The 72,089-nt window shown below is 34.0% G+C and overlaps 2 pseudogenes; both read left to right on the forward strand.

Moving 5' to 3' along the window:
• The first annotated feature begins 30,330 nt into the window (after positions 1 to 30,330).
• LOC149158811 (uncharacterized) lies at positions 30,331 to 31,291 on the forward strand (annotated as a pseudogene).
• A 171-nt stretch (positions 31,292 to 31,462) lies between these two features.
• On the forward strand, positions 31,463 to 32,811 carry LOC149158812 (serine/threonine-protein kinase ppk15-like; annotated as a pseudogene).
• Positions 32,812 to 72,089: the final 39,278 nt, after the last annotated feature.

Consider the following 72,089-nt stretch of genomic DNA (forward strand, 5'->3'; position numbering starts at 1 on the left):
ATTTTTTCATAAAATAAATTTTGTAAGGGTTCCATATTATCCATCCATTACTAGGATATTGTTGAATATTAAATTTGAATGGATACAAGAGACTAAAAAATAATTTCAAGATATTAATTTAGCAATAAGATCAACCCCTATCATAATCAGCCTCTATTTTTTAAAGTATTTCATTTTGTACACTTTTTCATTTGACCAAAGCACTGTTGTACTCTTAATGCAGGGAATGGAAGTGAAAGAAGAATATAGCATTTATTTCACGAGTAATTTATTACAAGAACATGATTTCAAATTATTTTTTACGAAGAAAAAAAAAAAAAAAACCTTTTCTCTAGTTAAATCTATTGCATTAGAAATTATATTTTGTTATCACATATAATAGATTGTGTACCTTACCTACCTATTAAGATGTTGCGAAAAAACCATTGTGAGAAGGGAAATGGGCTAGCTAGTTAAAAAAAAATACAAGAACCTAACATTGAAATCAAACACCTGAATGTCATAAAAGGACAAGGATTATATAAAATAATTAGATGGGTTGAAATAGTAAATATTGAATCACGTAAGGATTATGGCTAATATGATCTACTACCAACATCTAAATGGTACACGGATATTTTATTTTATTTTAAATCAGGACAATTTCCGAATGGGGTGATAGTAAAAGAAAGAAGAACTCTCAAAATGAAATATAACACTAACGTACTGATATATAGAATTTTATCAAGAAGAAATCATGGTGGAGTGCTATTAAGATTCCTATCTTCATTGATAACCTTGGATATTGTTAAAGAATTGGATGAGAATATACAGAGGGATTTTTTTTCCTATTATAATAGCACATAGAATTCTTAGAGCTATATTTTATGGGCCCACGATTTATAAATATACTTATTCCTATATAAGAAAGTGCTTTTCAAGTAAAAAGTTTTAAGGAATGGAAAAGAGGATTTCTATGCTTCTAAATTTTTGCACTTCTTTCCCTCAATGTCGATTGGATGTTATTGTTACAAATAATTGTTGGTAGTGGATATATTCTTATAACAATCCATTATTTTACTAAATGAACTAAATAAGTATCCTTAAAAAATTAAATAAGAGAGTATCTTATACCATTCTTAGAATAAAACATCTTTCCAAGTTTTGGCATTCCATAGAAGTTTATCATGGGTAATCGATATATATTATTGGATCTAAATTTACATAATTTTGTGGAAAATATGAAAAAATTGTAGGAAAATATTCAAATTATTATGCAGAAAGAAATGGTCTAGTTGAATCAACAAACAAAATCATGATTAATATATTAAAGAAGACAATGACTGAAAATAAAATAAAAATTGGCATAAAAATCTATTGAATGGTGTATAGTCCTACAAAATTTTACCAAATAAAAGTACTAGCCAAACAAAATTTCATATAGTATATGGGAGGGATGCAAGATTATCTATACATATGGAAATTAATGCATTTACCATGGAAACAAATACAATATGACGACGGTATTACACCTATCCAAGTTACACTTGATCAACTAATTCAATTAGAAGAAGGAAGAGGAGAAGCTCTTAGAAATATCTAGAGAGAGGAAGATATAACCAAAAAGTTTAATTAACAAGAAATAAGTAAATTAGTTTTTCAAGAGGATAATTAGTTTTATTATGGATTAAATCCAAGAATAATCCCTTAATGCATCACAATTTTGATGCTTTATGGATCAGTCCATATAATATAGAAAATACTAATGGCTGCAATTCATAGATTTTGAAGTGAATAGATGATCAAGTGATGAGATTTGATTTATATGGAAGAAAACATGAAACATTTCCTTTTTAGAAGTTCTTCAAAAACCTCTCTCCACATAAAATTATATAACCTCATCTTGCATATTTTTTTGTCTATCTATATATTTTAACTCCATAACCCAATGAAAAAGGAAACTAGTTAAGCTTTGGCGTTCTTAGCAACTCATCAGGGGTTACTACCCTGTAGTAGGAGTGGAACGTTTATGTATTATTTACTCCTATTTTATTTTTTCGCATCCCCAAAACATTTCTTGACATAGCCATTTTTCAAATGAAATGTGGGGAATACTCTACCACTCCACACTCCACACATCTACACACATATACTATGATTTCCTCATTTTCAGCACTTAATCATTTTTATTTATATGTAGAATGATTCATCAAACATTTTCTTCAGATAAAATCCTTTTTCACATCCACTCTCTTGCACTTTTAATCTTCTACACATATAATTCTGCACATAAACGTTTCTTAACACACTCATGTTTTCACACAAAATTCCATAAACTTATCTTTCTGCTTTGATCTCATACATAGTGAAAATTAAATATTTTCTCTTTTTGAGGATAACTGAAATCTCGTCTAAGTAATTATGATCCTTTAGGTGGGAAAAGGTTCTTAATATTCTACTACATGAATCACATGTGATTACACCTAGATATTGTGCTATTTAAAATAAATGCATGTCATATCCTCCCATTGCACTATGGGGATTTCATAACTTATCACTTTGATATCATGTGATATCATGTTATATGGAATAGCTCTCATAATATCTCTTTAGGGAAAGTTATATGTTATTAACTTCCATTATCACTTTTGAATGTCATGATGAATGTGTCATGCAAAAAGCTGATATCCTATTAAATGCTACCATAATTTGACGATTAACGAAAAAGACTCCCATTAAGGAATCCTTGATCCACCCCACATATCAAAAATACGTTAAACCAATGCATAATATGGAGACTAAAATAAGGAAGGATTCAATTTGTGGAGACACAACCAACTCATTAGCTAGACAAAAAAAAATCCAATCGTATATTACATGTCAATGGTACTTATGCTTGGCTCTATAAGAAATAAAAAAAATAAAATCTAGAACATAGGGTTGGTGAATGTTTCAAACATACCAAATGTCTCTGAAGTTAAAGAAATAGTGCATTGGCATGAAAAATAGTTTTAATTGAATAATAGAACCAAAAAGATAAATTTAGAGAGAAACCAAATGTTTCTTGCTCCTAATATTTTTAAAAGAATTTTAAAGTTTCCTTAGTTTAATAATAAGCTCAAGCTCAATAAATATCATTGTTTCCTTCACTCACAAGTTTATGGAATTAATATTATACAAAAAAATTGCAATTCCCTCTGCATCCATCCTCTCCAATCTTTCCTCGATAAATTTCTTGGTTTTTTTTATTCATATAGATATTTTCCTTGTTTATTTACCCTAGTTATGGGATGTGTGTAAACTACAATAGTTCCTAGGTTAATATTGTCTAGTTATTATTTTTTCTCCAATAAGGAAGACCTGTTTGATTGGGGGAAAGTTATTTCCAAACAAATTTCATCTCACATGGTCAATTTCCCAAAAACCAAAAAATTCTATTTGGTGGCTTACCTAATTATGGAAATAGTTTCATCCAACATACTCCACTCAATACCATACAAAAAAGAGATGAACCAAGATACAAAACCAACTTATCTATGGTACCCTATACTATGGAAACATAAAGTACCATTTCATTTTTATCAAGTCTATGATCATTTTTTATGTGAGTTCCACCATGTGTTGATAGGGAAACATCTTAACATAATTTCTGATGAAGCTACAATGTCACTTATAGAAAATGGGATATATGAGGAGTGAGAGGATAATACTCCCATTGGGATATATGAATATCAAGTAAAAACCTTAGTTGATTATATTTGATAAGAATAAGAAAATGTAGTTTATTCCACTACCTTTTACTATAGGAGAGATTATAGTGATAAATTCTCCCAAATTTGCAAAATTTCTTGACTATTGAAATATTTTAATTTAATTGAACTAAAACCATATAAGGGTTTGACCTAGAAGGCATCCTTTCTAGTTACTTGGCATCCACGAGATATCGTAATTTATTCACAAGTATTTCAAAAGAAAGTGAAGATAGTCAAGTTTCTAAATCACCTACCCTAACCTACCATGTTATGACAAATGAAAGTACTGACATTGAAGGAAAAAAAGAAAAGAGGGAAAATGTCCCCAAGCTCCCACCCTACTTAGGCACAATAGACTAATCAAAATTCCTCTTCTACACAAAGGAGAAAATAACATAAAAAATGTTATAAGAGGAGACAACAATGACCACACTCTTGTAACAACAATGGAGAAGAGCCACCCCCTCATGTTTCTCCTTAAAAAAGTGCATGTAGTTTCATCATAAAAAAGTAAAATTTTAAGTAAAAGATGGCCATAGAGTGCAGAAAGGCCCACAAACATGGAAGTAAATAGTAGTGTAGTTCTAGAATGGGTAGTGACACAAGTTGTTGAAGCCAAAAATTTGTTCAGGAACTGCATGGTAAAGAGCCTATCGCATTTGTAAATGAATATTTAACCATGCAAGACACCCATTCTGATAAATCGACTAAGAAGTTGCAATTTCAAAATGTGCACATGAAAATGAAAAAGTAATGAGTCAAATGAAGAAAAAAATTGATGTTTCTAGATTTTCACATTCTATACTTCTAAGTTTAGATTAGATTATAGTGGATTCTCCTTCTCATTATGTAATAGAGTGTAACAAGCCTTTTGTTTCACCCCATGCTTGTAAATATAATTGTTTACCACCAAGATGAGAACCATAGCTATTTCAGGCATACATTTGAAAAGTAAATGATAATTTAATGATGGCCTTAAGGGAGGGATACAAGGGATCCATTTTTTGAGGGGAATGAAGGATGTGTACCATGAATAAGCCCATATTTAGCCAAGTTAACATTTGAGTTCAATTACTAACCAATGTAACAACCCCTTGATATAAATTAATGAGATAGGATTGGGAAGTGTGGGCATAAGACCATGCCTATCCCATCCCCCTCATGGATCAAGGGCAAGGGTGAAAACCTCATAACAAGGTAGAATGAAAGGTTCAGGGATAGTGTATGCAAGGGAAGATATAAGGAGAACAAGATTCAACAGACTTAAGATAGCAATTGTTCTTGTAGTGTTCATTAGCTCTCCGAGGATGTGGAAATCCCCCTTGATGTTAGTATTATAGTGCAAGGAGGTAGTGGAGCTAAAATAATGTAAAATGGTAGTGTTAGTGTTTGTTGCTAATTCCTATGCTCAAATAATTTTGGTGTTATTCCTTGTAGTGTTTTCTTTAATGTCATTGGATTATGTGTCTATGTGTGAGTGCTTGGTGGGAGGCTTAGTGGATGACCAAATCATTGTGGTGCTTTTTGTATAGCTGGTAAAGCATCTAGGAAGGGAAACTAAGTAATTATGGTTCTTCCTAGAGAGCTAATAATACACATGTACAATGGAATGTGGACCCTTGTGTTGTTTTTCATGAAAATACAATTGATAAATGACCTATATAATGGATTAAACCTCCTAGCTTGAGAAATACCCCATCTCGACTGTGGAAGAAGTCCTATGATTGAACTCAGAGGAATAAGTGAGTCATTGTTGTGCTTACTATTGAAGGTTAGTTGATAAACCACATGGATATGATGAGCCTAAGTATTGCAATAAGAATGCTACAACTCCTAGGGCTACTGACTTTAATTATCAACCCTAGGTTCATACAAACTTAAGAGGTATCGACACTATATGTGCACCATACAATGTGTCCTTTCGTTGTTGTCATGATGTAATGGAGTGCATGTACTGAAGTCAAATCCTAAACTAATTGCAGAAAATGAAATGTTGGAAATGGAACCTTAACCTATTGTAAAAAAGAAAGTACAAGGAAAGAAACCTATTCTAATTGCATAAAGATCATGAACTAAATGTAAAAGAAACCTACCTTAATACTATTTATCATATGTGATGATTTAAACTAACTAAGCATGAAATCTGATCTAGAGAGTACTAATTGCTATGTGCATATGTAAGTATAAAAGAACTCATTTTTTAAAATCTATTTTCTTTATAAATGCAAATGCTAATCTTTGCTAATCTTTACTTGATATTTGGAGGGGGAGACAAGTGTGCAGCAAGAGGGGTACAATGATTTTGATGGCCTTGAGGTCAAGTAGGGGCCTAATCCCAGCTTCAATGATGATTTTTCTCAACTCAGGCTCAAAACAGGCTACTACAGGATTTCCTATAGGATTCACTAGTTCTCCTACAAGATCTCCTAGTTCTCCTATAGGATCCCCTGATTTACTACAGGATGTTATAGATTTACTATATGAAATTATAATTCATTGAATGACCAAGAAAATCAAATCCAAATTGGATAGTACAATTTTTTCTATTGACTAGGATGTCTTAGGTACCCATTTCAAGTGGTATCACTCAAAAATGCCTTTGTTAACCCATGCTAAAAAATAGCACAAAATTACTAGTCGAAAATCTAGAAATTCCAGAACTAGTGAGCTAGTAAATATATAAAATGCCTAACCTATTCAAGTGAAAATGCAGTTGGGTAATTTTTGTTATCAACTAGAATGTTTTTCTGATCTAATGCAAGTGGAACCAACTCGATTGAAACTCGTTAGCATTCTCTAAAGAATAGCCAAAATTTATTGTTCTTTGCCACAAAGGAGTTCCAGAAATCTAGATTTGAGAATAAGAAAGCTAATCCAAGTACCTCAATGATTGCTATGACCTTCCAAAGCTTTTCCAAGGATGAAATGATGATTTTGATCCTACAAAATAACTTACATAAACCATTTAACACAATCCTACAACAAGAAACCATTAATACTAAATGCAGAAATGGAAATAAATAAAAATAAAAGATGCATGTGAATAAGAAGTGAAAAGAAGGAAGCAAAATGATACAAAAGGGCTCTGAGGCTCCTAGGAGCCAAAATAAACTCAAATACCTATGGAGGAGAATAAGATTTAGAAGCTAAACATGACACCAATCTTCATTATTTTCATCAAGGAAATTACATCCCTACAAAAAAATATAATTCAACTGCAGAAATACGAGTTATCTCCACAAGAACACTAATGAAAATATCTCCCTATAGGAAAATTCAAGCTGGTACTTATACAAAATGATTAGGAATCATTCCCTATGGAAGGAGGAAGCTTTCCCCACCAAAATCCCTTGATTAGTGGATCTGGTTCCCAATACTAGGAATCTACATTAAATGACATGGAACACATTCCTAGATTTTCTCAATCATTGGAGTTCCACAACTTGTGGAATAATTTAATAATATCTTGTTGATTTATTATTTAATAGTAATTCTCCTATAGTAGGGATAAAGTCCCTAAATTATCTCCTCCTCCAAATCTTCATAATCTGCCCAATATTCTCATAATATTCCACAAAAATAAATAATATTAGGCACAAATATGAAATTATTCATAAACCTTCCTAATGAATATATTAAAGTTAAAAATACATTATATAATGAAAAAGAGAGGTTTATGTGTTGAAGGATAGTCATAGGCCTTAATTTATGTTTAATTTAGAGGCATGGTCCTTAATTTATGTCTAATTTAGAGGCCCATCGTACCTCCCTGTTCAAAGTGTTGCTCATCCTTTGAGAAAATCTAGTGACCTCATTGTGCCTCATTCATGGCCCTAGTAGCCTCTCTCTTGTGCACCCCTCAGTGATTTCTCTTAAGAATCTTGGTTGTAAGTTCTGCAAGGACAAGCCCAAAAATCTATTTGTGCATAGAAAAATCATTTTTTCTTGAGACCATTAGCTTGCTTTCTTCCCCTTATTCAATACGGGTTCTTGATTATTTTTTAGTTGAGCGAGGTATTCCACACCCTTATCAACCTTCTTCTACCTTGTTCCACCATTTGGACACCTATAAAACCTTCAAAATGTATTTAGATGAGAATTATGATATCCTGTAGTAGTTCCTATCAAACTACGAGAAACCTACAAGAAACCCATTTTGGAAATAAATGATAGTCTGAGGTTAGGGAATTTGACTTCCATGTCTTTCTCCCATTTCTATAACATCTTTTAGGCCTTGGACAAAAGCTAGAAAGAGATTACAAACCTCTTGGAAACCTTCTTTTCATCACTGCACTTTGATTTATGTTTTTATGGTGAATGCCTTATTTAATTTTGTTGCCTTCTTCTTCTCTTTTGTGGCCTAGATGATTTCCTAATTGTCTTGGAGTTTTCTGTTTTGATTAGGTCTATCTTAGGCACTGTCGTTTTTGGTTTTAGGAACATTTTTTCATTTCTTCCTTCTTGTAGCAACATTTTGTCTTCCTATAGTAGCCATTCCTTCTCTTTCAGAGTATTTTAACTGTATGGTAGTGATAAGAAATTATGTAGAGGATTTGGAGGATGATGTTAGGGCTCAGAGGGAGTAGTGTGGGTTTGTGAAAATGGAGAGGATGCTTTGTTTGTTTTTTCAAGAAATTTTCAGGGTGAGATAGTGTTTGTTCTTGCAATTATGAAATCAAATGGATGAATGATGGATAGATAGTGAATATGAAAGGGATGGAGGGCTTGGAGTGTTGTGGTGACTTGGCCTTTGCAAAAATTTCTTCTTTTAAATGCTATCCTCATTCCTTGAAATCATCACCCTTCATAATTTGACTTTTCAACATTACATGGGTGAATGAGTGAGATACAATTAACTTGTTGAAGTTGACTGAGACTAATAACCCACCCTTAGCTTATAAAACCTCATCCTTCATGCATTGACAACAAATTTCTAACTATAATATGCTCAAGAGAAGAGGTCAAGAATATTGCATAACTGTACCTACCCGATGGTTATTGGAGAGACATGCATGTTGATACTGAGTTGATGTTGTTGTGCTTCTCATGACTCAGATACATCTTCTTGACTGCCTTTTTCTTTTTTTTTGATCTTATTTTGTTGATGGGTTGTCTTCTTATTGATGTGCAGGTGATGGTTTCCTCTGTTGGTACTGAGCTCTGGAGGAGTTTCATTATGCCTATAGTTATGCTTCTCCTCTTTCAATCATGGTGCTAAAGGTTAGGTCTAGAGCCTGTTGTTACTTCCAAATGGGTTTTTGTAGCTACCCTTTTTTGAATGTTTGTGTCATTTCTCTATTGGAGGGTAAATCAGGATTGGAATGAGTGCAAGGTGTGGCCATAGAGTGACATGGTCATGATGGGTTTTGGCGGGGATGTGGTGAAGTCAATGTCCTTTTTTCCTATCCCAAAACAAGCCTACATCATAATTTTTCCATCAGATTGCCTTTCTTGTAGATTTTTAGAAATTCTTGTAGTACTACATGAAATTCCTGTAGTAATTCAGGACAACCTCTTGTAGTAGACTTGTTTTGTACATATATCCCAAATGGTAGAATGAATTGACCTGAAACTTTCTCACCATGTTTTCATCATGATTGTGCACCTCCCCCATAAAAATAATTTGGTCAATGGAAGCACGGATCTTGAGAAAAACTAAAAATGGCTTAATGTGATGGAGGTCGTTTTCTTGGAAACCATACACTAGAATTTTCTGAAATTTCTTGAGCATGCTACCATCATCCATATGAATCTCCCCATGAAACAACATTTTAATGGATGCCCGTATATCAAGAAAATGAAAAAATGGTTGTAGGTGATGGAGGTGGATTTCTTGACAATTGTGCACTAGAATTTTCTGAAATTGCTTGAGCATGTTACAATCAACCATATGCATCTCCCCTTGAAAAGTCTTGGCAAATGGATGCATGGTTTTCAAGTGATGGAAAAAAAAAAAATTCTCTATGTATTTTTGTTTCCTGTAGTAAAACAGAGTCTTCCTATAGTACTTTGGGACAACAAGGAAAATGAGTGGTAGAAGCTTGGGAATGATGAGTGGATGGCGGAAATTAATGAGGGTGATAGATTGGCATGACCTTGGTCCTCTTGGAGCATTTGAGCAAAGGAGGAGAAAGTCAAAAATTTACTTCTTTTGACTAGGTTTGGCCTATTTTTCTTTTGTTGGTGTCAACTTGTTTTTGTTGCTTGTAGATGTTGGAGAGTATGCATTCATCAAAGAGATACATGGAGTGAAGACTTTTTATTTTTTCTTTTCTATTTTTTCTCTCTGGGCCTACTAGCTGCCTCAATGAGGTTTTCAATTAGTAGGTATACCTAGGAACCTCAAAGGAGGCTTTCACCTAGGGTATTTTTTCTTTTCTTTTTTCCAACCCATTGACTGCCTCGTGGAGGTTTTCAATCAATGAGCGAATCTCAGGCACCTCAAAGCAGGTTTTCACCTGAGATTTAATTTTTTCTTCTCTTATTTTCCATTTTTTTTCCTACCCTACCATACCTAAAAAAAATCACTTTCAAGTATAAGAATACTTCCAATGGACCCATGTGCACATCAAGATGACAAAAAAACTGACGTGTATGTTTGAAATGTATGCTTTGACATGTACCTGAATTTGGGTGTTTAAATTCTTTGACTTTGATGATATCAAACACAATTGAATAAGGGAGTATTGTTGCAACTTACTGACTATCTGGGACAATATTTCAATATAGTGGTGATGCCTCTGGTCCACTTGCTGATTTGGATAATCTTGGATGTCTTCTTCTACCATGAACTTCAAGTATTCCTCTTTTTGTTGATTGATCTCTTGAAAACATGGAGGATTTGATGGTAACCATGAGGTAGCTTTCTCAATATCTTATTTTGTTTTCTGCTCTTCATCAGATGTAGCCCATGGTTCTTTGAGCTTCTCTTTTGAATCTTCTTTTTTTGCATCATGTCCTTCAAAGGCATCAATAGAATCACTTTTTTGTAAATTTCTTGCTAAGTTGAGATGAATACCATTGAGATCAAGAGGATATATTTGGAAGTGTTGTACCTTAGCATTGTAAGTGGGCTAAGCTACTTCATTGTATGGGTTTTGAAATCATGGTATAGGTAGTTGAGTGGGAGTGTATATTTGAGATGGATGTGGTTGGGGTTGTGGTTGTGGTGGAGATGAATGGTAGGGATGACATGGAGTTGGGTATGGAGTATATTGAGGAAAATATTGAGGATATTGTGGATGCCTCCCATAAGTTCATTTCCAACCTTGCTTCCAAGATTGGTTTTATGGTTGATATGGCCAATGTTGCCAAGGAAAGGGTGTGCTCCAATTACTTTGAGGTGGATATGCATAACCTTGAAATTGTGAATTAGGCTCTTGCAGCATACTAGGTTGACTAGGCTAGAATGGTCCTCTTGGAGCTACATAACACAGTTGCATTGGCAATTCACTTGCTCCATTTTCCTCTTGGTGAACTTCCTTCAGCCTTGGTAATCAGGAGAAATATTTAACATCAGGTGATTCTACATGGACAACACGAATATCAACATATCCTTTTTCTTCATATTGCATTCTTAAAATTTCTACTTGTTTGGTTAGATTGCTAATAATTTTTGTTTTAAAATCATCAAACAAATTTCCAAGTTTATCTTGACTTATCGATCTTGATGTTGATTTACCTACTCTTGCCTTTCCTCTTGATATGTGTTTGCATGTTTCACAAATTTCTTCAAATGATAATTGGTATAAATCACCTCTACTCATGAGATCAAGGAGATTAATCCACTCATCCCCAATTGTTCTAAGTAAGAGGGTTTTTAGTGCGTTAGATCCTAAATGGTGTAGTTTTTCCCTCTTAACATTATACATGAACCTCTCTATTAGATCCTCTAGACTCTCATCTTCTCTTTGATTCATTCTAAATATTTCTTCTTTAAGATCATGATCTTTATATTTTTCTAGAAATATCTTTTGCATATCATTCCATGATCTTATTGAAATAGTCCCTAAACTGTTGAACCATTTAAGAGCTCTATCCTTCAATGTTACCGGAAACAATCTCAATTTATGAATTTTTAATAAGTAACCATAAGATCTACACATAATTTCAAATTCAAAGAAAAAGGTTTCCGGATCCTCTGACCTTAGACCATGAAATTTTGGAAGAAAAGATGAAGGGATTTTCTTCATGTGCACACTACCGTCAGTATCTTGAATGGGAAGTCCATGACAATCTTCGACATTATCATCATCTCTGTCAATTTATTATACATTCTTTGCCATTTCTTCTTCTTGTACCTCCAAAAGTGGATGTTGATGTGGCTCTTACTGCATCCCGTGATCAAATGGGGGGGTGGGTTAGCGTTGGAGATTTTTTGTTTTCATTATTGAATGAAAACACTAATGTAGTGCACTCCTCTATTTTTGAAATGAAATATGCCTAATGCAAATATTTTTTTGTTTTTACAAAAAGTAAAAAGAAATGAATCAACTAGGGAAGAAAACAATGCATACTTTGACACCTCCCCGGAAATGGCACCAAAAAGTGATGAGCTTCAGTATTGCAACAAGAATATTGCAACTCTCAAGGCTACCGACTTTAATAATCAACCCAGGGTTCGTACAAACTTAAGAGGTATTGGCACTATATGTGCAACATATAATGTTTCCTTTCTTTGTTGTCATGATGTAATGGAGTGCATGTACTAAAGTAAAATCCTAAACTAATTGCAGAAAATGAAATGTTGGAAATGGAACCTTAACCTATTGCAAGAAAGAAAGTACAAGGAAGCTAACCTATTCTAATTCCATAAAGATCATGAACTAAATGTAAAGGAAACCTAGCTTAACCTTATTTATCATATGTGATGATTTAAAATAACTGAGCATGAAATCTGATCTAAATAGTACTAACTATTGTGTGCATGTGTAAATATAAAAGAACTCATTTTTTTAATCCTTTTGCTTTATAAATGAAAATGCTAATCTTTCTTTGATCTTTGCCAGGGGAGACAGGTGTGAAGCAAGAGGGGTACAATGATTTTGATGGCTTGGAGGTCAATTAGGGGCATAATCCTAGCTTCAATGATGATTTTTCTCAACTCGGGCTCAAAACAGGCCGCTACAGGATTTCCTACAGGATGCACTAGTTCTCCTACAAGATCTCCTAGTTCTCCTATAGGATCCCCTGATTTACTACAAGATGTTATAGATTTACTATACGAAATTACAATTCATAAATGACCAAGAAAATCAAATCAAAATTGGATGGCACAATTTTTGTTATTGACTAGAATGTCTTAGGTACCCATTCCAAGTGGTATCACTCAAAAATACCTTTGTTAACCCATGCTAAAAAAAAGCACAAAATTACTAGTAGAAAATCTAGAAATTCGAGAACTAGTGAGCAAGTAAATATATAAAATTCCTAAGCTATTCAAGTGAAAATGCTGTGGGGTAATTTTTTTTATGAACTAGAATGTTTTTCTGATCTAATGCAAGTGGAACCAACTCGATTGAAGCTCGTTAGCATGCTCTAAAAAATAGCAGACATTTATTGTTCTTTGCCACAAAGGAGCTCTAGAAATCTAGAGTTGAGAATAAGAAAAATAATCCAAGTAGCTCAATGATTACTATGACCTTCTAAATCTTTTCCAATGATAAAATGATGTTTGTGATCCCGAAAAAGAAGTTACATAAATGATTTAACCCAATCCTACAAAAAGAAATCATTAATACTAAATGCAGAAATAGAGACAAATAAAAACAAGAGATGCATGTGAATAAGAAGTAAAAAGAAGGAAAGAAAATGATACAAAAGGGCTTTGAGGATCCGAGGATGTCCAAGCCCAAGGAAACATAGATACCTACGGAGGAGAACAATATTTAGAAGCTTAACATGACACCAATCTTCCTTATTTTCATCAATACAATTACATCTCTACAAGAAAATACAATGGAACTGCAGAAATACGAGTTATGTCCACAATAACACTAATGAAAATCTCTCCGTAGAGGAAAAATCAACTTGTTACTTATAAAAAATTATTAGGAATCATTCCCCATGAAATGAGGAATCTTTCCCCACAAAAATCCCTTGATTAGTGGATCTGGTTCCCAATACTAGGAATCTGCATTAAATGGCAAGGAACAAATTCCTAGATTTTTTCAATCATTGGAGTTCCACAATCTGTGGCATAATTCCATAATATCTTGTTGATTTATTATTTAATAGTGATTCTCCTATAGTAGGGAGCAATTCCCTAAATTATCTCCTCCTCCAAATCTTCATAATCTACCCAATATTCTCATAATATTCCACAAAGTAAATAATATTAGGCACAAATATCAAATTATTCATAAACCTTCCTAATGAATATATTAAAGTTAAAAATACATTATCTAATGAAAAAAGAGAGGTTTAATGTGCTAAAGGATAGGCATAGGCCTTAATTTATGTTTAATATAGAGGCATGGGCCTTAATTTATCTCTAATTTAAAGGTCCATCATACCCCCTTGTTGAAAGTGTTGCTCATCCTCTAAGCAACTTAGTGACCTCATTATGGCTCACTCATGGCCCTAGTAGCCTCTCTCTTGAGCACCCCTCAGTCCCTTCTCTTAAGAATCTTGGCTGTAAGTTCTGTAAGGACAAGCCCAAAAATCTATTTGTGCATAGAAAATTTTTTGTTTCTTGAGACCATTACCCTGCTTTCTTCCCCTTATTCAAGATGGGATATTGAATAATTTTTAGTGTAGAAAGGGCTCCCACATACTTATCAACCTTCTTCTACCTTGTTCCACCATTTGGACACCTATAAAACCTTCAAAATGCCTTTATAAGAGAATTAGGACATCCTATAGTAATTCCTGTCAAAACTACAGGAAACTACATTAAAACTACAGGAAACCCATTTTGGGCATAAATGATAGTCTGAGGTTAGGGCAGGCTCGTAACCTAACTTACATGCCTTTCTCCCTTTTCTATAACATATTTGACGCCTTGGACGAAAGATAGAAAGAGATTAGATACCTCTTGGAAAGCCTTTTTTATCACCGCAGTTTGAGTTCTATTTTAATGGTGAATACCTTATTTCCTTTTGTTGCCTTCTTCTTCTCTTTTGTGGCCTAGATGACTGCCTAATGGCATTGGATTTTTCTGTTTTGATTAGGTTTATCTTAGGCAATGTCTTTTTTGGTTTTAGAACCGTTTGTTCATTTCTTCCTTCTTGTAGAAACATTCTATCTTCCTGTAGTAGCCATTCCTTCCCTTTCAGAGTCTTTTAACTATATGGTAGTGATGATAAATGATGTAGAGGGTTTTGAGGATGATGTTAGGGCTTAGAGTGAGTAGTGTAGGTTTGTGAAAATGGAGAGGATGCTCTATTTTCGTTTTCAAGAAATTTTTCAGGGTGAGATAGGGTATTTTCTTGCAATTATGAAATGGGATGGATGAATGATGGATAGATAGTGAATATGAAGTGGATGGAGGGCTTGAAGTGATGTGATGACTTGGCCTTTGCAAAAATTTCTACTTTTAACTGTCGTCCTCATTCCTTGAAATCGTCACCCTTCATAATTTGACTTTTCAACATTGCATGAGTGAAGGAGTGAGCTGCAATTATCTAGTTGAAGGTGGTTGTGACTGCTAACCCATCCTTAGCTTATAAAACCTCGTCACTCGTGCATTGACAACAAATTTCTAACTATAATATGCTCAAGAAAAGAGGTAAAGAATATTGCATACCTGTACATACTTGATGGTTGTTGGAGAGACATGCATGCTTTTCTTGAGTTGATGTTGTTTTGCTTCTCATGACTCAGGTACATCTTCTTGACTACCTTTTTATTTTTTGTCGATCTTATTTTGCTGATGGGTTGTCTTCTTGTTGATGTTCAGGTGATGGCTTCGTATATTGTTGTTGAGCTGCAGAGGAGTTTCATTTTTCCTATAGTTATACTTCTCCTCTTTCAATCATGGTGCTGAAGGTTAGGTCTAGAGCTTGTTTTTACTTCCAAATAGTCTATTGAAGTTGCCCTTTCTTTTCAATGTTTGTGTCCTTTCCCTGTTGGATGGTAAATAGGTATTGGAATGAGTGGAAGGTGTGGCCATAGAGTGACATGGTCATGATGGTTGTTGGTTGAGATGTGGTGAAGTCAATATCCTTTTTTCCTATCCCAAAACAGCCTTGCATCATAATTTTTCCATCGAACTGCCTTTCCTATAGATTTTCAGAATTTCGTGTAGTACTATAGGAAACTCCTGTAGTAATTCATGACACCCTCTTGTAGCATACTTTTTTTTCCATATCTCCAAAACGGTAGAATGGATTGACGTGAAACTTTCTGAGCATTTTTCCATCATCATTATGCACCTCCACATAAAAAAAAATTGGTCAATGGATCCATAGATCTCGAGAAAAATAAAAAATGGTTGAAGGCTACGGAGGCTGATTTCTTGTAAACCATACACTGGAATTTTCTGAAATTTCTTGAGCATGCTACCATCATCCATATTCATCACCCCATGAAACAACTTTTTAAATGGATGCATAGATAACATGAAAATGAAAAAATTCTTATAGGTGATGGAAGCTAATTTCTTGAAAACTATGCACTGGTGTTAAAATTGCTTGAGCATGTTACCATAATCCATATGCATCACCCCATGAAAAATCTTGCAAAACGGATGCATGGCTTTCATGTTATAGCAAAAACAAATTTCTGCTCTATGTATTTTTGTTTCCTGTAGTAAAATAGAGCCTTCTCGTAGTACTTTAGGACAACAATTAAAATGAGTGGTAGAATCTTGGGAATGATGAGTGGATGGTGGAAATAGATGAGGGTGATGGATTGGCGTGACCTTGGTCCTATTGGAGCATTTGAGAAAAGGGAGAGAAAGTCAAAATTTGACTTCTTTTGACTAGGGTTGGCCTATTTTTCCTTTGTTCGTGCCAACTTGTTTTTGTTGCTTCCAGATGTTGGAGAGTACATGCATTCATCAGAGAGATACATGGAGCAAATATATATATATATATATATATATATATATATATATATATATATATATATATATATATATATATATATATATATATATATATATATATATATATATATATATATATATATATATATTTTTCTAGGCCTACTAGCCACCTCAATGAGGTTTTCAATTAGTAGGTCTGCCTAGGCACCTCAAAGGAGGTTTTCAACTAGGATCATTTTTTTTTCCAACCCATTGACTGCCTCATGGAGGTTTTCAATCAATGAGCCAATCTCAAGCTCCTCAAAGGAGGTTTTCACCTGAGATTTTATTTTCAAATTTTTTTTGTACCCTACCTTACTTGGAAAACAAAATCACTTTCAAGTATAAGAATACTTAAAATGGATCCATGTGCATACCAAGATGACACAAAAATTAATGTGTAGGCTTGAAATGTATTCTTTGACATGTACCTCATTTTGAGCGATTAAATTCTTTGACTTTGATGAAATCAACCAGAATTGAAGAAGATAGTATTACTGCAAATTAGTGACTATCTAGAACCATATTTCAATATAGTTGTGATGCCTCTGGTCCACTTGTTGATTTGGATAATCTTGGATGTCTTCTTCTACCATGAACCTCAAGTATTCCTCTTTTTGTTGATTAATCTCTTGAAAACATGGAGGATTTGATGGTAACCATGAGGGAGCTTTCTCAATATCTTATTTTGTTGTCTGCTCTTCATCAAATGTAGCCCATGGTTCTTTGAGCTTCTCTTTTGAATCTTGTTTTCTGCATCTTGTCCTTCAAAGGCATCAATAGAATTATTTTTTTGTAATTTTCTTCCTAAGCTGAGATGAATACCATTGAGATCAAGATGAGATATTTCGAAGTGTTGTACCTTAGCATTGTAAGTGGGCAGAGCTACTTCATTGTGTGGATTTGGAAATGGTGGTATAGGTAGTTGAGTGGGAGTGTATATTTGAGATGGATGTGGTTAGGGTTGTGGTTATGGTGGGAATGAATGGTAGGGATAACGTGGAGTTGGGTATGCAAGATATTGAGGAAAATATCGAGGATATTGTGGATTGCTTCCATAAGTTCCTTGCCAATATTGTTGCCAAGATTGGTTCTGGGGTTGAGACGATCAATGTTGCCAAGGAAAGGGTGTGTTCCAATTACTTTGAGGTGGATATCCATAACCTTGAAATTGTGAATTAGGCTCTTGCATCATACTAGGTTGACTAGGTTGCCATGGTCCTCTTGGAGCTACATAACATAGTTGCATTGGCAATTGACTTGCTCCATTGCCCTCATCGTGAACTTCCTCCAACCATAGTAATGAGGAGCAACATTTAACATCATGTGATTCTACATGGACAACAAAAATATCAACATCTTCTTTTTCTTCATCTTGCATTCTTAACATTTCTACTTGTTTAGTTAGATTTCTAAGAATTTCTATTTTAAAAGTATCAAGCAAATTTCCAAGTTTAGCTTGAATTACCAATCTTGATATTGATTTACCTACTCTTGTATTTCCTCTTGATATGTGTTTTCATGTTTCACAAATTTCTTCAAATGATAATTGGTATACATCACCTTTGCTCATGAGATTGAGGAGATTAATCCACTAATCCCTAATTTTTCTAAGAAAGAGGGTTTTTACTTTTTAGTGTGTCTATGGTTTAAATAATTCTTGAACTAGGTAGTTCATTTCCATAATTACGAGTTAAAATCTATCATGTATGTTATGAAATAAATGAATTACTTGGTATGTTTTGATAAATATTATTTCATGATTAATGTGATAAGCCTTCTGTTTCCGCTCTATATGTCAATATTTATTGACAATCATGGCTTTGAATACATAGATCAACCTCTTCAAAATACTTTAAATGTATGAGGATAAATTATAACTTTCCTTATGTAGTTATGAATTCTTTTTTATTCCACATTCATGTGATTACTGTATATATGCTTTTGAATATGAAATTAAGAAAACTATGCAAGAGGCTTGTAGAACTGGGTTGAACTCATACATCATTTAATGAACACTGAGAAGGAGTGGTTCATTATTGTCATGTTTGAAAATTCCATCACTATTTGGTGTTTTAATGAGTCCACCAAAGGTAAAACTCAAAATATTTTTCATGTTTAGAGAGTTTGAAAAAGAGACGAAAAAGAAAACTCCAGATGTCCCTTTTCGTAGCTTGTCTCTCAAGTCTGAAAAGGTTGAAAAAAATACTCAAGTGAACCTTTTAGCCATGTTTGAATAAGGTATTCCTTTTTCGTAGATAGTATATATCACTTTGGAAAAGGGTTAAACTTATACTAAGTAGATATATTTTCATTTACTCTTATGAGTTCGAAAACAGAAGTGCTCGATGATCATTTCATATTTTGGGAGAATGAAAAGAGCTAAAAGAGGACTCCACCTGGGGTAATGAGTGCTATAAAGGGTGGAAACTAGTTCCAGTCATGATGAAACTTATAAAAACACACAAAGGTCAAGAGGTTGTCTAATAAAACCACTCATTGCAGTTGTTCCTCAAGAAAGGGTGAAACAACCAAAGTGAAAGTGTTTGATTGGCTAAGCAGATGGTAACCAAGCTTCATCCAGAAAAACTGGGCTGATAAAAATGGCAATAATGAGGGATAAAATGAGAATGATTTCATTTTTATATAAGCATGAAACATGGGAAACTATGCTTGAAATTGGTTTCATTTTTACACAAGTTTGAAACATGGGAAAGTATGTTTGAAAGTGGTTTCAATTTTACACAAGATTGAAACTAAGAAAAACTATGCTTGAAATAAGTTTGAATGCCCCCATCATAATGAATCAATTTGAGTTACATGCCCCCCAATATTCATTTCATTCACCTAAGTAGACTACTGGTTACTAACAGGTGGATGGAATGAATGTTCGTTTACGAGATCAAGTGAAAGACTCGGCTGGGAATTTATGAGATCTAATCAAAGACTCTAATTGGAAAGGGATTTGTTTCATTTTTTAATGTGCTTGACATAGGAAAATAACTATTCTCATAGGAACCTATTTAATTTTTTAATAAGGTTGACATATTAAAAGAACTATCCTCATACGAACTTGTTTCATTTTTTAACAAGCTTGACACAAGAAAAGGAACTCTACTCCGATCCTGGAATGGCCTCTGAGAGACCATGGCTTCCAAGATGTTCTCATCAGATGGGAGAACAACACTTTAGAAGGGATATATATAAATGGATCTAATGGAAATATCATGTCCCAATTCCCCGAGTAAATGATTCACCATATCACTAGTATAGGTACATGAATGGGATAGGTTGCCACATAAGTAAGATATGGTGGGGAAGATCATGTGCATATAAAGACCATTTACGGAGGATGGTTAATTGTAAGTCATGTTAGGACCAATTAATTAAAGTTGTTCAATGGTCGCGATTCTTCCTTCATGCAGGAAACACATCACATGAAATAGTGAAGAGACAATAGCACCCATGAAATAAAAATAGTCACGCCTGAGGAGTAAATTAAAATACAAAGGGACTTGGACTACCATCACATCAATATAGAAATTATTTCCTCCAAAAGCAATAGAAACTTAGGAAGGATCCCTAACCAAAGCAGACACCACTTGCTATGATCACGTACCATGAGATTGTTCACATATTTCAATCCATGGCTTCATCTAATCAAGGTTTTTCTCAATGTATAAATGTAGTGCATCCCACTCTAGACCAATTGTATTAGAAAATAATAATTCACTAATAAATATTAGTTATAATGGTCAATATTAATATTTTTTGAAATAATAAAATGTAAATAAGTATGATGTACACAAAAGTGAAAATTTATCTGTGTTTGTTATAAATCTCCACATTTAATATTTAATTACCTTTCACTTTCATCATTCTACCTTTCCATAATGGGTGCTCTCCTTTAGATTTTTTTCTGGAGTTCACATCCCAATTTCAATAAACGTGTATTTTCTACTAATATAGGAAGATAATGAGTAATGTACACCATGTATTGATATTCCATAGATCCTTCAACCATAAAACCCTCAAGATGTTCTATTTGTCTGACCAAAGCCTTCAATTATTTCAAGTACCTCTCTACCATCCACATTGGCCTTGTGTGTATAGATTCACACAATTCAATCTCCTCAAATTGGTGTATGAGGTAGTATTCTTGTGCATTAAGAAATTCCATAGGTATATATACTTTTGCATTTCATGCATTAGCTGAGGAATTTATTTATTGTAATGCTTTATACTGTGTTCATGTATTTCTTTTAATGACAACCATTTACAAATGATGCAAGCAAATAAATACATGTTTCAACAAAAAATAATATATTGCATTACAAGTAAAAAACATCATGTCATTAAGTTGATCAAAAACTAATTTAAAAAACATGACATATAAATCACTACTTACCTCATGTATTTGCAAAGATCATATATAGCTTTTTTGACATTGTTGTCGAATTCCTCTAGAAGAGATAGGGGTAGAAGATACTGTAACAATGAAAATTAATAGTTATTTGTTTAATCCAAGGTAGACAAAAAAATCCACAAAACTTTATATATACCAACATTGAAATATATATGTACCAAAATAATTACCTTAATGAAGATATGCCAATCGTGTGTTTTTACCCCATCAAATTCAGCTTTCCTTGTTAATATATTATTTATGTTTGAAAGAAATCTTGTGAGAAAATTAATTCTTTGAATGACCTTATTTATATCATCAATTTCCTTCTTTTTTAATAACCATGGAAGGTTGTTTTGATCTCCATCGTTATTTGATCGTATCCCACTCTTCATCGCATGAATGGCTTCCATAATGTCCTTAAGATTTTTTTGGATCTTTTCTTTATCCCTTCTACTATATATGATCAACCATAAAAATTTTGTCACATTCTTCGTGGAACAAATGGGCTATTATTAGGTGTTCATAGTAGGGAAACCTCATGAATTTAGATGGATAACTTTTCATTCCTTGGGGAAGCACATGTCCTTCACATCGAATTTTTTTTTTATATATATATTCCAACTTCCATAGGTGAACTGTCATTATTTGTGGTTTTAATCTAGTCTCTTCTTTCCCATTAAAAAGATGCTTTTCAATTGCACAATACCTATGGTTCTTAGGGAATAAGTTCATATACTCATCAAACACCTCCTTTCCTAAACTTGTTGAGTGATTGAATTTCATCTTAGGAAAATGAACTCGACATCAATTATAAACAAAGGGATTATTTAAAATATATGCATGATATGATCTAGCTAAAATAATTATATGCTATAAAAGTGTAATGGAATGTTATATACCACAAAAATGTGTTAGTCTTGCAAGATCATGAATTGTCCATACAAGTATTCCATGGAATTGAAATTGTCTCTCCCCTATTGGTTTAAAGATGTCATACATAGTGAAGCCAACCCATAACTTGATTAACTTGTAGGTAAGAGGCTCGATATATACATTCATATATTTAACTTGACACTTACCTATTTGTTTTAAATTACACATAATTACTACTATGATATATACGTATAAGTAAATAAATATATATATCATATTATGAAACAAATGAGACAAATGAAAATGTTACATTAATATTAAAAAAAATAATGTAACAAATACCTAGAACAATAATTTTCAACATAATGTGCTCCCTCTTTATTAACATCCAAGGAGAAAGGTTATTGTTAATAACAAAAATCAGCCAGAATGAGTAAATAGAATTGATCTCTCCAAATGGATTAACACCATCAAATGCCACTGAAAGCCTAACATTATGAGGTTCATCTGTAAAATGTATCCATTTTTCCTCAATTTTCTTCAATGGATAGCAATATACATGCATTCGAAGAAAACCATTTTCACTTATCTTTCGTCCATGGTAATCCATAAAAAAATTTATGCTTTCACACCTGAACAATTGTTGCAAATGTGGAATTATGGGAATATGAAGAAGAACCTTTTTAGCAACTCTTTTTATTATTTGATCAGGTATATCTATTATTGTTACATTTTGCAATTTTTTTTCAATGAATTTTGTCCATAATATATAATATGATCATTACGACACGCATCTATGGCTTGATACTCCATTCCAATTTATTTAATAACAAAACATAAATCTTGGTATGTTCAAGGTAACTCATTTAATATTGGTAACAAAAATTCACCTAACAATCTAGTACAACATAAAAAATCACTAGTTAGTGTAAACAATATTAATCATAAATATAGCACTCTTATTTTAAACATTAACTAACTCTAAAAAAAGGGGGAAAAATCAACCTTTCCTGTGATGAAATATTTTACAGTATACCTTAGGATATGTGTCATATAAATATTTAAAAAACCATTCAAAACCTTTAAGTTCACTAAAAATAATGTGATAGAGAGAATATTTTCTCTTGAGCCTTCGTAATGTCATGCCAATGCCTTCTCTAGCACAGGTTCATCATCACAATTCTCGTCTCCAAGCATGTCTTAGATCAAGTGAATTGTCCCATAATTTGGAACTATATTATTAATGCTATATTCTTGCATAGGATCAATATTCTGAGCTAGTTCAATATTCACTCCATCTCCCTCAACTTTTAAAACACCATTTCTAGCACTAATACATAGCACAATATTAAAATCACAATACATAGGGGGGCACCTTGTCTTCATATTAATTTCAAACAATCATGTGAAATAATTTGTTTGTAGAACAAATATTATAACAACAAAAAAATTTACAAATATGATTAATATAAAGAAAAAATATATAATGAGTCAATATAAATAGCAACTTACCACTAGACAATATTCATTCCCCCTTTCAATGCACACATTCTTCCTATAATGGATATCAACTGTTTCATTTGAAATTCTCCACAAACGTCTGCACCTGCAATAATTACAAGGGAAATAACATTTTCTATCTTGGTCCCTTGTGGATTAGTTGATCCCCATTTAATGTTATTTAACATTCTTCTCACACGCAACTAGAGAACAATTATATATATAGAAAAGTCTCTCGTAAAAAGACCTATAGCCTTCCAGAATTATTCCAATTATATTAAAGATGTCACAACATCTCTGACATGCATGATATTTATAAATTTAATTATCTTCACAATTGCAATTACATAGGACTAGTCAAAGTCAAAGATGATTTGTCAAACAAACAATCAAATTAACCTCAAGGGGAAAACTATAGGTCGTCACAATTGTGACTACAGATGCGGTTCCACTAGTAGAAAATGAGATATTAGTGACTATGTGACTAAAAATTTTAGTCACCATAATTATTTCAAGGGAATTACTACTAAATTTGAGAAATTTTAAGTGACCCAACTAAAAATGGCTGACTTAAATCACTAATCTAGTCTAGAGATAAAATATAGGACTAGAGAATAAGTGACCCGACTAAAAAAAACTAGCTTCAATGACTAATTTAGTCCAGGACAAAAGTATATGACTAGATAATAAGTGACAAAATTAAAAATGATTAACATAAACAACTACTGTAGTCCAAGAATGAAAATATGACCAACTAACAAGTACAACAAGTATATGAATTAGACATTTATGCTAGTCATTTATAATTGTCTCGCTTTGGGAATGAAAAAATGGAATTTTGATTCTGAAGAGTTACGTTTCATTAAATTTTAGCAATGTTAAACTTTAGAGACCCCTTTAAGGGGGTCTCCAAAGCTTCTTTCAATGTTAAAATTTAGGTAGATGGATTCAATGACCGCCTTAAATGGGTCTATGAATCCATATATAATGCAAAAATTATAATAATTTCATAAAATATACAATATAATTCTACAATATATAACAGTTTTATACACCCTTTGGAAGCAGGAACAAGAAGAGAGTTTGAATCTATGATAGAAGGGTTTTACCTGTTAATAAGAGTGTGTTCCTCGCATCTTAGAGAGATGACACACTACTTGTTGGGGGTTTTTGTGGTTTTGGTACATACCATGGTTGATTATTGTGATAAATTCATAGAGACAATGATTTTACTAATTTGAATTCAAAATATGTTTATTTAAACTTGGCTAAATAATATAAGTATAGACCAATCTAAGGCCATATTATTCTATAAATAATTATACATATACATGCATTCCAAATATATGCACAAATTCTAATAACACATTCACATTTTTAAAATGTGCACACATTATTATTTTTAAAACCATAGATATTCACAATTATTGTGGATATTTATGTAGAATAAAATGGCATGGCTCCCACATCCAAGTTGAAACCTAAATATCCTTTAAAGAGTATCTATGTGGTTTTCTAAGGGTTACTTCATGTTTATAGTACCTAGAGTGAGATGAGAACTACAAAGTTCCACACAGTTTGAGGTATGTAGCCTAGTTTTGGTTAGGACATGGCAGTTAACTACAACACATGTGATACAAGTGGCTTAACTAGTAAGATCATGTTTAAGTCGCTTGGTGAGCATGTTCCTTGAGTGGTATTTGATACTCAAGTGCAATCAAATTTATAGCCCCATGACAAATGATATTAAATCCATGCTTGAATGCAAAATTATGGAATTTTTCTTCACTATCCACACCCATTTCATTGGAGAATCTCATGCAGATGAATTTATGTGGATGTTAACCATTCAAGTTTGGAATAATACAAGGGCTTTCCTCAAGGTTCCACTGGAAATGTTATCCTATAACATGGTAAGAAAACATGATAAAGGGTGCATGAGTAGTTTATATGTTTCATAATCCTCATGACTGACTCACAATTATCCCTGAGACATTTAGGATGATGCACTAGTTTGGTGTGGACTAGGAGGATGAAGGATGTGTAGCCTAACAAGGATGAATGATCAATGAAGTGTTGCAACACAAATTCACCAAAGGATAACCCAATCTGACCATGTGTTTTATAGTGTGTTAACCATGGCAAGGAAACATCATCGATGAGTGTATTGAAGGTAAGTGGAATCCTGTTTCCACTAGGTACATGACCTTTAGAAAATTACAATAATTTGGTCTACATGGAGACAACATAGTCTTACACTAGGTGGTTAGTTATTCATGTGCGTTGGCTTGAGGGATGAAGTGAAAGGTTCTTTATGTGCGGGTGGTGATGACACAACATTTCTGATAATGAAAGAAGCACTACAACATTTCCTATAGTTAATGGTGCCTAACTTGGGTTTGGTTAGGACATGTTGGCTAGTCATTGTTCGGGTGATACAAGAGGTTGATGGTCATGCACAACTAGTAATGGCATGTCAATACCATAAAACAAGTAGGATTCTTGAGTGGTATTAGATGCTTAAGTGTATTGAAAAGTTTACCCTCATGATAGATGGTATCAAAACCATGTTTAAATGAAAAAATTACAAAGTGTCTCTTCACCATCAATGCCCTATACCTTAGAGAAGCCAATGGAGCAATGTTTATGAAGATGCCAACAATTGAAGTGTGGGGGGAATGCAAGGATATTACTTGAGGTGACATTAGAAATGGCACAATGGATGGCATGTTGGATAAGCATGACTAAGAGTGAATAATGAGTTTATATGTTGGTATACTTTGTGAGTGACTTAAGTTGTTTTATGAGACAATTAGGATCGTATACTAGTTTAGTGTGGAGTAGGAGATCCCCTTAACAAGGGTTGATCATTGACAAATAATTGTAACACAAGCTGATGGGAGGATGATGTAAATTGGAAATGTGTTGAATAATGTGTTATCCATGGAAAGGAAACATCATTTATGAGTGGAATGTAAGTGGAATCTTGTTTCCATTAAGTACATGACTGTTGAGGACTACAATAGGATGGCCTTGATGGAGACAACATAGTTCTATATTGGGTGGTTAGTTGTTCAAGGGTGCTTGGCTTAGAGGAGGTGATAGAATGTTGCTTATGGTTGGGTGGTGATTATGAATCATTACTTACAACTAAATGGGAATTTCAACATTTTTGATAATTTAAGGTGCTTCCCTTGGGTTCAATTAAAACATGTTGGTTAAGCATAGATCGTTATGCCTAATTAGAAAAGTATATCAATGTTATGCAATGACTAAATTTTTATAATTATATAGCATGCTTAAATAATGACTAAATTTTTATAATTATATAGGAACATTTTAAAATAAAATAAAAATTTTAACATTGTGACACCTCTCTCTTACTCTCTTCTTCTTCTTCTTCTTCCTCCATTTGTTTCCCAAAATAATCATAACTTACTTTTATGCCAACTTAGATCCATCTCAATTATAGATCTACCAAGCAATTAGAGGTATCAAATTTATTTTCACTCTAAAAGAGATTTGCAGCTCAAGATATTTGATCCCTCTCGATGCCTGTTAGATCTGGAGTTAACACGGATCTAGGGTAGCTTAATTATTAATTATAATTAATTATAAATTTATTTTATTTTAATTTAATTTCTATTGGGTAAAAATGTTTAACAAAACATTACAATATCTCTATTATGCTAGGATTTTATTTATCTTTGTATTTCATTTTGTTTATTTTTACCGATTCAAAATGTTTAATGAAACATTGCACTTTTAACTAGAAATGGAAACATCTCTACAATAAAGGTTAGAGAGCCTCTAGCTACAATAAAAGTGGAGGAGCTAAGTTTCTCCCAATAAATTAAAAAACTAATAAAATAATATTAGTGATGATCTTTTCATTGAAATTTATTTTTCCTCTCTCCCATTAATGACTTGGTCGATGTCATATTGTCTCAACGTTATTTCTTGGTTAGAGTGTGGAGAGACCATATTTCTTTTTAATAAGAAAAAATAAAAGAGTAGTAGCATTTGTGTTATTCCTGGCTCTCGTTGACATGGAACAAGGAGTTGTTACCAAAACCCTACTTCTAGACCATTTCCCACTACCTTTATAAAATTTATCCAGGTTTTTCTAGAAATATATACCTATTGGATCCACATTTTCTCCATTGAGCCAGTCTTCCCTAAGGACCTAGTAGGCATAAGGGATTTGGGGAGAAACAAACATGATCATAAATGTTACAGAGGACCAACAGTTAATGTCTACTTCCCAGCGTCAACCCTCATGCCATGCAACCCCTGCAATTGTTCATAGAAAGAAGTTAGTAATCATAAGAATTTCTCTTATATTCATCTGTTTGTCCCTACACTTTTTATTTTTCCAATTTTTTGTGTACATGCATTGTTGAGGTTTGAAGCCATTTCACTGCTTAATGCTTCAGAGTAACGTAGACAATAATTATTTATTTAGGATTGTGTTTTGTGTGCAGTGATTTGAAGATGGAAGAAAATATCTTCTAGAAGGAAGAGGAGAGGCATCTCGAAGAAGAGGAGAAGAAGAAGGTAAATTCTTGTATTTTACTATCCTTTTTTAGCTCTTCATTGCTGATATCTATTACATTGAATTAGGACAATTTTTCATAATTATAATTTGTTATTCAAGTTTACTTTGACATTTACTGGAAAATGACCTCTAGAGCACTGTAATATTGATTGGTTTTAACTACTATAGAATTCATCTTTGGGTATTGGTTGTAAGAATATCGGTGTTTTAGCATTGAAGGAAGTGGCATTCGGGGCCACCCATGAATCCTCAATTCTCACAGAAGCATGAATATAGAAGATTAGTGGTTTCGCTGATACTCTGTGTGCATTATCTCTCATGGAAGTAGAATGATGAAAATGAATATTGGTGACCAACTAGCAGAAGAAATAACAACACTAGAGACCGCAACTAAATTTAAGCCCACGATGATTTGTAAGTATGGGGAAATTATGTTGATGCACCTAGAAATGTGCGAGATATATTTTGAAGTTGAGGTACATTAGCTATAAAATCTATTTAAAAAAGTGAAAACAATTATTAGGTTAGGTTGCAATAGTTCTAAGAGTTGACGATGGTTCTGGGGGAAGAACTTTCAAATTTTCATTCATATTTATTATAGATGGTATCATAACATTAGCTGCCTAAACTACAAATTAGGACACTCCAGAGGTGATTGTACCAATGTTAGACATTATGAGTGTTATTCTGGATTATTTGTGTAGGCACCAAGTTACAAAGGTTGAAGTAGATTTGCGAGGGGGGTTAGTTAAGCATGAGGGTTTAATGGTTCTCCATCCTTGATTCTCTTGGATGAATTCACTTCTCTTTCTGTAGAAGGAAATGGAGAAGAAAGCACCAACGAGTCATGAGGACAAGTGAGGGAATCAAAATCGGAGGTGAGGAACTGGATATGCTTAGAATGAATACGAAAGAATGAGATGTATCCCTAAAGGTATTTCCTTTGAGGAAGAATAGTTTTTTCTTTCTGAGGATAAACTTTTTCCTAAAATTGGAAGAACAAATAATCAGTCATTGGCTTAGAGGACTTTGCTTGAAAGTGCAATAGATACATAGATTACATTCAAGGAAGTGGATTGTAATCCCATTAAACATAGACTTGGGAGGGAGAAGTTAAATTTAAGAAACAATCTAGTTATCAATGAAGATGACAAGGAGGTTATGTGGACTGCACAAAGAATAGTGCATGATTCATTTGGAATAGGTAAAGCTCAAACCCTATCCCAACAGGTTTCTTTAAGGTCTAAATATTTGAGTGATTTAAGTCCCCCAGACAAACATGAATAGAGTTTTGGTGTTGAATTCAATGAGTGGAAAGGATTCGCAGAGAGAAACACTGACGGTAGGATTAATACTGTAGGAAAGTTTTATGAGTCACAAAAAGCAAAAAATCATGTGGGGTCGAAACTTCAAGTTTGTGAGTTTTAAAATAAAATTAACGTCACAAGGGAGATAAGGAAGTCCAAGAAAACTGTTAGAGTTTCACCGCATGAGGAAGTGTATATTCAATATCTAGAAAATGCAACTTCATGACTCAGTGGAAAAGGAAATGCGAGGATGTGTTTCTTAGCTAGAAACCAGATGTTGTTGCATGGAAGAGAGGGCAGTTCTACCAAAGAGGAAGAGAAAGTCACATGTTCAGAAAGCGAAAATGATCTAGATGAAGGATTCTTAGAGAGAGACCAGTCTAGGTTAACCCAAGATTCTAAAGCTTTTATTTAGTTCCCCTGAGGAGGTGTGCGGACTAGTTATTATAAAGAGAACGTTTCAGCCTTTTACGAGCCCTTATCAGAGGCCATACTTTTAAAACCAGAGGAGTGTAGATTGATCTTCATTGACCCATGGAAATAACATCCAGTTAATGCACCCTTTCCATTTCACTTAGTTGATAAGCATTCTCACCAGGTAAAAGGTATTGCAAAATGTGAACATAAAACAAGTAGGGAATAGTGGTAAAGATGCCAGCAGACAAGGAGCATGCAAATATTCAGTGACCATTGAAGAGAAATCATACAAGGAGCATGTGTCTTTACACATGGTAACCTCCCAAGGAAGTATTGAGAAAGAAAATTTGGAGAGTCTAGAGATAATGGTCACTCTAGGAAAGACTTCATAGGAGCTCCCAAGGTTGCCACCTGTCAGGTTTAAGTCAGAGGAGACGAACCAAAACTTTTCATGGGAAGGGCTTGATAAGGAAGAAAAATCAGATCAAACAAGATCTAATGCAAAGAAAATGAACCTGGAGGCTTCATTTCTATTGGGATAATTTTTGGATGTGCTTTTTGGCCAGGTATTTACATCTTCAGGTGGAAAGCATACAATGGTAAGAAGTTGATTGTCCATAAGTCATGGAATTGTTGAGGATGATTTTAAACTTGTTTCAAGCCAAACTACTATTCATGATGGCTTGAGTGATTCTATTGATTATCCAAACAATTACCGTGATTATTATGAATATGAGGATGATGATAACCTGAGATACATAGGGAAACAAATAGAAGATGAGACCTAGTTTCTAGCTTGTGAGATAGATTATTCCAGTGATAATGAAAAAGGAACTAAAGATGGTTGTATTCTAGATCATCAATATAGATATGGTGGAAAGGGAAAGGATTATGAACAATCTTTTTTAGAATAAGATTCATACTTTTTGGGTGAACAATATTTTCCATCCAAGAATATTGAAAAAATAGCCGGTTCACAGGACCTAGTTGGACAATCTACAACTGATATGTATGGAAGAAGTGATGAAAATGACTTAATAGCTCAGTATGATGGGTGAATAGGAGTTGAAATTGATGGCAGTAGAACCTGTGTGGCAAGGTTTTGTTACAGAAAAACATGATCTTTTAATGTCAGGGAGTGAGAGGGTTATGAGTGATCTAGAGCACCCATGACCAGATGATTTTGGCATTGATGATGATCAACAAGGACTGGTGAGGTCTATTAGTGTAGGAATTCAGAGTGATTTGTTTTAATTTTCAATTGAAGTAAGGGAGAACCTAGTTGGAGGGAGAAGCGAAGGAGATGTTGAATACTTCCATGATCGGGAGATTAGTATCTCTGGTACTAAGAAATTTAAATATGATCGATCAAGGAGAACCCATGAAATGTTGGACAAAACTAAAGAGTTACAAGGGAAATATTTGGCTAAATATGATGCTCTAGTCGAGAATGATGACAACTTAACATGAAGAAGTTATGAGTTTTCACAAGATAAGATAAAATTTGGGAATAGTCAAGCTGGGGAGTGCATCTCTGAAGATTAAAACGCAATCAAAGATCTTGTCAAAAGAAGGGATGTTGAGAGTGGTCATCTTGATTTTGGAGGGTTCTCTTTTCCATCTCCTTCTAGTACTAGTTATATGGTGGGATCAAAGACAGAGTATGGGAAATCTCTATGGTCAACCAAAGGGAATACTATAGCCTATGAGGGTACAAATGACTATGGAAATGAAATAATTGGGCATGACAATATCTTGGAATTATGGAGGCATAAGAGAAATGATTCTTCACTTGTTATAAGCTCAAGGGATGAAAACCTAATTATTGTGCCACGGTCTTCACACTCTACTACATCTACATATTCCAATTTTGAACTTGTTGAATGAGAATTGAGGAAAAGGGATACAAAAGAGAATTTGAATGAACCAAGGGAAGATGAAGAAGTGGGAGTAATTGAGGACGACGAGGTTGTTGTTGTCCAAGAACAAGAAAAATAAGAGAACAAGAATATGAGTTTGATACATTCAAACTAAACATTGTACATAGGAAAAAAAGGACTAGCTTTAGGGAAGATGAAAAAATTCATGTTGTGCTAAACTCAGTCATTATTTGTTGCTACCATGTTACTGAGTATATTGGTTCAACAACATTTGCCAAAGCTATACAAGCTCATGACTTGCACACAAGCATGGATGTTTGCATGAATATCATGAAGAACAACAAGGATTTTTTTTACCAAAGTATCGATGGAATAAAGCTTTTTAAGTTTGTAAACAAGCATGATCCTACTAACAGGTACCACATTCTACAATTGTATGATTATTTTTACCATAATGAGCATATATTCATCGTGTGTAAACTTTTGAAAGAAATCTTGTATGAATTTCATAAATTTAATAGAGAGTTTAGAGGAGAGGTGTATTTTACTATGCCAAGATTACAATCAATTACAATTCAATGTTTGGAAGAATTACAGTTTTTGCATGGCCTTGGTCTCATTCATTGTGATTTGAAGCTAGAGAATATCCTGGTTAAAAGCTACATTAGGTGTGAGGTGAAGGTGATAGATCTTGGTAGTAGTTGCTTTCAAATGGATCATTTTTTTATAATATGTGTAGCCTCATTCTTATCATTCACCGAAGGTTAGATTAGGGCTCCCTTATCATGAAAATATTGACATCTAGTCACTTGGATGCATTCTTGTTGAGATTTTTTCTAGTAATTTTCTCTTTCAAAATGATTCCCATGCAACCTTGCTAGCTCGAGTAATTGGAATAATTGGACCAATGGAGGGGACATGCTTGTGAAAGGTCATGATACATATACATATTTTACAAAAAAATACATGCTTTATGAATGGAATCAGGAAGAAAATAGGCTGGAGTATTTGATTGCTAAAAAGACTTCATTGAGACACTGGCTTCCAGTGCAGGATGAAGGATTTATTGATTTTGTTTCTTACCTTCTTGAAATAAATCCAAATAAATGACCTTCTATTGTCAATTCACTAAAACACCCTTGGTTATTGTACCCCTATGAACCTATCTCATCTTGATCTCTTAAGATGAGTATTGGAAATGTCTTATTGAGTGAGGTTCTTACGAAATATATGACATTCTTGTAGCATATACCAAAACATTTGTGAAATTATTTAAATGTTGTACTAATATCAATAGAATTTTCCCTCCATGAGAGCAAAGAGAAGGATGGATGGCACTAATTCTACTAACACGAAAAATGTTAGTTCTAGTGACGTGGTTAGGAGAACAATTGAATGCTCCAGTTTTTGCTACTTTTATTGCTAAGAGAATATTGTAATAATGTTTTCAACCTTTGAGGCATCAATACTATCATTTATTTTGTGTGATGAAAGGTATTAGTGTAGAAGTCACATTCTTGGCACCAAGTCTAAAGCAAAAGCATTAATCACTGCAACTTGTTTTCATTTAGGTGTTCCAAGGTGGTGGGTTATTTTGCTTGATCTGTATTGAATGAGGTTGAGCTATTCCTTGATATTGTTCTATAATGAGTCTTCTAGCTGGAGAATGTATTTTATATTTACTTCCCTATAACATTTTCGTAAAAATCACTCCATGCTAGGTGCAACACATGGTGATTTTAGGGTTCCTTCTTGTGACAACTTAGCTAAAGTGCTCATGATTAATTGTTTGTACTCCAGGGTATGTCCTACCCATGAAAGTGAGTTTCTTATGGTGTTTGATATTGCAGGTCCATTACAATGCTTCTAGAGTTTAATGGAACCTCTTTTTAAAAAAATGTTGATATTAATCTATAGCACCTTATGTAATTTTCCAGGGTCTAGTAGACTTGCTTAATTTGAGCTTATGGGTTGTAGTCGTCTCTTTATGAATGGAGGGATTTAAGTTGCCACTAATTCCATTCTAAATGCAGGTTGTATCTACATCTACATCAGCCACATAGACACAAAAAGACCAAATAATGGAAGTTGATGAGGTGAACATGGATCCTACGGTTGGTATGATTTGCTTGCAGTTTGGTTATTTCACCTTACTTATTTAAGAAGAGGAGCTCGTTTCTTCATAAATAGACATTGTTAATGGTCAAAAACTGATGAAGATATCAACATTGATGTTATATTTTGAATAAATTAGAAATAGTAGAGAATCCAAGCATACATCCAATCATCTCATGATTGGATTTTGGTGTTTTTTCTCTTGTTACCTTCATTATTTCTTATCCTTAATTATTAACTAGACTTTGTAATAAAATAGTATCTCATGTACCTCGATAAAACTATTTTCACTCCAAGGATTAATAGAGATAGAAATCTTCTTCTAGATATTACGCACAAAGTGTAGTCTTCGAAGCTTGTTCCATCAATATTTCAGATTCTTTACAATGCATAAAACTATGCATTACCATTAGGAATTATAGCTTGGATCCTGTGTCCACAGTGGGTGCCCTTAAATTGCAATAATTCACATCTTTAGTTCATTAGGCTATCAACCATGTCTATTTACCATGCATTCTATATGTAGAATGTTCTCACTATATAATAACCTCAGATTGCTAGGTTTCTAGTTATGTAGTTGTCTAGCTTCTTTAGCATTTGGAGTATGACTTGACACATATCGAGACAAATGGGATAAATACAAACAAAGAGGAGAATATAACTTGATACACAGAGTCTTACACCATCAAAATGAAACATACTAGTAAAGTTGTTCAAGTTATCATTTGAAAGAAATCATTCATCCTTGACTTTTTTTAACACCACATGCTTTTGAGACACTTAATGATCACTACTTTAGTTTCCACTAGATTGAATTTATCAGTTGAAACTATGATATGTAAAATTCCCTTCCAGATGTTCGACTTGTGTATCTCTTTTTGTTATAAGTCTTGCAACTAGCAATTGTTTGTTGCTTGAAATAACTTTTTGACGAAGACATCATTATATCTCTTATTTTATCTCACTTTTGAAGCCACCTAGGAGATAACCCATATCTTCACTTAAATCTTGAAAACACGCGCACTCATGTAGCCTCTGGATCATGTTGAAATATTGCAAACAAAACTAAAGGATCTTATCTAATGCATATTTTGAAATGGAAGAAATATAAGTAATAAAACAACAACTTTGATGGATTACAAGTTGGTGCATCTCTTTTTGTTGGAAGTCTTGTAGCTAGAAATTCTTTATTCCTCGAAAGAACTCTTTGAGGAAGACATCATCATTTCTATTGGCTATGTTATCTCACCTCTAAATCCACCAAGGTGATACCCCATATCTTCACTTAATTATTGAAAACATGTGCATTCATGTAGCCTCTAGAGCATGTTGAAATATTACAAAACAAAACCAAAGAACCTTATTTAATGCACATTTTGAAAATGGGATTTACGAAAGAAAATGTAGCAGAACTGGCTAAGTCTCTCTCATGAAGATAGATGTATTCTAAAATTTTGTACTCTTCCCACCCAAAACAGGTTTAGAATCAACAATACTATATTTTTTCTATATGAGAATAAATTTTGGTTTATTTTTTTATATATGTGTACAAAATTATCATTCGCACAACCATTTTGTAGATGTCTAGCTATGACATTCAATCCTATTGAATGCATGGTTTTTTTTAGCGTTTTAATTGTGTGTATACTACACCTACTCAGTTAATTATCTTCTTTAGGATCAACATGAGCACGATTCTCATGGGAATATCTCCTTTAGTATCAAATAATGTCTCTAGTGGAACTTTGAACTACTCCAAGACCTAGTACCCTAGGATAGGAAGATAAAGTGATGAAGAGTATCAAGAAAAGGGCCATTTCTAATGTCCTACCGATCTCTTACATAATATGGTAGAAATAATGTATAAGATGACTCTCTCCTTCCTCTATTTATATAAGAGGAAAAAATATCCAATGATGTAAGGTGAGGTTAAGCCTCTGCAGGAAGCTCAGTTTTGTACAAGAACATACGCCCTGAAATAAAAGCAGGGCTGTAATTTCGAAGGTAAATAAGTAGAATATTAGAATACTAAGTAGCAGTACCCCCATCTTTGAGTAGCCATGACCCATGATAGAAACTTTTCCTCACTCTAGATTCATTTTGTAATAGTCTCTTCTAAACAATCTCTAAATTTTGCACAACATTTGTACAATGAATCATAAGCACACTATAGCCAAAGGGTGAATATAAAATTTCTTTGAATGTGTACTGGAAATTTTGTTTCATTAATGCACCAAAAAAAACACTATTAAAGTAGTAAGTTTAGAGTAGGATATTGCTTTGATATTCTTGATTCAAAGGGTGTTTCTCTATTCACGAGAAGCCCAAATGGCCAAAAATTCTACACATTGAGTTAACAACACATACACACCAACATGAGCCAATCCTTGGAAAGGATGCGACTTCACAGTTTACAAGAGAAATTTGTCATGCTTTTCAGTTGGATGAGGATCCCTAGAATTTTTAAAAATAGCATAATCTTTGCCCAAGTCTGCATAAAATCGACCTATATGTCTTCGAAATTTCAATAATGATGCTGGAAAAAATCAAAAGCGGGCTTCTTGGTTGAGAGAAATCAATGTCAAGCAAATTGCTAAAGTTCTCACATGGTTGTGAAGAAACATACAAGATTGAATGATATTCTATAATAGTTGGGAAGTCTAAATTATGAATATAAATTTCTATAGGAAAATAATGTATAAGAACCCAACCACACCCCAAGATTGCAACACAATCATCTAACGTTAGAAAGATTGGTTAGACTTTTACTTTTCACAAGGGAAAATAGATTCATGTATTACTTTGACAGAACATATTTAGAACCACATTTTTGGTGTTTCCTTCAATCCCTTGAAATAATGGCATCAATATACATACATAAGAGCTTCCTAGAAGGCTACACTAAGAGAACCATTTCAATAAGATTTATCAAGGGTGAATGAAAACCAATAATTTGTCTAGATCCATTAGAAGGGGTATAGATTGTAAGACTGAAAAATGATACCCATTTCCTATTTATATAAGGCATTGATAACTATAACTTCTATCATGGATTTCCTTTGAAAAAAATAACCACAGTAATCTTAAGCATCCTTAGGGAAGATAAACCAGTTATTTTGTATTTATGGCATATGCTACATGGGAGGCGATTGTTACATGTCCTTGTGTAACTGGTATTCAATTTCAAGGTATAAATACCTCTCAAAACTAACTAGCTCATTCTGAAGAACTCTCCTTGTTTATGAAACAATAATAAGATATTTGTTTTTAGAGATAGGGAGTGATATTTTATTGAAATTTCATTTTACACCTATTTATTAAGGATAACCATATGTTGAATGTAAACATGCCTTCTAACCTTTGTTTTATGTTTCTTTGTTTTGGACTCAAACTTCGAGTCAACACGCATATTTCATACTGGAAGTGAAACATCTTGCCACACAATGGAGGTATTGTTTGGCTACTTCACATTTAACACTAAGACAAAAATTTCCTGCTACACTATAAAAGTATTGCTTGGATATTTTAGATTAAGGCACTCTAATGCAATCTTCTTGAAATCAATGTAACAAGCCGTGAAAACATCCCAAGCCATGGAACTGACTTAATTTGGCATTCCTACTAACTGCTAAAATAATTGAAGCCCAAAACAATATAAGCCAAGTGAACTAATACTAAATTTTTATGCTTCCAAGCATTGGAATTGTTCCTTGACCACCTTTGGCACTTGAAAGTGTACTTCCAGTTAAATTATATAAAGGATGTTGTTGTAAAAAAAATGTTACAAAATACCACTTAAGAAAATGTGGTAGACAAAAGAGAATTGTATTAAAAATTTATGATCAACACTTGAGAAAGGAGCTATGTGACAGATGTTGATTTTGTAGCTTGGCATCAATACCATATTAGAGTTGCACATGCACATATAAAAAAACACTTGTAATGAGAGGAGGGACATTTGATATAATATTTAACGTTTAATTATCAATACACAATGAGATATCCATGAGAGAGGTATGCCACTGGAAAATGTAGCCATAAAGAAAATAAATGTGAATTAAATGCTTAAATAACTTCATAAATGCTCATCAATCAAAAGTACTCAGTCTCTATTGAGAAGAGTTTTGATAGGTCATGTTGGTGATTGGTTATACGAGACTTACATTATGTGCTTCTTCAAGGACAAGTTCATTAGTGTGCAAATCTTCTTAGTGACTTTGGGTCCTTGTTTTTATCTCAATTCTTAGTTAGGGCTTTTGCCTCCTAGATGTTGATTGTGTTGCTTGGAATCATTGTCATATCAAAATTTCACTTGCACATATGAAAACACTTGTAGATAGAGGAGATACATCTGATGTATTATTCAATGTGTACAATTTATACATACATAATGATATATCTATGAGAGAGAGATGTATGGTAAAAATGCAACATTGAATAATGCAGCCATGAAGAAAGGACATGTGAGTTTATTAAATGTTGAAATCACTTTACTTCCTTAAATTCTCATAATACTAAGTATCTGTCAGTGTAGTCTTGCTACATCATGCTGGAAGATGGTGCAGGATTAATTTATGGGTTGCTTCAAGGACAACTTCAATGGTGTGCAACTCTTCTTGGTAACATGGGGTCCATGGTTTTCTCTCATAGCTTGGGAATTTAGGGTTGTCTTTGGATTTCAACTTTATTTTTAATCTGGTGTTGGATGTATTTTCCCCCTAATCAATGAAGAAAGTACCAAGGATAATACAAAACATGACCTTTAAAACGTTAACTCTCATTTAAGGTTGGAATAGGAAATATCACAAAACATTGTACTTGACTTGTGTTAGCACATTCTCTCACCTTTCGAGATCTAGTTTTGGTTGAATAAGGACCATGTATTACATTAAGGAAAATTAGAAGCTGAAAGGATTGAGTAAAAGAGTTGGAATCTATTCATAGTTGAGAAAACTAAGTTCCTTTGGTCCTTACTACTAAGTATAAGACATTATATGAGCACTAAATCATAAAATTTATAATTTAGTGGTTGAACTAGAAATATCAGTAAAAATTATATCTCATCTTTGCTAGAATATTTTAATTCCTTCTCAGCTCCATTTTTAGTTAAATGAGGAATATATCCTCCATCAATGTAAACTAGAATATGAAAGAATTATGAAGTAAAATATTAGAATACATTCATATTTAAGAAAACTAACATCTTTTGATTCCTCGATATCTCATTTGTGTAATTTTTTTTGTCTGCCACTTATCTTGAATGAAATTTGAGTTTCTAATACTTTGTTTCTAATTGTTATTTTTCATCATTGGTGTCTACTGGTACTTGGGAACAATTTAAGGATAAATTTTTCACGTTGCTACTAGATTTTTAATTTTACTTTCCATTTTATTTTCCACTATGATTACCAATTTGGCTTATACTAGTTGGCCTTTAACAAAATCATGTAAATTTGGCAGCCAAATTTTTATATTCACAATATTTAATAGCTGAGTAGGTGCATGCAAAAGTTGCATGTGCATACAACTATGCATGCTAAGGAAATATGAAATCATTTAGCTTGTGTGAAAATGAGCCAATTACGTTATGTGGGGTTGCTTGGTAAGGCATTCTTATCACTATTGGACATTTCAAGGTAGAATTTCACTAAAGAGTTAACAAACATAGGAATGTTAGTATAAATTTTGGATTAGAGTATCCTAAATTCTAACTGAAGAGCATATATTAAGATCAAACTGTAAATGTAATTTTCTTTCAAACATTTGTGTCAAGGTTGAAGTATTTTGGTTTTCTTAGTCTATTTGGTTTATAAGTACATTACGTGGTTTCAAAAACAAAAATTATGATTTTTTTATGTGTGGCTTGTTGCTTGAGATTTCCTCTAATAAAATATTTTCTTTGCAGCCATTCTTTGGAATGTATGGTTTTGGAGGGCTTATGAAGATTTATAATTTATAGTATTTATAATTGTTTTAATTGGCAAGTTTCTTGTATGAAATTATGAAGATTATCTCTAGACTCAAGATTTGAGTTACAATAGTGTTTAATTCTTATTAAGAAATTGTTTGTTCGGTTGGTTATATCATCAAAGACAAGAATGTCAAAAAAAGTTGTTATGTTAAAACTCAAAAACGACATGCTTGTACAAAAATCCAAAGAAAATTAGATCTCGAGGGTGTGTATTTTTCATCTCTCATTCTACCAACAATGGATGAAAAGTTAAAACCTTATATGCATGTGTTTCTTAGATAAATACAAAAAAGGGGTTAATTTGTCCCTTTCAAAATAGCTTGAATTCGGCTAGGTCAATGTGACTAAAGTATACATTACTATATGTTCACCAATGGTGTGTTTACAAAGAACAAGAAACATAAGGGATCTCTCACAGGAAGAACTTGGAATGTCTCCTCATTGGAGTTTTACAAAGGTATGTGATTTGAAGTGTTTGTATGTTAATATTTTCATGCCCTTTGTGTAAGATTCTATGGAAGTGGTTTTTGTCTTGATTATGCAACTATTTAGTTTTATTGTAGTGATTTAGTTGTAGCTTCATTGGCAGTTCTAGATCTGCTTTTCCAAATGTTTGAAAACTATTTTTCTTATAATCATATGCTAAGTATGTAAAAAAGAATAAGATATTTGTTGCTATATATAAAGTCACTTGCAATGCATTTTACTTATTCACAATTTTTCAAGGTTCACGATGAAACACTCTCACATAGGCCAAGTGGTTATGTACCATAATATCATTTCTAAGGTTCTGAATTAGTGGAATAAAAAGAAATGGTGACTGAAGAAATAATTTTCGGAAATGTCATTAATGCGAAAATTGTATATTGATCTATAAAAATTATAAAACATTTGAATCAAATGATAACAAAACTATGAGACATTGGAACAACAAGGGCATACTTAGTCCAATCATTATAAAGTGTATCATGGTTAGTTTGGTAAGCAGTCTAAAATTTGAAGGAAAATTACCTTCATCCTTTAGTTTATTTTAACGTTTTGATGACGATTTGATGTAATTGAGATTCATTTCCCAAATGTTCAGTGATAATTGGAATTTACATTGAGTTTTTTATTATTTTCAATAGCATGTAATTAGTTATTTCAATGACTCAATTCAATAATTTTGAGTGGTATAATAGACACTTGAATTATATATTTTCTTGGAAATTCTTCTGATGGTGTGGGAAAATTTCTTGTTTGTACTTTTTTTTTTCTCAAACATGTAACCAATTTCCTCACTCTATCACCCTAAGCAAGAGTAAGATATTCCTCTTGGCTCATGAAAATCCCCATTCAACAATTAGCTCAGGAGGAATGAATATTATGAATATCTCACAAGTGGGATTTAAACCTAGATGGGGAAAATAGTGATTCTTCCTACCAATAACCCAAGCTACTAAACCTTATTGACAATTATTGTTTGTAATTTATGGAGAAAAATTGAGATTTCATTAGGCACCATGATATATTCTAAGAAATCATGAGCTTATATTATTGTTGAAATATCAAGCTTCAAAGAAGATTTGAGTACAAATTTATAGCTTCTAGGTGAACATTATCAGAAAGCTTTTTTCATGTTAGAATTTCTTAATGCTATTAGTGATTTTTGAAATTCCCTTTTTACACACTTAATATTGCGGTCATTGGAAAAAGATGAGTGTAAGTAGCTATTTGAGTTTGAAATATGATGTGTAACTATTACAGTTGAATCCTTGTTCAAGGTGGCGACTTTTAGAAGTTCAAATTTAGGTCATAATGGCTAACGATTGACATATCAATCTGTAAAAGGTAATATATAATTATCTAAGATGATATTGAAGTAGAATGTGCAACTTATGGTAATTACTAATATCATAATCAAATGCAATGATATGTAGGTGTTTACGCATATGTATTCAATATACTGATTTTTGATGAATAATGTACTATTTTGGAATGTTGACAGGTTCATATATCCATGTCAAAGTCAAATTCTTGGAACGAAGATCAACCTAAGTGTATTTTGAGAGACATCTACTTTCCATATATTCAGGTTGGACATTTTGTCTTATATGTTATCATTATAACATTGGTTGGTTGGAGTTGAGGAAAGGTTTACACTCCTACATTGTTTATTGTTGCAGAAGGTGGACAAGAGGAATTAATCAATAATTAGCCTTATAATTTGAATTTTACCTTATTTCATTTTTATAAGAGAAACTCAATATTGATGGTAAAATGTCAGAATTGAAGAAAGAGGACAAGAATAACATTGGGGTGACAGATGTAGAGAGAGAGAGAAGAGATATGGTCTAGTGTTATCCTTAAAGCCAATATCCCACATGAGATCTGTTAGCACTCAAAATGAACCTCAAGGCTGAGAAGAGGCAATTCTGAGGTAACCACAGACCAAGCTTTCGATCTGGCATCTAGCCCTGCCAGACCAAAGAGGGCTCTCTCTTTGCCAACAAAACATGTCTGCAATAAGTGAATCTTAGGCTAGCTATGAAGTACAGGGATTTGATTGAAAGTTGTGGGTCGAAAACAACAGGAGAAGGGAACATTGGGCTACAGAATCTGTTAAGTTATGGTATGTTCTATGCTTATAATAGTTTACTTCTTTTTCTTATTATATTCCACATATTAGCAATCACATGTACATAAAGTAAAGTGCAGATAGAACATTAAACGATCAATAGAAAACAAGCCAAGACAAGAGACACAAGATGTGGCGGCTAGCCAGGGACAAACCCCACAATGTGTGGGGAAACCCTTTGATCAAACCTTCTTTTATCTTCAATAATTCAGTAAATAGAAATAGTACAATAAATCTAATTCATATCAGCAGCATCAGCATAAGCGGCTTCATCATCAAACTAGGGCAGACGATATCTCACAAACCGACCGTCAGATCGACTTGATTCCATCACCAAAAGTTGTGGCTTCCAGAGGAGGTTCAGATGAACCTATAGCACAGCTTAGATGAGGAGATATTCTACTCCACGTAGGTCAAACTTTACTTCTACAATTTCAGTTTTAGTTTTGGCAGCTTTTGACTTCAGACTAGAGCAGTCGATATCTTGCAAACCGTCCATCGGGTTGACTTGATTCCAGTACCAAAAGTTGCGGCTTTTAGAGGAGGTTAAGATGAACATATAGTGTAGTTTAGATGAGGAGATATTCTAGTCCATGCAGGTCAATCTTTACTTCTGTAGTTGTAGCTTCAGTTTCAGGAGCTTCCGGCTTCACATGTGTGAGGGAGAGACCCTTTTCTGCGCAGTAGAGAAGAGAATCTTTTCTGCACATTAGAGAGAGAGAGATGTGATGAGATGAGTGATTCCAAATGAGGAAAATTCCTCCTCTATTTATACACAACATTGGTGTTTGAATGGATGCGACTGTTGGGATTTTGAGCGTACATGAGTTGTAGGTCGGCTTGATAATAATCCCATAATCAAAATAAATTCATATCTCCATGAATACTTATCAGAATCGGGTGATCTTTATATCAATCCTACACCTCTCGACAAGAGGAATCTAATAAAAATACTATCAGCCATGAGTAATATGACCCACATAAAGTTTTTCCCTAGTTGCCAATTTTAACACTCCCTCTCAACTAGGGAGAACTTCATCTACAATCTGTCTATCGGTCGTTACTATTCATCCACCAAATGCACTACCCTGTACAGCTTGACCCTTGCCCTGCTCTACTCTATTCTACCTATTTTTCTTTGTCTTGTTCTGCATTGTACTAATCTGTATGGCTCTGCTCTGTTATGTGCTGCTCTGATTTGTTCTGTTCTGCTCTGCTTTGCTCTGCTTTTGTTTGAATTATGAAGAAGAAGAAATGATTGAGGATGTATCATACTGACTCAAAGTCAGTCTCAAAGTATGTACCACTGGTCCCAAACCAGTCTCAACCAACTTGAAGTTAACGTCATAGTGAGTACAACTCCACTAGTCCCAGACCAGTATCATCGTCCATTGACTCAAAGTTAGTCTCAAAGTGCATACCACTGGTCCCAAACTAGTCTCAACTGACCCAAAGTCAGCTTCATAGTAAGTACCACTCATACCATTGGTCCGAAACCAGTCTCAATCGACCTGAAGTTAGTGTCATAGTATGTACCACTCTCACTGGTCCCAGAACAGTACTCCACTAACATGAAGTCAGTCTCAAAGTATGTACCACTGGTCCCAGACCAGTCTCAACTGACCCGAAGTCAGTGTCATAGTATGGTATAACTCCTACCACTGGTCCCAAACCAGTACCATTGATCCCAGATCATTGGAGGTCATCCTAGCATAGGGAGTACGATAGATAAAATGATGCATCCATCAGTACTACTATGGTCCCTAACTTCATTTCCCTACTCATTGATCAGATGAGAGGTACTTCCCATGAGTCCCAGACTGCATGGGTAGGATGCCTCGACAAGAGAACTAATCAATCCTATCCTCACAGGAGAACACATCAATCCTGCTACAATCGCCATGGATAACACATCAATCCTGCTATAGTCGGCATGGAGAACACATCAATCCAGGCCTCACAGGAGAACACATCAATCCTGCTATAGTCGCCATGGAGAACACATCAATCCTGCTACAGTTGCCATGGAGAACACATCAATCTAGGCCTCACAGGAGAACACATCAATCCTACTACAATCGCCATGGAGAACACATCAATACAAACCTTAAAGGAGAACACATCAATCCTGCTACAATCACCATGGAGAACACATCAATCTAGGCCTCACAGGAGAACAAATCAATCTTGCTACAATCGCCATGCAGAACACATCAATCGAGGCCTCACAGGAGAGTGAATCATCCTATTCCACAAGAGAGAGAATCATCTTGTCCCACAAGAGAGCGAATCATCTTGTTCCAGTGCGCACCACCATGGGAGGGTGAGTCACCCTGTGGTCGTATGTTGCTCCAATAATAACCGCAAGCCCTCAGAGCTCCTAGAGCTCAATGTATGCAACATGCAGAACCCTTGTACAAGGGTTTCTTGATGACTCCAAGTCATATGAGAAAATCACAGATTAGATCTTTCCTCAAGGCTTTGACAAGGTGTATTGACCTGTACATCATCTTAATGCAATGGAGCCTCCTTGCTAATCGACTTACCATATCCCAGATGATGTCTATCTACTAGAGCAATTGACAAATATTGGATTCTTGAATAATCAAATCCTACCTCTAGTTGTTATAGAGAATCACAGTGGTATCCACTGTAAATCCAAACAGGCTTACTAAAGAGCTTTCGCAACCAAACTACCTCATACGAGATCATACTCATAGATATGTATTTGGTCTCGACGGTTCTTATGGAAACTGATTTCTGCTTCCTTCTCATCCATTATATCTAATCAGAAGCCAAAGAGAAACAACACTAAAAGTGCTCCAGTGATCCTCCACACTATCTACCTAATCAGCATTCAAATAATCATGCAGTTTCATATTTCCAGCAGTGTATCTCAATCCATGAGAGATTGTGTCCTGAAGACATCTTAGAAGATTCTTTGCACCAATCTAGTGAGGCTCAACCAAATATGAGCTCACAATTCTAACTGCAAAACATATGTTCAGACGGAGGTTCACCAAGAACATCAATGCGAATGAGTTTTTGAAACTCAAAGGAATTTTCCAAATCTGGTCTAACATCACTACCATATAACTTCTTGAAAGTTAAGATCATCAAGGTAGTCACAGGTTTGCAGTACATCATACCAAATCTTTTTAGAATCTTCACCACATATTTTCCTTGAGATAGGAAAATTTCCCTTGGCTTCTGCCACACTTCAGGTCCTTAGTTCTTCATTTCAAATTCAGAAGCCAACTCCCTCTTACATTTGTGAATGAGAGGGTATGCACCTATTAGAAAGAGGTCATCCACATACAACGCCAGTATGAGAGGCTTGTCATCTTCAACCTTAAGGTAAAGTTTAGGATCGGCTTCACTCCTAGTGAATCCTAGCTTCATCAAGTAGCTATCGATCCTCTCATACCATGCTTGGGGTGCTTGCTTTAGCGCATAGAGACCCTTCTTCAACCTGCATACATGAGATTTTCAATCATAAATCTCAAATCCTTCGAGTTTCTCCACATAGACCTCTTCTTTGATCGAACCGTGCAAGAACGCGGTCTTGACATCCATCTGATGTAGGTTCTGTCCTTGTGAAGCCACAAGGGCTATGATCAATCGGATGGTCGTATATCTGGTAACAGGTTCAAATATCACATCATAGTCTATACCTTCCTTCTGGGAGAAACCACGAGCAACAAAACAAGCCTTATACTATTCTATACTTCCATCTGCTGCAGCTTTATCTTGTAAAGCCATTTCGAAGTGACAATTGTCTTGTCCTGGGGTCTAGGAACTACTTCCCAGACATCATTCTCCATAATAGACTCATATTCTTTGGTCATAGCATCCTTCCATACTTGATGCTTAACAACATTTGAGAATGATGGATGCCCATTTTATATGATTGTGCTAATGATGGTCAAGTATCCCTGATACCTGTTAGGTTTCTTACTTTCACGGAAGGTTCCTCAGGGTGCAACATGTCCTTCAGCATCATCAAATATCCCCCTAAGCCATGAAGGCCTCTTCCTAGAAGAGGAAGGCTTAGGTGGATAAATAGGATCCATGGGTTCCTCCACATCATGCATTGTTACATCATCTACCCATAGAGACAACTTCCACAATCGTATGGTTCTTCCTTTCCGCCACACCATTCTGCTCAGGAGCATGTGGTGTAGTAGTCTCCCTCTTAATGCCAGCCTTAGATATGCCTGAGTGAACCAACTGTAATATATTGAAGGTCTTGCTTTGGCTTGAGAGGAATGGTCCCATTTTTTAGCTTTCCTTCAGCACATCCTGGACATACACCTTCTTTCTCTACTTAGAATTTGGGCATCCCTGTCACCATTTGTCTTACACCGAGTAGAGATTTATAATGAAGGGGGGTAAACCTCCAATGCCAAAATTTGGACTAAAGAGATGTGTCATAAGACATGACACCTAGCGGACTTCCATCAACTTGATATAATGAATCAAGACGAAACCCAAGAGTAAAGGCATCTTTAACATTATTTTTCCATATATGTACCTTGTCATCGCTAAAGGTTACCTTGTATCCTTTGTCTTCCATTGTCGAGATGGACACTAGGTTCTTTTTGAGGTCAGGTGCATTTAATACATCTTGGAATTTCTAGCCTTCTTGAATGGTTGTCCTCTTCCTTGATCCCCAGCTCTCCTCTTACCTTTGCTATTGAATTTGTCATTTCTTTGATTGTCATCAGAGGGATTTTGATCATTGTCATGGTGTGAGTCCTTTCTATCAAGGCACTCCCTTGCATAGTGACCTACTTTATCGTAGATCTAACATCGTCCTTTTCTTCCACCCTTAGGTCCAGCATTTCCTTTTGATTTAGTCCCGGAATTATTTTCTTTCTTAGCATGAGAAGAAAAGGCAGCAGGAGGACCTTTAGGCATGGGTATTTCTTACTCTTCTACCCTTATTTCCTCTTGAATGCATCTAGCCATTAATTCCTCGAAACCAAGAATTATATTATTGTTCAGAAGAGTAGTCCTGAACACGTACCATCCGGATGGTAATCCTCCAAGAGTCATTAGTGCCATTTCTCTGTTAGTAATATTCTCCCCAATAGATAGGAGATCATTCTTGATCTCGGTGATTCTTAAGAAGTATGCTTGCATACTCTCATCTTTACCCTTCTTGATTTCCCTTAGCTTATTTCTAAGAAAAAAAATTGATTTTCATCATTGACTTTAAATAAACTCACCAATTTATCATAGCTTTCCTTGGAGGTGTCCAGTTCAGAGATGTAGGCCACCAAATGCTTGTCGATAGAGTCACGGATGATCTTCTTTGTTTTGACTTCTCCATTTTTCCATTTGTTCCAAGCAGCAGCAGATGCATTTGATGGAGGCTCAACAATATTGCCTCTTACATGGTCCATCACCCCTTGATCTTCTAGGGTTAGATCAATAAACATCTTGCATCCGTGATAGTAAGATTTCTCATGGAGCTTATCTTCGGCAGGAAAGAGTGTTGAGGACCCCATAGTTCTTTTAGGATAGCCTTGCTAATCATCTCTTCGGTGATTGTTCTTGCTCTTGCTCGGGCTTTGTCTTCACCTTAGCTCTGATACCATGTTAAGTTATGGTATATTCTATGCTTATAACAGTTTACTTATTTTTCTTATTATATTCCACAGATTAGCAATAACATGTACATAAAGTAAAGTGTAGATAGAACATTAAAAAATCGACGGAAAGCAAGCCGAGACAAGAGACACAAGATGTGGTGGCTAGCCAGGGACAAACCCCACAATGTGTGGGGAAACCCTTTGATCAAATATTCTTTTATCTTAAATAATTTAGTAGACATAAATAGTACAATAAATCTAATTCATATCAACAGTAGCAAACCCTAGATCAGCAGCATCATCATTAGCGGCTTCATCATCAAACTAGGGCAGACGATATCTCACAAACCGACCATCGGATCGGCTTGATTCCACCACCAAAAGTTGAGGCTTCCAGAGGAGGTTCAGATGAACCTATAGTATAGTTTAGATGAGGAGATATTCTAGTCCACGTAGGTCAAACTTTACTTCTGCAGAACTGCAGCTTTAGTTTTGGCAACTTCTGGCTTTAAACTAGGGCAGTCGATATCTTGCAAACCGTCTGTCGGATTGACTTGATTCCAACACCAAAAGTTGCGGCTTTCAGAGGAGGTTCATATGAATCTACAACATAGTTCAGATGAGGAGATATTATAGTCCACTCAGGTCAATCTTTACTTCTGCAGTTGCATCTTTAGTTTCAGCAGTTTCTGGCTTCACATGTGTGAGGGAGAGACCCTTTTCTGCAAAGTAGAGAAGAGACTATTTTCTACGGAGTAGAGAGAGAGAGAGATGTGATGAGATGAGTGAGTCCAAATGAGGAAAATTCCTCCTATATTTATACAAAAGTTGGTCTTTGAATGATACGACTGTTGGGCTTCTAAGCCTACATGAGTTGTAGGTCGGCTTGAAAATAATTCCAAAATAAAAATAAATTAATATCTCCATGAATACTTATTGGAATCAAATGATATTTATATCAATCCTGCACCTCTCAACGAGAGGAATCTAATAAAAATATTATCAGCCATGAATAAGATGACCCACATGATGTTTTTTTAACAAAATCGAGGCTAGTTTCTGCCAGCAAACTTGGGGCAAAGTGAGTGCAATGTTCAAAAAGATAAAAGATGTAAATGAGAGAAGGAAAGAGGAGAAAGACCACTTCCCTATAGGCATCAATCAGGGGATGTATCTACAGTGGCAACTTTAGAAGAAGAGAACCACAGGGTTACTCAACAAAGCATCTAACAGAGGATGGATTATGAAAAGATAACCACTACATTAAACAACATAATCATTGTGAAAGGAGCATCATGTGTGGATGGATTCCTAACACTTCCCTTAGAGAATGTTGTAATGAAATTAGCAGAAAAAACAAAGCATGGAAATGAATTTACAAGAAAAACATGTTGAACATTAAACACCGTGATGGATCCCAAATCTAAAGGGCAAAAACTGCTCCATTAAAAATAATATTCAGAAAAAGCCTTACACAGTCCAAAGCAACTTTTATCTACTGAAAAATTCAAACCCTTTACACTCTAAAATTCATAAAATATATACAATTATCTCATCCCTATACTAGGGGAGTTGAGCTCAACCATCTACCTAAAGATAGAACCAGTTACATTAAATTTGGACCAAATTTCTGAAAATAGGGGTCAAAGATGAACTCGTATCTCTTAAACCATAACACCTATTACAAAAATGAAAGACATTTTTGTGGATAAGGTTATTTTTGAGAAAAACCTCTCTCAAATTTTGGAAATTTGTTTCAATTTTCTTAGAATATGTGCCACAAAACAATCTCTAAAACAGGAAATCATTAAATATTTAAATCTGTAAAAATAGGCTGTAAATATTTAGTCAATATTCCAATTCACGACACCTATGAATAAACTGAAATAATTTTTTGTTATATGGCTTGGTTTTAACAAAAATGTCCTTGCGTTTCTCAAAATTACTTTCCATATGTTGTAAAATGGCGCCGCACTACAATGACTAAAACAATAAATCAAATGCAAAATTTGTTTTGTTTTAATGTAGGCTTCAAATATCACTAGATATATCCCAGATAGTAACACCTGTGCATAAACTGAAGGAGGTTTTTGTTACTTTGTATGTTTTTGACAAAAACCTCTTTCACTTTTGTAAAATTCATGTCCATTACTTCAGAAACTAATTTTTTACTAAACTTGTCCCTGTGTGCAGCAAATGACCTCAAAATATGCATAACCAATAATCAATCATTCATTTCGATCATATCTTCTGATCCAGAAACCGGTTATGGGAGTGTGGTATACCGTTGGAAATATTTTTTCGAGATGCTTTTGATGGACATACTTAGGATATGATTTGCACTAAAACTCATGTGAAGAACATCTCTAAAAACCAAACATAGTAAGAGCCCATTTTGATCCCTGGTGACAAGTTACAAAGACTGGAACTAACAAGATCTAGACTTATGGTCAAGTCTTTAAAGTTGGGGAATTCACTTGCAATGTCTTGGAAACACAATGTTAATTTTTTGAACTGATAAAATAATATTTCATGTTTAAATTATAGTCCAACCAATATTAAGTTGGAAACTCATATTGTAATACTTGAAATTTCATATAATATAATTTATGTGGTTGAAATTATTGATACTTATCCTTGATATTATTTATTATTATCATTAAAATATGTAACTTTATGTTTTCATATTAGATGAACATGCACATTGTATGACATTGTTTTAATCTAGTCGCAAAATCATACTAATTAATTTAAGTTAGTTACTAATGAACACATGGAATCACTCTAAAACTACTAAATTAGTAGTCTATATTGGTTAAAGATGACCACAAATAAAATGAATATACGAGAACTAAATTAATCGTTTATAATGATGGCCCACGGGGCTTTGGATTGACGGTGAATGGGTGCCTTGTTAAGGCACTCCTTGCGATAGGTCACCGGTTCAAATCCCCGTGGGTACTTAGGTTAGTCTTAACATAGAAAAAAAAAAAAAAAAAAAAAATCGTTTATAATGATTATTAATGAAAGTAAATGAAACAAATATAAACTACTAAATCAGTCGTTTATATAATGAATATGAAAATACCAAAAAAAAGATAAATGACTATTGTAAATGATAAATTTTTTATTACAAATGATGACCAAATTTTGCATATATATGACTATTAGTAGCTAACTTTAGTATCTTATAACACGACCAAAATTTAGTCATATTTCTTTGGTCATTAATTAGTTTCAAATGATGACTAGAATTTGCATATATATGACTATTAGTAGCTAATTTACAATATCTTGTAATGTGAGTAATATTTTGGACATATTTCTTTTGTCATTAATTTATTTTATCAGGCGATCATATAATAGTATTTTTTATGTATATTTGGTCATTAATTATGGCAATTAATGACTAAATTAATAGCCAAATTTATGACTAAATATAATACTAGATGATAAATTTGAGACAATCAATTAATGACTAAACTAAATATGACTAAAATTTGGTCACGTCATTAGATACTTTAAATTAGTCTTTATTGGTCACTGACTGAAAAATGGTCGTTTATATGCAAATTTTAGTCAATTTTTTAGTAACCAATTAGCCATTTTGTACTAGTGTTCGTCGCAATTTTGACCCCAAACATAGTTCATCACATGTGAAACAAAAAAACATATTACGTCGAATTACTATTGTCGTTCCCTCAAGTAACAATTTTTGTTCCATTAATTAACAACTGTTGTTCCCTCATGTAATAATTGATGTACCCTCGAGTCATAGTTCTTATTCCCTCATGTCTCAACCGCTCCAACCTCTAAATTATCTTTTATACATTTGTGCCTCTTAAGACTTGATATTTTATATGATCCTTTAATTTTTAACGTTATTATTCATTCTCTTTTCCTTGATTGTATGGTATACTACTACAGATGCATCAACTCTAGATCTTGGTGACTACGCTAATTATCTTTTAGGAAAATATGCTCCTTATGGCAATAATAACTTCATATATTTTCTAGTGGTTCTAATCGAATGAGCGACAAGTTCTTTGATTTAACTATTTTTCATCATTTCTTTCATTTATTGTCATGATTGGAACTATAATGTGTTCAAAAGAACTAATATGTAAAATAACACATGCAAGGTTGTAAGAGTAAAGCTCTTAAGGAGTCTTATTTTTAATTAAAAATAGAAACACCTATTTTGGGTAACTTAGGTAATATACCTTGTTTGAAGGTTATGGATCTTACATATGGTATTATATTCGGTTAAAATTATAGGACCTAGAGCTTTTACGCTAACACTCTAAGGGAATTACTTTTTATTTATTTTGGCTAAGAGTTAGAGTTTCAAAAATATGTATATAAAATCAAGGGAAAAATATGTCCTACGAGTATCCACTACAAACAATATATTTTTGTTTGTTGTTAATATTTGGGGGTGTCTACTTTTTTCAATATTATCAAGACTTACATACATAACTATCCATTTGAAACTCATGATATATGGGTGGGGTATATTGCATCAAATATTTCCACTCTAGTAGATGGCATAATACTCTTGTCTCACAAGTGAATAAATGCCCCATTGACTAAATGTTTAATAATTTTATTGAGCCACTCGATTAGTACATATATTGTTTTTATGTGTGTATTTTCCTGAGTGACACTATTTATTGGTTCAACTATGAACTTTCCACTCATTTCTTTATTTGTCTAATGAATATCCTCTACAATAATTGGCAAATGATATATATATGAATAAAAAATGATATTTACTAGCTAGCTATATTTTACATCTTGTTAGGAAGGAAGTGTAACAATGGTCTTGAGATCATGGTGGATATATTTTCTCAAGAGGAAATGGGTTATGGTAATTACTCTTCTTTAGAGAAGAATGCATAGATGATAGTCTTTGAATATATCAGATCTTGAGGTTTTATGTTAGAAAGATGCAATAAATACTTGCAAGCTTGTTTCAATGTATTTCCAAAGGTAATTCCTGGTGGTTTATGGATTGGGATTTTAAATATTTTCTCTAGTAAATAGAAAAGTTGTCAAAGTGTTAAAGAGAGCTCCTTCATGTTGTGAGGATAAGTGGATGTGAAAAATTGATGAGGGAGTTGCTTGTGTAGTGATTGTCTCTTGATGGTTTAGGATCCTCTCTGTATGAGAATTGAAGTGACCACTTTGGAGTCTCACATTATAAATGCATTCATTTGTATGGTTTTTCACAAATTAGTAAGATAATTCATTTTTCCCTATAAGGGGTTTTCTATACTCTGACCTTGGAATCTAGCGTTTTTGTTGTTGTTTCATTTCTAGTGTGTTATGCATCCAATTGTAGGGCTCATATTGGAATTTACTTATGCAATGTACTTAGTTTTTTACAATTTTTTAATGTGGTATCATATCCATGGTGTGTAAGTTATTCTCTTTTCCCTGAATGAAAAAATGGGAATTTTGGCCACCACACAAGTGTTGTTAAGGAAGTGTCCTCGTTGTTGGTGAAATAATTGAATTTGAAATGTTAGACACAGTGGGTATCCATGTATCCTTGTAGATGTGTAATGTTATTGTCATCCCTTCTTGATCGATTTTTTCTCAGTTGGAGTACTCTGTAGCAAGTCTTTCATTGTGGTTATGTGTTTTATGCCATATAATATATTTATTTCAATTTGTTACTTACACTAGTTTAGTGGAGCTTCACTTACGTTCATGTAGAGGATATTGATGTCTAATGCCAATAAAGCAAAAAATTATGCTTCCATTATGAGTTTTGGTGTTCATCTTTTTGCATTCCTTGAATGCAAACTTTTTCATTTGCATTCACTGATATGTAGGAACTACTTGTACATGATTAGATATAGAGAAATAACACGTAATATTATAATATTATTTCTATATTACAACAATAATCTATCTTTTCCCTTATCAAATTATGGTGGAGGCTCATCTCGGAGGCACATTAGCTAGTTTGAAACATTGGCCAAAACTCAATGATGTGATTAATACGAAAGAAAATATCTTTATCAATATAAGGGTTACGTGTTACATTGGTCATTGATGTTTATTATGGCAACATTTTGTTATGAAGAAGTTGTAGCGAAGATCTTAGTTTCACTTAAATATTCGAGAAAATATTGGTAAAAGTTGGCAAACATCAACATTTTTTTTTAAGAAATTGATTATGTATTTCTTAAAAAAATTTGGGTTCAAAGGCCAAAACCTTGTACATCATCTACCCTAATGTCTTCTACAATAGTCCAAAAATTCTCTAATGGATTAACATTTTTACTCCCTAAGCTATGATATTTTATCCTAAACTTACTTTCACCATAGATTCGCCAGAAAACACCTAAGAGCACTGCATATTTACATAACATGATAACTAATCTAATACTAATAAAGACTCTAAATTTCTTCCATATTCTAGTTGGCCTGGTTATTCAGTTATTCAGGCTAGAGTTGTGGAGGAGCGACTCCCTATTCTTCTTTAGTAGAAGAATTGTATTCTTCATTTTGTGCATAATTACACTAGATCTCCATGCTATCCTTATTTTTTGTGACATAAATCCAACCTACTTCAACATCATTGACTAGCACGTTGTTCTTTATCTAAAAGTTTGACATTTCATGGGATAACTACAAACATTCTAGTTTGGCCTCAAGGAGGCCAATTATTTAGGAAAGAAGCTCACTTTGAGCTCAAGATTCCATTAGAATCATATTTATATGCTTATAGATGGACTCACTAAAGAATTCCAAGGCACCTATCATTTGTGACATCATATGTCCAATCACATCCTCTTCACGACCATTTCCATTATCCATATTCATTGAAATGAAACAAACCAGACTGTTAATTTAACAGCAGAGTATTTTGTGCCCAAATTTTATACATTTACATAATCTCTAGTTTCTAACATATAATGTCAAGGGATCCTAGTGAGAATTAAGACCATTGCAAGCACCATTATTCCAACTTGAGTTTCATGTACAAAACTATACTTAAATAAATCACGTTCCATATTCGAAAGGATGTTATCTCCAGGAAAATTTTTCCTATTTTGTGCATTTATCAAGAAAAATGCTCTTCTACTCTAGGATTAAATGTTTGCCAGATTTGAACGCCTTTAAGAACGAAGTTGAAATATTCCAATCTGTCATAGGCCCTTCAAAGCATGATATCCTATATCTAGATGTTTGTTCAAACATGATCACCAAATTGATAGAAGGGTGCCACATGACTACGAGCATTATTGCTAATTTATTGAAATGCTTATCTGGTTTGATTGATAAAATGAAACCCATTATTCCTATATTTTGAGAAGCATATAGTGAGAACATAATTTCCACCCATTAGCTCTTCATTAACCTTGGGGTTCGAAAAACCATCGGTCATAAAAAATGCAACCATAGATTAAATTCATTGCAATTTTGACTCCAAACATAGTCTATCTAACTTGCAATGAACAACATTTGTAGTGGTAATTTAACTATACCTTAGAAATAATAAGTCGCAATTACGACTCACAAAAGTTTTGTCACCGTAATTGTGGCAAACCGAGACACCAAAACTAAAAAAATGACATTTTTCTTGACAATCACAACATAATGGGCCGCACCATCGGACTATGTGATTTCAATTTAGTCCTATACATAGTAGTGTTTGAATGTGGAAGTATAGTTAATTATCCATATAAAATTTCCTTATGCGAAGATGAATGATAGTGATGATGAGTCAACATTAAAATTCAAGCATCAAAATAAGAGGCATGGAAATAAGAAGAAAACAATCTATTTAAAAGAACATAGTTACAATGAAAGCAATGAAAGTGTAACCGATGAAGAAAGGGGTGAACTATTATTCATTGTTGAGGCTAAAGAACCCAAAGAAAAAATAAAGTAAGAGGGATAACTTACAAGTACACAAAGAGAAATAAATATCTTGAGCAATAAGGAAGGTTTTCTAATGCAATAGCTTCAAAAAAAAAAACTTAATGAATACACCTTTCTTTCTCTCAAAGTGGAACTAGAGAAGTAAAAGGGATAAATAACATTCTTTCTAAGTATCTAAACGATAAGGAAAAAACATGTGAAAGACTAGAGGATGAATTTGTCCTCTCCAAAAAAAAATTGGAGCAACTCAAATCAAAGTTCTAAAATGGATCTAAATCCCTAGATCACATTTTTAGCATGAAAATGTCTCCCCTTATTAAGATATGTCCCAATTATCAAAGAAATTGTGAGATAGCCAAGAAAAATGGCCCCCGAAGCTCAACAGATGAAGATCACTCTAAGAGGCTTAATTATACATTCATATCATCCAATGGTATCACTCTTGAAGATCCAAAGCAAGGGATGAACTAGGCTAGGCATGTACATTTCAATGACTCTCAAGATAATTCCATGAAGAACAAAGTACAAGGAACTAGAATGAAGAGAAATGATCCACAAGTAGAAATAATGAGGGCATTGAAAATCAATAAATGAATATGATTCATCCAAATCACCCACTAACAACAATGAAGAAATTCAAATAAGAAACATGGCTTCACCAAGGAATAACTCGAGAAGATCAAGATCTCCTTCTACATCGAGGTATCAAAACAAGTTTTGTGGTTATTTCTTCTCAAGCACAAAGTTTTGTCACAAAGAACGTGATCGTAGGACCTATGATGTTGTGACATATAAAGGATATGGTTAGGTTCCTAGCTAGAGGCACGTGGACCAAATTAAAAGAATTCCTTAGCCATTTCCACATTTATTGAAGTAAAATGTTGAATGTTACATATGCCGCAATGAGGTTCACATAGCACAAGATTGTAGACTCAAACTAATATGGTACAATATAGAGGGACTTCCTATCAATACAAGAATATGGAGAGGAGGTAAATGAGGAAGTCAATTATATCATATTTCTCAAATCTAACTCCATGGTGAAGGCTTCTTCAATACTATATAATATATTGAATCAAAACCTGAAGAAGCAATTAGAATGAGCACATTGAGGACAACATTTGAACAATAATAGTGGCAATTAGAGAATTAAAATATGATAGGAAGCATGGTATCAAGGGGAGCCATTGAAGGTTTAAGAAGAATTGTGAACATAATTTTAATTAGGAAACATAAGCTAGGTTTATAGAGAGCATATGATCTTAGGGGGGGATTCTATTTAAATGGAAACATGATATAAATAAGGTGACATGGCTTAGTCAATTCCATAGGAGTAGAAAATGTACCTATAACTACAGGATGAAGTTCACATCATGGTAGGCTTGATAAACATTGGTTACCATTTTCCGTTGATGTGAAAAGGGGAGATATTGCAAACATTGATACAAAGAATATGGAGCATATTTGAAGTCAAGACAAAGGGAGATTTTTATTTTGCAGGTTTGACATGAAATGAAAATCAATGTCTATTAGTGTTGTAATCAATGAAAAAGGTGAATATTTTTACACATTGTGTTTCCATTGATGACAGAAGGATGTCATTGATGTCAAAGGCGATTTCATAGACATCAACAATGCTAATTATGAAGCAACATGACTCTCTATGAAGAAATATGATAGGTATATCTATCAAGGAAACTGAAGTTAAAAGTGTTTAAATTTATTTGAGTCTTTTATGGAGTTATGGTTCCCTAATGATCCCATAAATGCCATTATTACATAGCTCTCATCGATACCATTCCAATGGTATATAATACTTTGGAAAACTCCTCCCGGATGAGATGTTATGGACATTTCAAGTTCAACAGTTTTTAAGGGTACAAAGACTATAGAACAAAACCCAAAACATTTTTGTTAAAGAGTGTGCATCTTTTTGGCACGTCCATTGTCCATAAACTTAGTAAAGAGTGGCTCTACATAGATCATGCATGACTTTTAACCTTGTTAAAGATCATTCATCTTTTGCATATTGAATGCATTTAAGAGCAGAAGTAGAGACTGAAAGGTGAATGTTATGAAAACTAACAACACAATTAATAAGCCCCTAACCCCTCACGGGGGCCCCACAAAATGAGACATAACATGTAATTGATGATTGGGTGAACACATAGTGAGCCAAGAGTGGCTCACATTGATAATTGTATTTACACATGGTAGACACATGAAAATCTAGGATTGGCTCATGTTGAAGATTCAACTGACACATTTCATACACATGGTGAGCCCGGAGTAACCCATGGTAGTGATGAGGTAGAAATGTGTCAAGCTCGAAGTATATGAAAGTGATGATGAGGTAGACACGTGATAAGCCTAGAGTGGTGTATCCATATGACTCTAATGATAAGTAATGACTCAGTAGCCTAAGAAGTGGCACATGTAGAATACTTTAACATGATGATTTGGTAGCCCTTACACATGGCATAAAATTATAACATGCATGAAATAATGGAATGACATGTCATTTGATGAAATCAAGATACTTACATGGCATAACTAGGAGTTTCTATGTGGTAGGGGAAAATGGCACATTTTGTTTGGCAGAAAGGTCAACAATTGGGTGACATGTGACACCCCTTAAGGGTTTCCATGTCATATGATAATTTCATGTTGACAAAATCATGCAAATCACCAATTACCCTAGGGATATAGTCATAGGACCTATTCACATTGAACCAAGTCACAAAGTTTAAGAGGCCAAGTTGAGGCACTATAGCGACTGTGGTCACATAGTGGGAAAAACCTCGGTCATATTGTTGAAGAAAAAATTGTATGGTAGATTAAAGGTCACATTATTAGACCATCCTTAGTTATATGGCCGAAGAAACGGTTGTACAAAATCCATAGGATTAAAGTTGCAAGGGATCGGCCTAGCCCTCCATTACATAGATTACAGTTTAACGGATGTCAGTCATATTGTATAGGCAAAATCCATGGGCATTTTGGGTAGCTCTCCACAATATTGGGACTACAAAGCACTATAAATATGCACCCAAGTTTCTTATTTGAATAAAAAGTGATCAAGTGACATATTGGTCGACTTAGTCTCAAAAGAGTGAATCTTTTGAGGTTATGTTTGGTTGCAAAGAATAGTGATAAGGATTGATATTTCATTCTCTTTGTATGATAATGATTCAACCTCATATCACTTACCTTTGATATGGACACTGTTAGAGGAAAATTTAGCCTAAAAGTGGCCTCCTAAGGAAAAAAAAAAAATTAAACTAATAAATAAAGAGATGAATTTCAGAGGGAAAAGTAGAAAACTACTTTTCTAAAATGTATTTTTGGCTTATCTCCTTATAGGTTTATTTAAAATTCAATTGTAGACACTTCATAAATGCAAGATTGAATTCCACATCCAACGAGTACCCATTATGCATACTTTTGAGAAAACCCACATTGATAAAATTTGAAGATACATTAGAAAAACATGTTCAACATGTGTTTTTAATGTACCTTCAATTTTGATCAATGTGGGTCTTCTCAAAAGTATGCATAATGGGTACTAATTGCATGAGGAATTTAATTATGCATCCAACAAGTTTCTACACTTGAAATTTGAGTAAAAATTTAAGAAAATAAGCCATAAATACAATTTAAAAAATAGTTTTTCTTCTTTTCCCTCCACAATATTTATGTGAATCTCTTTTTAAATTTAAAGGATTTTGATTGGTTTACATATTATTACATGGAAATACATGAAAATTTCATGGACACTTTTAGGTTAAAATTTCCTCTAATTATTATGATACACACATAAACCAATGTTGATAACCATGGAGTGATATACATCATCATTTATATAAAAGGTAGTGTAATACATGCTTCCGTGCACATCATGACATGAAGTAATAATTTTTGGCACGAGGATCCATACCCTCGATTTGGGTTAATGTTGTAGTAATTACAAATTCGAAGGCTTTATCTTACAAGTCCCACACATAGCGTGGTTGGTGTATTCTAATGTTATATTGACCGAGACCATAGTTTGAGTCTTGATGGTAGTTAGGATAGTGCCTATTTTTTATATCATGTGGGATTCAGTTTTTAGAATGATTAGCTCACTAGTGGTGACCATTTTGTTGCACGAGTGAGAATTTGGATATTTTGTAAAGTCACACCTAGAATGGGACAATTTGTAGAGCATTTACTTTAATATGTGCTCTAATTTGGTTTTTATGTGTTTTTGGCCTCATTATTAGTCGAAATTGGAATTGAGAAGAAGATGGGTGATTAGGGAATAGAGGTGGATGCTTCTAGAGACTTCGAAATCCTTTTTTTAAATGTTTGATGATTAGAATCCCTACTTTTTTTTTTGAAGATCTATGAGAAGGTTGTAGTGGACTGGAATGCATGATGAATACTTGTTCTTAGAAGGGGTATGTATGACTACATTGATGAACATGTGCAGACAATAGCATGATAGCTAGCTGCAGTGAATTAGAGAAATTTTGAGGTAAAAAATGGGCCTCAAAACAAAAATGTACAACAAAAATCAACTTTATAATAACCAATAAGATTCATTATGATGATGTCAAACATGAGGGATGATTCACCATTCTTGGAGTAAAAAGTTAAAATATAAAAAAATAAAAAAAATAAAAAATAAAAAAACTACATTTTGAACTCGTATTTTCAACTTATCTCCCTGTTATTGTACTCAAATTTCGAGCAGGAACACTCATTGTATGAAGAATTTAATTTTGCATCAAAGGAGTACCCATGTTGCATACTTTCTATGGACCCTATTAAATGAAAAATGTGAAATACATGAAAAACTGTGGTTGCAGTCAAATTTTTTCATGTATTGCACATTTTTCATGTAGTTGGGACCATCGAACATATGTCATGTGGGTAATCTTTAGATGAAAAATTAGATTCTACACCCAATGATTGCTCCCACTTGAAATTTGAGTACAATCATAGGGAGACAAGTTGAAAATACGAGTTGAAAAAGTAGTTTTTTCTTTTCTACCTCCAGAACTTGATGAGGTAATCTAATATTATTTTAGTATTTCTACTATTATTCTATATTATTCCTTAGGAGGCCCATTTTAGACTTCAAAATTGGTTTATATGAAAAAAATTTGTAGTGACTGATAGTGATTGCAAGTTGTGCTTGATTTTATTTTTCATGATTTAATGAGTAGCCTTATATGATGATAGTGGACCTAGTTTAAAAATGATATGAAGTAGAGGTCCATAGAGAGTTGGAGGAGGAGGTCGGTGCCTCCATTAATATTGGAGCCTCAATCAAGTTGGATATTAGAGCAAGTTGGACTATGCTGATCATCAAGGTTGGATCCTCAATTAGATTGTAAGCTACAGTGAGCAGTTTCTTGCACAATTTCAAGGTTGGTTCCTCAATCAGGTTCTAGCCTACCATAAGTGGTAGCTTGCATATATTGGTACTGGTTTCCTCAATAAGGTTGTATCATAAAAATATATATAATGAATTGAAGACAAATAAGAATAATATCTGTAGTTTTCTCGTGTATGGGCTTCCCATGAAAGATTGTGTCTCTTATGTTGTGATCACTTATTCATATGCTATTTATATGTTGGTAGCTTGATGATTCAATGTTATAGTTTATTACATGATGCTTATGGTTATGATTCATTACTATATTGATTATTTTATTATGAAAATTTGTGAAATTGTAAAACTGAGCTCACACTTATTCACACCAACCTCTCTATTTAACATTTCGACCAAGAGATGTTGTACTTTTGATGATCATAATCATTATTTTGTGATTTTGGGCTTACAAATAGGCTGCATTTTGGTTTAGGTATATGGCAGAAACATGTTCCTAGATGAGGTTTATGACCAAATTGATGAGAATGTTGAAGCAAAGTGTTGACAGAGCATGACTAGAGATTGGCAATGATATGATAACATTAGGTTATTTAAATTGAATATTTATATTTTAAGACAAAGTGTATCTAATTTTAAATATTTTGAAAATATGTGCACATGAGGTTAAAAAGGGAGGCACGAGCGCCAACCACATTGTATCCTAGAGAAAGTAAAATCTTGCTTATCAACAAGGTTGGAGCCTCACTTATTTGGAGCCTAGAGGAAGTCAAATATTTCTTGTCGTCAAGGTTGGTGCGTTAATTAGGTTGGAGCATAGAGAAAGTCGAAGATTTCTCATCGTTGGGGTTGGTGCCTCAATCTGGTTGTAGCCTATACTGAGTTTCTTCTTGCACATTTTTGAGGTTGGTTCCTGAATCAGGTTGAGCCTACCGCAAGTAAAAACATGTATATTTTTGGGGTTGTTCCTCCAGTAGGTTGGTTCCTAAAAATCTATGTAATAAATTGAAGACATGGAAGAACAATTTGTGGTTTTCTCTCTTATGTAGCTCGAAGTAAAATCTTGTCCCTCCTTGTGTTAATGTGATGGTTTCTTGATGTATTATTAATGCGATGATAACTTCATGATGCATTATTCTCTTTATTAATATAATGGAAATGGATGTGATCAGTTAATACTTAATTTTTAATTCATCAAAAGTTTAGATATGGGAAAATGGTTCTCACATTGATTCGCCTCCACCCCCTTTCTCAGTGTGATGTTTGGTCTAGTAAGTGATATAATAGTAGGCTTCCTTTAGTAATAACTAACTATTAGAGAGATGAATTCAACGGAATATTTCCATGACCAGAGAAATGGGTAAGCCACCCATGTTTAATGGATCCAAATATCTATTTTGGAAGATAAGAATGGAGACCTATCTCATCTTCTTGGGAGTAGATGTTTGGGATATTGTGGAGATTGATTATAATGTACCTAATTTTATTTTGACTAATGTAGCTAATAAGAGACTTTACACATCCAATTCCCAAGTTATTCATGTTATCTTAAGTGGATTGGAAGACTTATAATTTGTCAAAGTAATGCAATGTAAATCAGCCCATGAGGTATGAAATAAGCTCCAAACTTATTATGAAGGGGATAAAAAAGTTAGAGAAGTTAGACTATAATCTATCAAGGGCCAATTTGAATGTTTGAATATGGAATAAGATGACGATATTGCTTCATACTTTTTTCATGTACACAATCTTGTAAACTCCATTTCTGGTCTTAGTGAAGAAGTCAAGCATAAATTTATTATATGAAAGGTATTAAGATCTCTTCTATCATGATTCAATCCCAAATTACCATCCCTTGAAGAATTGATAGAAGTGGAAAAATTGACCATCGATATGCTTCATGGAACTCCCTCAACATATGAGCTAATACTAAAGGAGGACAACCCAAGGATCAATGAAGAAACATTCTAGGCAGCCAAATAAAATAAAAGTCATGAAGATCAAGCACACTCTAACTTTGATGAAGAAGAAGCAAAGTTTGTTTTTAATATGATAGGTTAAATTGACAGGTTGAAAGGTAAGATCCATTTTAACTGCTATATATGTGGAGGGATGTGACATTATGCTCCTCACATTGTAAACTATCAAATGGGAATTGTAAACTAAAAATGAGAACTCTAGCCAAAAAGATGCAAAAAATCATGAAAAATAGCCCATAAATGAAATGTGTTGATGTTGAATCAACTTTTTTCAGGGTAAATTTTCAACATTTTAAAAAAATGGAAGTGCAAACCAATTTTTTTGTGCAGAAAACATCCCAAAAACAAAAAGTGTTGTTGTTGGAATAACACCTTTTTTTCGAAGTAAATTTTCAACATTTTTTAGTAATGACGTTAAAGATAAAATATCATGACTCTGGAAAATATTAAAATTGCAATGATTTTCAAGCATGGCATTAAACACAAAATATCACCTCTTTGAGAAGCCTTAAAATTCCAACGATTTTTAGACATGGCATTAAAGATAAAAAATCATGTCTCTAAAAAGCCTTAAAATTCCAACAATTTTCGACCATGGTGTTAAATAAAAAGTATTTATAATTGTTTTAAACCATAGTATTAAAGCTAAAATATAATGACTTAGAAAAAACCTTAAAATTTTGACAATTTTTCAACCATGAAATTAAAGCCGAAGATATTGTCTACAAAAAACCTTAATTTTTCTACATATTTCAACCATGGAATTATGGAAATATTTTCTAACTAAAAAGACTTTAAAAATGAACACTTGAATGGAAGAGTCATTATACCAAGAGTAATTTCTTTTTTAAATGCTAAAAGTATAGCGATTTTAAAATCTTATCCTAAGATAACTTGACACATTACAAAAAAAATTCAAAAATCAACCATCAAATTGACACGCAGTGTAAGTGAACTTGACTCATTGTAGTGAAATTAACGCATTGTGGGGTTGGTGTCAATCCATTATAACAAAATATTTAAAATCAACTATCAAATTGACACATAATGATATCGAGTTGCTAGTTGAGGATCGACACAGACTTTGTAGAAAAAAAAATTAAATTAAAATAATAAATAAATATATAAATAAACGAAAATTAAAAAATTAAAACATTTAAAAAAATAAAAACAAAAAAAAAACCACAAAAAGTTTTAAAAAATAAAAACAAGTAAATAAAAATATATATTGAAACATCAAAAAATTGAAAAACATGACCCAAAAAAAATGTATATATAAAACTATATACAAAAAACACCAAAGAGATAATAAATAAATAAAAACAACAACAACAACAACAACAACTTATGAAAGATAAAAGTTTGTACAAAAATATTAAAATCAAATTAAAAAAATAATACCTATGAGAAGAAATTCACTTTCAATGCCTCATATTTTATAAAGTGATTTTGATCATTCGCCAAGATTATTCATTGCGTCAATCAGGGGGATTTTTATTGCTATTCATAAGCTTAAAAAATCTAATTATGTCCTATTAATTCTAATGAACTTTCATCCAGGAAACCTTTTCAAGTTTCTCTTCAAAGATATCGATGAAAAGCCTCATATGGTGGACCACTCCTATAAAGCACTAATGAGCTCTCATGAGAACCACAACATGATTGACTAGAGGAATATTTTGGTCATTGTCTAGGGTAGAAGGACCAACCAACCAGTAAACATTGGCCATTTAAAAATTTGTATGACATCCCATGCTCTTAAAGAGAAAATTTGACTCCCCACCTATTAAGTAACATATCTAAGGTTAATCACAATTTGAGTTTTTTTAACATAAATGGATTAATTAAGGTATAGGAGGTCTCATTACAAGCTGACCTACCATGAGCATGGGTACATTACAACTACTGGTCCCAAAGGCAGGGTAATGGATTTCAGTTGAAAATTTGGAAGATAAGAGGTCTCATCACGAGTCGACTTGTTCATTCTTCTTATCTCTCGTGAATGGAACTTTTGTTAGCTGGTTACCAAGCTAGGACAACGACCTTCAACTAATTCTAAATTAATGTAAATTATTTTAAATAAATATGAATCTATATCTAATAGACGGGACACGGGAATTTCATTACGTTAAAAGTCATCCCTGTTAAGGCTATAGATACATGATGGAAGCAGGGCCATGCCTGCGGTATTAAAGTTAATTTTACACTATGATTTACTTGGTTGTTTTTGTATTTCCATGAACCCATTATCATATCTCTTTGAGAATGGATTTTGGATCCTTTCTGTAATGTGATTTAGAGTTTCATATTTCAGAATATGAAGGTTTTTATGGATGTGGGACCCTTAAAGCAGGTGATTCACTTTTCCTGAGCAGGAGAAGTTTTTACTATATGCTTGGATAATTCTAATATGGTCACCATGGGAAAGTAATATTCTCTCATATTTTCTTATTACCATGGATTTCAAATCATGTCACTTCAATTTACAATGAGGATATTGAAAGTCAAGACTTGTTAATTTGGACTTATCTTAAGATGCTTTGTGGAAATTTTGATGGTTGGCTATTTCATGATAATAATATCCTTGCAGTTTATAATTTTATGGTAACTCTGGTATGAGACATTCTTGATACCAGTCTTAATAAATAAAGAGTCCAGTACAAAAATTACCCAACATGTATTTCCATTATGAACATTGTAACACCCTCCTCCCACATCTACCGAAGGAACTGACCAACTGAGGTAAACATGTGATGAGAGGCCACTATTATATGATTTGACCTCCTAAGTCACCTTAAGGAAGTGGAACTGATAGAAACACACCATACAGATAGCCAACATCATCAACAGAACCCTGAGAGGACAAGTCAGCCACTCATACAGCATGTCCCTACATCCCACTATTGTTTTAAATCTCTTGGGCCATAGTCGCTCTCATGCTATGGGCAAGGGAGAAACCAACAACTTAAAGTCACTCTCACATGCTTGCCTGCTAGTGACTGTGGACCAAAATTATGAGTGTTGTGCTAGCGACTCTAGGATTTGAGCCACATTTTCATGCCCAGAGCCCAGGACACTGGCCATAATTGATACATCTCTTCAAATCAGTAAAGTAACATGAAAATGAAAGTACTACAGAAAATACTTTTTCAAGACCTTGACTGGATCCCTTCTAGCCATGACAAGAATTTTTTCAAACATATCATCAACATGTAATCTACATGTGTAAACAAAAAATTTAAGTGTAGGGATTTCATACTTATCTGAGAATGCTATGAACCATTGTTCTTGCATGCAAATTTTTTCACTATCATCTATTAGGTCATTAACACATTATCCATTCATATAAAAGTAAAATCATGCTAAGACCCATACATGGCCACTGTCATAAAATATGCATATAACCAACATAATAGGAACAAAAATACAATAAACATATCAGCCATCAAATCCATCAATACACCAGTACATTTACACATTAAAATCAAGGGAACAGATTTCTCATTAATTAATGCAATGAAACAACCGAAGATGGGACTACCATGTTCCACCCGAATGTAGAATGACTGAGCCAAATCTATCTTCATCCATTCAAACTCGTGCCGTATTCCAAGCATGAATTTGGTATCTCATAGAAAACATCAATAAAAAATCATCAAGGGATCCCAGAGGCCATCCACCTCGACCCATCAAATAGTGATTCCACCTCATAGTCGGACATCACCAAAACCATCATCAGATTGGTCTCTATCCCAACCATCCAGAGCTCCAGAGCATTTTTCCAACCTAGCTACAGGACTAGTAACTCAACCCATAACATTTACCAGGCTCCAGAGCATTTCTCCAACCAAGGCTATGGGACCAGTAACTCAAGCCACCAAGGGCTCCAAAGTGTTTGTCTAATCCATGCTACGAGACTAGTAACTCAACCCAAGTTGTTCTAGGGCTCCAGAGAATTTGTAAAACCAAGGATACATGATGAGTAACTCAACCCAAGCTAAGGAAACATGAGAACAAATAAAAAAGAAACCAGGAAATAAACCCATAATCACCATTGTTTTGACGGAAATGGCAAGGCTAGAAAATCTAGTGTCAATCCCAGCCATCCTTCATGCCTAATTATAGATCACAACCAACAAACCACATGCATATGCCATGCATGCCATAACTAGCAAAGAAACCATACATGCAACTCGGTATCTGTAAGAAAATTTGATTCAAATTTTGATGTCGATTCCTACTTTCATTTTCTCACTCTTTCCTTTGCCTTCTTGCTCCAAGAATCCAAGTATGCCACACCCTCCAAGATTGCTCCAAGAAAACACTAAGTTTCCAAGAGTATGAGAGAGTTAATATTGAGAGAGAGATCTAATACTGAACTGGAAAAAGGTTACCAACTGATCCTCAGAAACCCTTTTATGAATGGGGCCTCTATTTTTTTCATTTTCCATTATTTTCCTTCATTTTCCTCCTCACATGCAACCTATGACCTTTCACCTCCCTTTTCTCCTAATTTCCATTATTTTCATAAATAAATGTGCCAAAATGCCTTTAAATGACTTAGCCATTGCCTTTGCCAATTTCCTTAGCAATAAGCAACCAAATTACCACCCCCTAGGATGTCTTGCCCAACATTTAGCTTGGAATCAGTTTCCCAGTCATCAATGGTTATTGTTTTTAACTTTATTGCATGGAATTTTCAACAGGCCTGTTACAGAACCCTCCCCCTTGGGGGACACCATCCTTGATGTTCAATCACATATATAACATAGCAACCTACTGAAAGAATACATATTGCTTATGGAGGTTTATAACACATCTCGATGTAGTATTTACACTAAAATATCTGCTCAAGACATAACATCATGACAACATGACAACATACCGCATAGTGGAGCTTTATAACACAACTCATTTTGGTATTTGTAAAGATCATCCTGCTAAGTGCCAACTCATATGATATCATAGCATCATGATAACATAGCCGCATGATATCATAGTAGCATGACAACATAATCATATTAACATGACACCTATACCACATAGTGGAGCTTTAAAACACAACTCATTATGGTATTTACATTCATACACGAGTGTACATATAACAATATCATCAAAATATATACACCAAAACATATGCCAAATCATATATCAAAACATATAACAAACATATTCTAAGATCATATCTAATCATATATATCAGAACATCATATAACATATATCAACCATCATAAAGCATATATTGATCACCATAAAGCATATACTAAACCACCATAAAACAAATACTAAACCATCATGAAGCATATACCAAGCCATCATAGGAAAATACAAAACCACCATAAGCAATCACTAAACCACCATATCAAATTTTCTTTGCCTCAACTGGAAAACAAGGAAGAATACATGGCCCACATCTGATCTTCCATCTACCATGTAGCTTCATCAGGCCCAAAGTGCTTCCATTGCACTTTAACTTGCTATATTGCTCAGTTCCAGAGCATGAGCACCTTTTTTTGCAATATACAATGAGGCTCTAGCTGGAATTCTCCATCTGGTTCCACCTACAATACAGAGCAATCAATCATATGATCAACATGTTTAACATACTTCTTAAGCAATGAGACATGGAAAACATCGTGGACTTTCACTGTTGGAGGCAATGTAAGTCGATAGGCTACTATCCCAATTTGCTCAATAATACTTAAGGGTCCACAAAATCGTGGTGCTGGCTTGGAATATGAGCCAATCTACAAGTAGCTCTTCTTTGGTTTGGTGTGCAATTAGACCTGTTCCCCAACCTCGAACTCCTTGAACAACATGTTCCTACCTGCATGAATCTTATGCCTATCCTGTGTTGCCTTGAGATTCTTCTTGATCACTTGCATCTCCTATTCCATGTCTGCCAACATATCTAATCCAATCAATACTCTGCTAATTAGATCACTCTAGCTAATGGGTTTTTTACAACTCCACCCATACAATGCCTCAAAAGGACTCATCCTCGATGACTCCTGATAACCGTTTTTGTATGAAAAATCGACCAAATGGAGATACTCTTCCCACTTCCTTTACTGAAGAATCACATACATCCTCAACATGTCCTCTAATATCCTGTTGAAACTCTATGTCTATCCATCTGTCTACATATGATAAGTTGTGCTGAAGGCCAACTCTATGCCCAAACCTACAAATAACTCCTTTCAAAACTTGGAAGTGAACTTCGCATCCCTCTCTGACACAATATTCTTTGGAACACCATGTAGTATAACCATGTCTCAGATGAATACCTGTGCCACATCACTAGATGAGAACATAGACTTCACCGAAATGAAGGGTGCAACCTCTGTTAACCTATCCACAATGACCATGATGGAATCATGTTGCTTCCCTTTCTTCAGCAACCCTGTTATGAAATCCATGGAAATGACCTCCCATTTCCACTCAAGAATAGTGATTGGCTATAGGAGTCCACCTGGATGTTTGCACTCTACTTTCACTAGCTAACAATCGAAACATCTCACCACAAACTCTGCTATATCCCTCTTCAAATTCGGCCAATAGTAGTATCTCTTCACTATTGTGAGTGTCTTTTGATAACCTTGGCGACCCGAATAAGGTTTCACATGAAGCTCCATCAAGGTCAACTTCTTGAGATTGCTACTATCCGATACATATATCTGATCTTAGAACCTAACAAATCCCCCTATTGTAAGACCATAGTTCATGCCCTGTGCACCTGCACCTGTACCTGCACCATGACCTATACCTGTACTATCACCCTGCTGCAACCTATGCACAATCTCCATATACCTTACATCTTGTTGTTCTGTCTACAAGATCCTATCTTGTAATTCCATCCCATAAGAGCTCATAGTTGCCAAGTGATGTACCTGTACCTGTTTGTTGAGAGCATCTGTCACCCTCTTATCTTTACCTTTGATGTACCTGATATCGAAGTCAAACTCGCCAGCCATGGCCAACCATCTAGCCTACCTAGAATTCAGATTTGGTTGGTCAAATAAATATCTCAACCCAATGCAATCGTTGATAAGCAATACCTCCACATCATACATGTAGAATTTCTGCTAAATCGAGGTCATGCATGGAATAGTTCTGCTCGTTCTTGTTTCTTTTCTGAGGCTCATAACATACCACCTATCCATCCTACATAAGGACTCCATTAAGCCCTCTCCTGAAAGCATCCATACATAATATAAATTTTTTGTCTGCATTTGCAATATGTAGTACTGGTGCATCTATCAGCAAATTTTTAAGTTGCTCAAAGATATTCTCACACTCTTCAGTCCATTCAAACTTCTTACCTATCATCTGCAATGATGTGATGTGGTAAGCAATCTGCGAAAAGTTTCTTAAGGACCTCCTATAGTTTCTTGCCAAACCCGTGAAAGATCTCACCTTATCCACACTCTTAGAATCTACCCACACCATGATGACCCTTATCTTCTCTGGATCTACTGCAATTCCCTCCTTGGAGACAACATGTCCCAATTAGTGTACCTCCATCTGAAAGAAACTATATTTACTGATATTAGCATACAACTGATTCTCTCTCGACAATGTCAACACATTTTCTAAGTGCTCGACATCCTCTTCCTCATTTTTAGAATATACCAATATATCATCAATGAACAAAATGACAAAATTATCCAAATATGGAGGCAACACACTATTCATCTAACACATGAATGTAGCTGGAGCATTTGTTAATCCAAATGGAACAAATCCAAACTCATAATGCCCATACCTAGTCCTAAATGAAGGCTTGTATATTTATTCTGCTTTGATGCATACCTGATGGTATCCAGATCTCAAGTCAATCTTCGAGAACACTCCTGCTCCCTTCAACTGATAGAACAAGTCACCAATCCTCGGTAAAGGGTATCTATTCTTGGTAGTCACTTTGTTCAACTACTTCTAATCATTGCATAGTCTAAGGGTTCCATCCTTCTTCCTCACAAACAAGACTAATGCGTCCCAAGGTGATACATTTGGCCTAATGTACCCCTTGTCAAACATTTCCTTCAACTGAAAATTTAACTCAACCAACTTAGGTGTCCTCATCCTGTAAGGTGCTTTCGATGCTGGAGCTACCCTTGGCACTAACTCAATAGAAAAATCTACCCCCCTATGTGGTGGAAACTCTATCATGCCCTCAGGAAATACATCCGTGAACTGTTGTAAAATCAGGTACTTATTCAACACATTTTCATCCTCAACGTCCTTACCCTTATCACTAGAAATATGTAATGTAAATAGCTTGCACCCTCTCTTGTGATTAGCTTTTGATTTCATAGCTGTCACCATCCTAAGTGATTTGGCTTTCTTCTTACCTTGTAATACCCTTGGTTCTCCATTTTCATCAACACATTCATTGGCCTTGTCATATCAACCAACCTTGGTTCTATGAAGATACAACCAATCCATGCCCAAAAACATACCCTATGAACCCAATGGTAATATATTCAAATGTGTTGCGGTAGGCATACCATTCAAATTAAATGCACAAGCTATTACCCAATTATGAACTCGTTTCTTCGTACATATAGCCAACTACACTAACAAAGACTCTCCATGCAACTCCTTACTCAAACCACACTTATCCACCAAGTCAGTACTAACATAGCTATAATTAGATCCATGGTAAATCAAAATAGAAATAACTTGATCACAAGGCTTATCATCCATATTGATGATAGATGACTTATGTTCTGCTTCTTGGTTATCCAAGGCTGCATAGATATGTGGAATACTTTGACCAACATCTCCAATAGTATGTGCCTCCTACGCGTTGTATATCTTAGGCCTAACAGTC

The sequence above is a fragment of the Pinus tabuliformis genome, chromosome 5_2 (genome assembly GCF_031772625.1).
Source record: "Pinus tabuliformis cultivar Carrire ecotype Pingquan chromosome 5_2, CPIR1, whole genome shotgun sequence".
Lineage (NCBI taxonomy): Eukaryota > Viridiplantae > Streptophyta > Pinopsida > Pinales > Pinaceae > Pinus > Pinus tabuliformis.